This window comes from Nelumbo lutea, chromosome 1 (assembly GCF_056320005.1).
Source record: "Nelumbo lutea isolate HS-2025 chromosome 1, American lotus-T2T, whole genome shotgun sequence".
In the NCBI taxonomy this organism is placed as follows: Eukaryota; Viridiplantae; Streptophyta; class Magnoliopsida; order Proteales; family Nelumbonaceae; genus Nelumbo; species Nelumbo lutea.
Window position 1 is genome coordinate 136644670 of NC_142684.1, and position 72089 is coordinate 136716758.

A 72089-nucleotide genomic window follows, 5' to 3' on the forward strand; every position below is an offset into this window, starting at 1 on the left:
TTCCCGTTCATTCCATTCCATGTAAGTCTGGATTGTATATAGCCCCTCTAAAAGCCCACCAAGTTATCAGGAAACTACCTCAATCATCTGGTCGAAATCTGGCAACACTGGTGAGATATATATATAGGCTCTCCTTTTTCCCTCACCCCTTTCTAATTTTTTCAGTTTTTTGCATGCAACATTTTACAGGAGACGTTTGAGCTTTCCATGCATCTTCCGCGAGCATTATGAGAACTTGAGACATTTGGGCTTCTGATGCATTTATGATGAAGGAAAATTTGGCCCGACCTCTTTATTATGAGACACGTGGCAGAAAGGACAGCTCGGCAAAAGGGGTCAAGCCTAGGCGCACACTCCGCCGAACTAACCCACCTTGTAACAGCTCGGGGTAGACTTCGCCGAACTACCATCTTGTAACAGCTCGGGGTAGACTTCACCGAACTGCCACCTTGTAACAGCTCGAGGTAGACTTCGCCGAACTGACCGCCTTGTAACAGCTCGGGATAGACTTCGCCGAACTACCATCTTGTAACAGCTCGGGGTAGACTTCGCCGAACTGACCGCCTTGTAACAGCTCGGGATAGACTTCACCGAACTACCATCTTGTAACAGCTCGGGGTAGACTTTGCCGAACTGACCGCCTTGTAACAGCTCGGGATAGACTTCGCCGAACTGACCACCTTGTAACAGCTCGGGATAGACTTCGCCGAACTGCGCCTTGTAACAGCTCAGGGTAGACCTCGCCGAACTACCTTGTAACAGCTCGGGGTAGACTTCGCCGAACTACCATCTTGTAACAGCTCGGGGTAGACTTCACCGAACTGCCACCTTGTAACAGCTCGGGGTAGACTTCGCCGAACTGACCGCCTTGTAACAGCTCGGGATAGACTTCGCCGAACTGACCGCCTTGTAACAGCTCGGAATAGACTTCGCCGAACTACCATCTTGTAACAGCTCGGGGTAGACTTCGCCGAACTGACCGCCTTGTAACAGCTCGGGATAGAATTCGCCGAACTGTGCCATGTAGCAGCTCGGGGTAGACCTCGCCGAACTACCTTGTAACAGCTCGAGGTAGACTTCGCCGAACTGATCACCTTGTAACAGCTCGGGATAGACTTCGTCGAAGTGCGCCTTGTAACAGCTCAGGGTAGACCTCGCCGAACTACCTTGTAACAGCTCGGGGTAGACTTCGCCGAGCTGCCACCTTGTAACAGCTCGGGATAGACTTCGCCGAACTGACCCACCTTGTTACAGTTCGAGATACCTCCGAGCTCAAGACCGCCCCGCTCAGCACTTCACATCTTCTAGGCACCAAAGCCAAACAAGTCATACCACGCCTGGCACCAGGAAATTCCGTGCCCGAGGGCGCCACGCCTGACTGACTTGGGATCTGACGTTTGGCAACTGCACTCTAAACGGCCACCTGCCACCGCCACTGACGCTACCATCTCCAGTTGGACGGTTAAGCAGTGACGGTTAGGCAGTGACGGTTTTGTCTCAGCAGAAGGGACGACAACCGAGTTGACAAGCTCCAGAGTAATCATACCCGATCTGACAAGGGCCTCGGGGCGAGTACGCGAAGCGACTATAAGAGCCCCCTGCCCCCCGATAAGAGAGGTATGCAAAAACTTTGCGCTATCTGGTATTACCTTGCTTTTGAAATATTCAAACTTGAGCTTCGGGGCCTCTACACCGGGTTCCCCCCGGAGCTTTCCCATCTCTCCCGTTTCAGGATCCCTGCTACCTCGTTTGAAAGCAAGGCAGCGGACAGCTAAGACCAGCCGGATCGCGCTCCATCAATTGGCGCCGTCTGTGGGAAACGCTTCAAAAAGCCTCCCTCCAAACTTCGATACCCCCTTTCTTCTTTAAAAATCCCAATACTCATGGCCTCCTCCAGCTACACCGGACGCGGCACGGAGACAAACGCCACCGGGGAGGAACTTCAGGTCCCCGTGGTGTGCGTTGGACAGTTCACCATCCCCCTTTCGGCGGATGGGATCCCCATCCTGAACACGCCACAAGCAGTGGCACCCGTAAACCCTCCTACCACAAACGTCCCCTTTCATCTCCCCATTGAGACAACTTTCACTGAACCAACTGCCATCCCCCTGGCAGCTAGCCAAGACCGGTTGGAGGATCTAGTGCAGTGCATGCGGGCAATGCAAGCCCAAATGCAACAGTTCCAGCAACACCAGCTTCACCAGCACCAAGTGCTGCACAACATCTCCCAGTATCACTACCAACAGCAGTTTCCCCAACTGCCACTGAACCAACCACTACTTCCACCTCGCCACCCCGCTCCGAGGCCGGTCAAGGCCTCCCCGCAGGATGGGCGCCCCCGCCAGGCGAAGGCCTCCCGGCCCCAAAACCACCCCAACAGCCAGGCCTCGTCCCCAGGTCGAAGAGAGAGAAATGTCATCCCCGCCTCGCAACCCACAGGTGGGTCGGGAACCTCGCCCGCGAGGTCGGCACCCCGGCTCTCCAAGCCTGAGCTCCCACTCACTGAAAATCGATTCAGCGCCCTGGCGGCGGACTACCAGCACTCCGGGCCCATCGAGGTCGGTAACACGGAAGGCAGTAGTGCCAGCACAAGGCCCGCTCAACGGCGAAGGCGCCGGGAAAGCCGCCAGACGGCCACCCGTGCCTTGTCGGAAGTCAGAGGCAAAGCCACGAGCTCGGACGAGGTAGGGGCTACCCCGGCTCTCTCCGTTCCTTCCCCCCTCGCATCGGAACTCTTGGCGGTCCCCTTACCCAGAGACTTCAAACTCCCACCTCTGGATAAGTACGACGGGTCCTTCGACCCCAACGACCACGTTGACGCCTTTCAGTGGCAAATGCACCTCGCCAAGGCTAGCGAATCGTGCATGTGTGTGGCCTTTACCACCACCCTCAAGGGGGTAGCCCGCACTTGGTACAGGAACCTGGCCCCCGGGTCGATAAAGTGCTGGGCCCAGTTCGTGCAAGTCTTCACCACGCACTTCGTCACCAGCCGACGGTGCCCCAGAACAGAGGAAAGCATCTTCGGAGTGGTCCAAAGAGAAGGAGAGTCTATTCGGGGCTACATCAAGCGATTCAACGAGGCATGCTTGCAAATACCACGGTTGGACCCCGCAGTGCAGCTCGCGGCGGCCAAAAGAGGGGTGACGCACAAAGAGTTCAAATGGCACATGGTGGCCAAACAGCCCGCGACCGTGGCCGAATTCCTCAAACTCGCGGATAAGTTCATGAGGACGGAGGAAGAGATCAACCAACAAACCGAAGGCGGGAACGAGAAAAGAAAGAGAGAAGGCGAGCTCTCCAACCCGGTGAGTAGAAAAAACCCGACCCGGGAGCCGAAGCCGAACCAGTCCTTCCGGGCCCCCTTAGTAGTTCGGACGGACTACACGCCATTGAACACGAGGCGGACAGAGATCTTAATGACGATCAAAGACGCTCCGTACGTTAAGTGGCCACCTCGCCTGAAGGGAAATCCGAACGATAGAAACAAGAATTTGTATTGTAGTTTCCATCGAGACCATGGTCATAGCACCGAACAGTGAAATAACCTCCGTGACGAGATAGAGGGACTCATCCATCGCGGATACTTGAGAAATTTCGTACAACACAATAACAATAAAGCAGGTCGGCAAGGGGAGCAAGAAAAGGATGCACCCGAGTCTAGCAACAGACCTGCCGAACCGTTGCAGAAGCAGCCTCCGGAAGAGAGGCCAGTTCGGGGAACCATCCATGTAATAGTGGGAGGATCCGTAGTAGCGGGGTGTACCTCGGCAGCAGCCCGGACTTCAGTTCGCGAAGTGGCCCTCGAAGAAAGGAACCCCCCAAAGAGGCCAAAGACCGAAGAGCCAATCTTTTTCACGGAGGACGACGCGCGAGGAGTCCACTACCCCCATGATGACGCGCTTGTCATTAAGCTAAGGATTAGCGATTTCGAGATTAGGCGCGTGCTCGTAGATTCGGGCAACTCAGCAGACATCCTCTTCAAGTCGGCATTTGACCAGCTGCAGTTAAAGAGGAGCGAGATGAAGCCCGCGAACACTCCCCTGGTAGGTTTCAGCGAAGAGGAAGTTAGGCCCCTCGGGAAAATAATTGTCCCTGTGGAAGTTGGCACATGGCCTTGTGCGGTCAGACTCAACCATGATTTCTTGGTAGTCGCGACCCCCTCCCCATACAATGCCATAATAGGGCGGCCGATCACGCATGTCCTACGAGCGGCGGTCTCCACCTACTATTTGGCCATGAAGTTCCCTACGGACTTCGGTATAGGGGTAGCGCGGGGTGACTAGCTCGAGTCCCGCAAGTGCTACGTTGCCGCCCTAAAGGGAAAAACCAAGACGGCCGATGACCTCGAGCTGGAGCGGCCGGTGGAGAAAGGTGAGGAGTGAGCCTCGCCCACGGAGGAAACAGTCGCAATCCAGGCTTCAGCTACGGACCCAACTCGCACACTAAGCATCGGAGCTTCCATCGAAGATCCCCTACAAGCCGAACTGGTAAGTTTTTTACTCCAAAATTTAGATATTTTTGCCTGGTCCGTGGCCAACATGCCCGGCATTAGCCCCAGACTGATAACTCACAAGCTTAATACTGACCCTGTAGTCAGACCCGTTAGACAGAAGAAACGTAACTTAGCCCCAAAACGCTGGAGAGCGGTCGACGAGGAGGTTGAGAAGCTCCTCGCAGCAAACTTCATAAGGGAAGTCCACTACCCGAGCTGGGTGGCCAACCCGGTGTTGGTAAAAAAGGCAAATGGCAAGTGGCGCATGTGCGTCGACTATACCGACTTGAACCGAGCTTGCCCGAAACACTGCTTCCCCCTCCCCAGAATTGATCGCCTAGTGGACGCGACCTCAGGAAACGAGTTGCTAAGCTTCCTGGACGCCTACTCGGGCTACAACCAAGTTAGGATGGACCCATCCGACGAGGAAAAAACTAGCTTCATTACCGAGTTCGGCCTGTATTACTACAAAGTCATGCCCTTCGGACTAAAAAACGCCGGGGCAACTTTCCCAAGACTTGTAAATAAGCTGTTTCGGCCCCTGATTGGTACGAAGATAGAGTGCTATGTAGACGACAAGGTCGTCAAAACTCAGTTTTCACAAGAGTTAATACAAGACTTAGATTCTGTTTTCCAAATCCTGCGACACTTTAGCATGAAGTTGAATCCCAACAAGTGTGTCTTCGGCGTCACCTCGGGCAAGTTCCTAGGCTACATTGTCAATCGGTGCAGTATTGAGGCCAACCCGGACAAAGTAAAAGCCGTTCTAGATATGAAACCACCTCGGAAAGTAAAAGAGGTCCAGAGGCTAAACGGCCGCATAGCCGCTCTAAGCCGCTTCTTATCCAAGTCAGCAGACCGCTGCCTACCCTTCTTCAAGGCAGTCAAAGGCAAAGGGTTCGAATGGACCCAGGACTGCCAGTTCGCGTTCGACGAACTAAAAGGTTACCTCGCTAGTATACCAACCTTAGCCCGGCTCGAGGTGGGCGAGGTCTTACAACTGTACCTCTCGGCGAGCGACGAGGCGGTCAGTTCGGTACTAATAAAGGAAACAGACCAGGTACAACGACCCATATATTATGTTAGTAAGATTTTGCAGGGAGCAGAGGCAAGGTACCCGGAGATAGAAAAACTAGCATACGCCCTAGTAATAGCAGCTCGGACACTCCGCCCGTACTTCCAGGCTCATACAGTCATCGTCCTAACTGACAAGCCTCTCAGACAAGTTTTACTCAAACCCGAAGTCTCCGGTCGACTGACGAAATGGGCCATCGAACTCAGCAAGTACGATCTCCAGTACAAACCGAGAACCGCTATCAAGGCCCAAGCTTTGGCGGATTTTATCGCCGAGTGCACTTTCAGCCACGAAGCCCCGCAGGTCGAGCCCGAGGTCCCCATTTGCGGCGAACCCGGAGCTCCTAAGCCCATAGAGTTCGAACCCCGTGAAGTAGCATCGAGTGTGGCATCTCTCCTGATCAGGCGAAGAGCGAATTGGGATGAGGAGCCCTGGATCCTTCACGTGGATGGTTCCTCGAACCGGCAGGGTAGCGGAGCTGGAATAGTCTTGTGCGGCCCGAGCGGCGCAAAAGTAGAGTACGCGCTACGCTTTGAGTTCGCGGCATACAACAATGAGGCAGAGTACGAAGCACTAATTGCCGGGCTGGACCTAGCGCGAAAGTTAAAGGCAAAATACTTGGTCATCTACAGCGATTCTCAGCTCGTGGTAAACCAAGTTACCGGCGAGTACGAAGCACGCGATCTCTCCATGATCGCATATTTGGCCAAAGTAAAAGAAGCCCTGCTCAACTTCCGGTCACACATCATCAGGCAAATCCCGAGGTCCGAAAACACTGAGGCCGACGCCCTGTCCCGGTTAGCCAGCACGAGTCACAACAATATGAGAACCGTGTACATAGAGGACTTACCTCGGCCTAGTATTCTCGGGGGGACAGAGGAGGTCGCTCCTGTCTTAGAAGCAGAGCCGAGCTGGATCGATCCACTCGCGAGCTTCCTGATAGACGGAACCCTCCCTGTAGAACGCAATGCCGCCAAAAGGGTGCAGCGCCAGGCGGCCAAATATGTCATAATAGACGAACGGTTATACCGACGGTCGTACACGCTCCCCTATTTGCGGTGCCAGCGACCTACCGAAGCCGAGTTTGTACTCCGCGACACTCATGAAGGCCTGTGCGGCGGACACCTGGGGGCAGAGCACTCGCCCAAAAGGCACTTCGACAAGGATACTATTGGCCAACAATGAAGGCAGAAGTTGTCGAGCTCGTCAGAAAATGTGACAAGTGTCAGAAGCACGCTAACATCCCCCATCAACCTGCCTCCGACCTCAAATACCTCGCCAGCCCGTGGCCCTTTGCACAATGGGGCATCGACCTCCTCAGGCCATTCCCACCAGCAGCAGGCGGGCAAAAATTCTTAGTTGTTGCGGTAGATTATTTTACGAAGTGGATAGAAGCCGAACCTCTGGCAACTGTTACGGCCCGAAACATACAGAACTTCTTTTGGAAGAACATAGTATGTCGCTTCGGATTACCTCGGGCTCTAATTTCCGACAACGGCAAACAGTTTGAGGATATCAAGTTCCAAGAGTGGTGCCAGGACATGGGGATTCGGCAAAATTTCACGTCAGTCGCGCACCCACATGCAAACGGTCAGACGGAAGTAATGAACAGAGCCATCCTATGCGGACTGAAAGCACGTCTGGACCGAGCTAAGGGATTGTGGGCCGAAGAGCTACCAAGTGTCTTATGGGCTCACCGAACGACCGAAAAAGCAGCCACGGGAGAAACCCCCTTCAACCTCACCTACGGCACTGAAGCGGTGATCCCAGCGGAAATCGAAATACCAACGTTGCGATTAGAAACATACAATGATCGGACGAACGGAGACGAGTTACGCACCAACCTCGACCTACTGGACGAGGTAAGGGACCTCGCGCACATCCGAACAACGGCATACCAGCAGCAGGTAGCCCGCTACTACAATAGCAGAGTAAAGCGACGAAGCTTCCGAATCGGCGACCTGGTCCTCTGGAAAATTATGGTGCCCGAACCCGGCGTCGGCAAGCTTGGACCTAATTGGGAAGGTCCCTATAAAGTAAAAACAGCGCTCGGGGGCGCATATGAACTCGAAACCTTGGAAGGCAAACGAGTACCCCGAACGTGGAACATCGTGAACTTGAGACGATACTACCTATAAACCACCTAGCGAAGTGGACAAAGTCAGGCCGTGCCACAAGGCAAGCCGAGGAACTTCAGCACATTATCAGCTCGGCAAAAAATCAGTTCGCGGCATAAAAGACCACAGAAATCTAAAAACCCGGCAAAGAAACAGCTCGGGGAAGATGAGCAAGGGGAAAAAGACACTCCATTGCAAGAAACAGTACATTGGCAAAAAAAAAAAAAATTACATGCCCGGAGCTACTTCTTCGCCATCGGAAGGCACTTCAACAACACCCGAAGGCCCTACCTCCCCTTCAGAGTCCGGCTCACCATCGGCAGCATTGGCCATCTCCTGAGTTATGCGCGAAGTGGTTATGGCACTTACATCGAGGTCGGGGTATGTATTCCGGATCATCCACCGGCTCAACTTGAACCCCCTCCTGTAAGAGTCCACCATCAGATCGTCAAAATGCGGGGAGGCAATATAGTCTTCAACTGCCTTCTTTTTGGCATCTTCAATACCTTGGGTGAAAATCTGTGTTCTCTCCCTAATGTCCTCCTGAAGATACTCGACTTGATGCTGCAAATCCAACTTCAAGTCCGCCATGTGCTTGACAACTACCCCCATGGCCTCGGCGTCACGCTGAGACCTCGCCTGTCTGGCCATCGCGACGTGAGCGGCCTTTTCAGCAGCGTAAGCAGCCGCCTCAGCAGCCCGGGTATTTGCCTCTGCAGCACAGAAGGCTTCTTCAGCTGCATGAGCAGCAGCCTCAGCAGCTCGCGCCTGTCGCGAGCTCCTCTCCACTTGGGCAGCCAAGGCATGAATTGAAGAATTCACCTACCAAAAGAAACAAGTGAGCAAATAACAGCAGAAGCAACAGAATAAAAAAGGAAGACGGAATCTCACTTACCACCATGGCATGTGTTACGGCGCGGCAAGCGACCTGATTCAAGGGAAGATCGGTCCCTGCCGCGACCTCCTCGGGGAAAGTAGCATCCCTACTCTTTTGAAGAGTGTAGTTCGGCATCAACACGCTCCTAAACTCCCCTTGAGCTCCCGAGCCTGAGGGCCCAGCCCGCGTATGAGCAGACCCGGAGTGAGGAGCACTTGAGTACGCAGGAGCGCCCGTATGAGTGGTTTCAGCGAAAGGCGCCCCGGCAGTCTCGTGCACCGGTGGAGTCACTTCGGGCTCCCTGGGCAGATCCTCTGTTGTATGGTCTGGGGCTTGGGTCTCCTCATCCAGGGGCAGCTCGGTACAAGTTCGCTTGGCGACCCGCTTCCTCCTCTTCATACCTTGGAACAAACGCCCGCCGCGAGTTCTCTCCGCATCCATCACACCTGCAGAACGAGTTCGACATCAGAAAAAAACGAACAGAGCATGCAAGAAACCGCATAGCCAGAAACCTACCCGAACTCAGGCCGGCTGCAAAAGGCTTAGCCTCCGTTAAGTAGTGGTGGCACTTTAAGCCTTGTCGTGCCCACTGCCGGAGACCCTTCACCGTTTCTTTAACGAGAGTTACGCCCGAGTCGGGAGCGGCCTCACCCCACCCGGTCTGAAAGGCCCATCCTTGTGCACTTCGCACGCCGAAATAGTCCCGCTTCCACGCCAGGACCTTGTTAGGGAGATCGTGCAGAAGCTTAAAACCCTGGCGAGGAGTAAGGTAATACGCCCGTCTGCCCCCAGGAAGAGGACCCGCCTGTCTCTTGAGCATCAAGATAGAGGAGAATATCTCTAAGTCCAAGGGGAAGTTCTGCTCGCAAAAAAGGGATATCGTCCCCACCAGGTTCCGAATAGATTTCGGATGAAGCTGGCCAATGGTGACACCAAAGTGGTTTATGACTTCGACGAGGAGGGGATGGAAAGGAAGTCGCAACCCTGCGGCGAGCTGCTCTCAAAAAATCATGATCTCGTCGGGACCGTGTTCCCAAGGAAAGCTACCCGAAGGAATGAAATAGGTGTACCCCCCAGGAAGATTGTAGGACAGAAGTATGGATTGAAGCCCCTCAGGCGTCATGGTCGAAGGACCAAACCTGTCTAGCATCCGACCTCGGCGGGAGGTAGACGCCAAACTGCCCGAAGCAACTCGGCCCACTAGTTCATAGTCTTCAAGCTCCACCTCGGGGTCACTGAGGCAGTCTAGGGACACGGCTCGGTTGGTGGAACCTACGTCGGCCCTACTCGAAGAATCGTCTGAGCTATCAAAGCTAGACATTGGGGAAAAGATTAGATTCAAGAAAGTACTCACCGGAAAGTTTGAAGAACAAGCTAAAGAACCGTGAAGACTGTATAACCAGCCTCGACGCGAGCTGGAAGAAAGACGCGAGTTGGAAGGTTGGACGCAAACTCGATAGACAACCGCAGAAGTGACAAACCAACCGGGGTCCCCCACTATTTATAGCTACAGTAACCAAGAATCGACCGTGCAGACTGAAGACGATCCGACGGCCCACGTTCTTACCAACCTTGCAACCCTTAAAGTCGAGACGTGATTGGCGCACGTCTTTCCGAAAAAAAAGGAATGTCAGCACGTCTTTTTGAAACCAATGTCGCTTCGACACGCGTCTTTTCGAATCTGACGCGCCGCACGTCTCCCTGACAGTCGACGGCGTACGTACAGCAGTGGCGTGCCTTTTTGAAATGACCCGCTGTCACGTCCCAGCGGCGCGAGTTGGTTTGAAATTTAAAATGCACGGTCACAACCACCAGCGTTTTTGAGTAAGGCACGTTTTCAGCCTTCTCGAAAACCGAAAAAACCCTAGCAAAAGCATCTCGTATAGTGAAGGTTTGAAGGACGGGACAAATCTACAACCACCTCGTGAAAACTCCCCGCACCATGGCAAGGCCCTCGGCGCAAGGAGTGGGGGGCAATTGATGAAGGAAAATTTGGCCCGACCTCTTTATTATGAGACACGTGGCAGAAACGACAGCTCGGCAAAAGGGGTCAAGCCTAGGCGCACACTCCACCGAACTAACCCACCTTGTAACAGCTCGGGGTAGACTTCGCCGAACTACCATCTTGTAACAGCTCGGGGTAGACTTCACCGAACTGCCACCTTGTAACAGCTCGGGGTAGACTTCGCCAAACTGACCGCCTTGTAACAGCTCGGGATAGACTTCGCCAAACTGACCGCCTTGTAACAGCTCGGGATAGACGTCGCCGAACTACCATCTTGTAACAGCTCGGGGTAGACTTCGCCGAACTGACCGCCTTGTAACAGCTCGGGATAGACTTCGCCGAACTGCGCCTTGTAGCAGCTCGGGGTAGACCTCGCCGAACTACCTTGTAACAGCTCGGGGTAGACTTCGCCGAACTGACCGCCTTGTAACAGCTCGGGATAGACTTCGCTGAACTGCGCCTTGTAATAGCTCAAGGTAGACCTCACCGAACTACCTTGTAACAGATCGGGGTAGACTTCGCCGAGCTGCCACCTTGTAACAGCTCGGGACAGACTTCGCCGAACTGACCCACCTTGTTACAGTTCGGGATACCTCCGAGCTCAAGACCGCCTCGCTCAGCACTTCACATCTTCTAGGCACCAAAGCCAAACAAGTCGTACCACGCCTGGCACCAGGAAATTCTATGCCCGAGGGCACCATGCGTGACTGACTTGGGATCTGACGTTTGGCAGCTGCACTCTAAGCGGCCACCTGCCACCGCCACTGACGCCGCCATCTCCTGTTGGACGGTTAAGCAGTGACGGTTAGGTAGTGACAGTTCTGTCTCAGCAGAAGGGACGACAGCCGAGTTGACAAGCGCCAGAGTAATCATACCCGATCTGACAAGGGCCTCGGGGCGAGTACGCGAAGCGACTATAAGAGCCCCCTGCCCCCCGATAAGAGAGGTATGCAAAAACTTTGCGCTATCTGGTATTACCTTGCTTTTGAAAGATTCTAACTTGAGCTTCGGGGCCTCTACACCGGGTTCCCCCCGGAGCTTTTCCATCTCTCCCATTTCAGGATCCCTGCTACCTCGTTCGAAAGCAAGGCAACGGACAGCTAAGACCAGCCGGATCGCGCTCCATCAATTTCCACGACCATTATCGGAACTTTAAAGGATTCCCCTCTTTCTTTCGGTCTTTATTCCAAATCCTCTCTCTTTTCTTACTTTTAGTAGAGCTTCAAAATAAGATAGTTGTACAGAAACAAAGTCCTCTTTCTTTTTTTGTCTTGACTCCAAACTCTGTCCATCTTTTCTTGCTCCAAACTCTCTCTCTTTTCTTTTTTTCACAATACATGAGACATTCGAGCTACAGACACAGATTGTTCCAAATTGATTAAATGTGAGATAGTTTCAAATTCCTTTTTTTTTTTGTTTTAGAGTCGGTTCTCAAACAAACTTTTTTTTTTGCAGAGTTTGTTTCAGATTTAGAGTTTCTCTTTGTTGGCGATTTGGTTTTCTTTGATGGAGGCATTCAAACACTTTATGTTTCAAGCCGATTCAGGCGTTAAACTTACAGCCACAGTAAACCAATAATGACTTTTAGAAAAATTTTATTTTTTTGTTCTGAAGTCGACCAAATAATGGATTTGACATCCAAACCGACTCATTAGAGGCCAAAAATCCACAAAAAACGAGAAACAAAAGTGAAAAAAAAAAGAAAAAATTACCCAGGTCGGTGCACGACCCGTCAACATGCGGATGAAGAAGACGATAATATCAGGTCAGACACAATCCATTTGAGAAGATCCATTTGGATCTTATATGTCCAACCCGTGTATTACACGGATGGATTTATAATAATAATAATAATAATAATAATAATAATAATAAGACGAAGAAGAAGAAGAAGAAGAAGAACAATAATTTAAGATAGTATTAATCAACAGCAATTAATAGTAAATATTTTTAAAATGTAACTAAATTATTTTAAATTGTAATTAGCAGTAATTATAATTATAGTATTTTAATAAATTACTATAAATACATTAAAAAAAACGTATTTATTAATTAACAGTATTATTTTTAAACTGTAATAAATTACATTTAACACCATTTATTAACAGTAATGTACTTATTCATTAACAGTATTTTTAATAATTATAGTATTTTTAATAATTAAAATATTTTTAAATATTAACAATATTTATTAAAAAACAGTATTAATTAACAGTGCATCATACAGTATAATATATTTATTAATTAAATAACAGCAATTAACAGTGCAACATACAGAATTAACAGTAATTAATAAACTGTAATATAATTAACAGTAACTATTTTTAAACTGTAACAAATTACATTTATTAATTAACAGTAATATAATTAACGGTAATTATTTTAAACAGCATTTATTAACAGTAATATAAGTTACATTATCAATTATATTACTGTTAAAACTGTAACAAAATGGTTTTTAACAGTAATTATAATTTAATCTATAAATAGCACAAAATTCCATTTAATTAGCAGAAATTACATTTAATTACATTTAACAGTAATTAATTAACAATAATTATCAAATAATAGTAATATAAATCGCAGTATTTATTTTTAAACTGTAATTAACATTAAATATAATTTAAGCTATAAATAGCATACAATTACATTTAATTACCAGAAAATTACATTTAATTAGTTTTAGCCAAGAAATTACAAATATATATCTGAAAATATGTTAACTTCCATAAATTAATGTATTTGAAATAAATACAGTAATTATTATTTATTGAAAAACAGTATTATTATTGAATAGTATTTTTCAGAATTATAGAATTTTTAAAATTACATTTAATTACCAGAAAATTATATTTAATAGTAATTACTAAATACGTTTTTTTAAAATATTATAATTTTAAAACTGTAACTAAATGATTTTTATCAGTAATTATAATTTAAGCTATAAATATCATAAAATTAATTACATTTAACAGTAATTAAAGGAAATTAATTAACATTAATATAATTCACAGAATTTATAATTATATTTAATTATAAAATAACATAAAATAACAATGTATTTCTGAAAATTGCATAAAATAACATAAAATTGTATTATAAGTACTTATAATTTAATCTATAACTAGTATAAAAGTACATTTAATTACCAAAAAATTACATTTAATAAGTTTTCGCCAAGAAATTACCAATATATTTCTTAAAATATGACAATAATTTAATCTATCTATCTATCCAATATATATATATATATATATATATATATATATATATATATATATATATATATATATATATATATATATATATATATAAGTTGCACACTATTAGAGACCTTTGGGTTTTTCAAGGCTTATTATACTAGACAATGAACCAGTCAGAGGTCTGGTTCCTGGGTCGAATGGTCTGACCATTCAAATTGAATGGATGGCCTGTTCTAACAAAAAATAAAAAATAAAAAATAAAAACAGCCAAAACTGTTAGACGGTTCAAATGGTTCGACCACCTGGGTCAGTAATTTGCTGACAAATCAACAATTTTTGGCAAAATAACGGTTCTGGAGGAAAACAGAATCGGACACCTGACCGGTTTCCTATTTTTCTAGTATGGTTTTGAAAACCATGATATAAATCAAATAATATAAATAGGTTGAGGTTAAACAATCAAAAAATATTAATTTAAAAATCCACTAAACTTTCACTAAAAATAAATATTAGCAAAACTTAGTAAATATTAAAAATGTGTTTCAATTACACTTAAAAATCCAACTTAATAAACACTAATAAATGTTGATAGTTTTAGTGATATTATTAGACAACTTATGAGTTAAGACATTAACAAACGTTAATAAAAAATATTAATTGATAGTGTTAAAATACCAACAATTAATTAAAAATATGAAAAACCTAAACATAATTAAAAAACTAAAAATAATTAAAAATATTGAAAATTAACAATATTTTATATTAATAAGGATATTTACTGAAAATAATTAAAAATAAAATTAATAGTAATTTATTATTAAAAATAACAAAAAATATTTAAAAAATACCTAGGCCAGAAATTATTGAAAAATATTGCAAATTTGCTGCATTGTTTATTAATTATGGTATTTATTTAGTTAGATAATTTATTTTTATTTAAATTATATGCAATTTAATTTTGTAGTGACTAATATGCAAAAATAAATGTTGAAAATACTAAAAAATATTGAAAATACTCATATGCAAAAATTACTAAATAATAATGTAAAAACACCAAAAATTAATTAAAAATCCAAAAATTCTAAAAAATCTAAAGCATATGCAAATTAATTTTATAGTGAATAATATGCAAAAATAAATGATGAAAATACTGAAAATTATTGAAAAATACTCATATACAAAAATTACTTAATAATAATGAAAAAACACCAAAAATTAATTAAAATCCAAAAGTTCTGAAAAACCTAAAGCTTAATTAAAATACTAAAAATAGTTAAAAAATTAAATTAATTGTATTTTATTGCAAAAAAAATTAATAATAATGAAAAAGCAATGTATTTTAATTATTCATTGTAATATAATTAACAATAATTACTTTTAAACTATAATTAACACTAATTATAATTCAAGATATAAATAGAAGAAAATTACATTTAAACTAATTTAATAAATTATTAAACTAATTTATATTTCCTAATAGTAAATTGATGGCTATTAATAATTTAAGAAGCATATATATACATATATATATATATATATATATATATATATATATATATATATATATATATATATATATTATATAACATAAGTACTTTTTTATATATGTCATAGTATCGGACTGGGCTTATTTGAGAAAGCTCGAGCTCGAGCCCGTGAGCCTAAAATTTTGTCCAAGCCTGAAAAATAACAGGTCAATTGTATACATAAAAAATCTTATGAAATAAAAAATTAAACATCTTTTTCAATTTTTTTTAAATAGTCCTCTCATAGCTTGGCCCAGTCCGTGGCCTGCCCTGGCCTAAGGCTCGGCCCCAGCACAATTTGATTTACACATTTACTTGAACCCACCCAATTCTGGGGATGAGGTGGGGAAATTCGAGGATTCCCCATCCTTGATGAGGAGTGGGGTGCCTTGCCCTAAACTCGCCTGACATTGAGGAGAAGTTGCCTTGCCTTGAACTCGCTTGACACTAGGGACAAGGCAGGGATAGAGTAAAGTGTCTTGACTATGGTGTAGAAGCAAGGATGGGGTGCCCTGCCTTGAACCCACCTTGTTGTCATTCCTATATAATTGTTAGTTATTAGTGAACTTAATAAAAATGTTAACTTTTGTAATTATTTTTATTTATTTAAAGTTAATCAAAATTTTATTTAAAAATAATAACAATTATTAAAATTACTATAAATTATTAATAAAACTAAATTTGTTAAAAAAATATTTATTCATATTAAATTAACAATAATAATCTTTTGTAAATCAACACTAATGAAAATATAATTATTAAAATTTTAGTTATTAACAATAACTTTGAATACTTTTAGTTAATTAACAACAAATTTTGATTATTAATTTAATATTAATTGATAATAAATAAAATTATTAAATCTTTCAGATTTTCCTGTGTATCGCATGGGTCCCCCGCTGGTATATATATTAAAATTGGACGTGCCATATCAGTATGTCTCTCCTTTCTCGCCCACCACTTTCCTAATATGTAGCTATGGCCAATCAAAAGTGGTAATCATTTGGACTACCAAAATGTCTTCCTTGCCATTTATTCCTACATCCATATCTGTGCATGAACGGGAGTAATTGCATTTTCAAAACGTTTGAAGAGCATTTTCAAACTTCTTTTCCATTCACGCTCCTTTGCCTTGGAATGCTGTGAAGTTCATTGTTGGAGCATAGCCACAGTCTCTGATTTTATTCCAGTGTGGTTCTACGACTCTCCATTGATTTTCTTGGTTGTTTCTCACTCACTCGAAGTTTCTCATATGAGATCTATCAACACAGAAGAATAAAGCCAAATATCATGTTTGTTTTCTTCGCTGGGTTTTTTTTTTTTTATCAGATTCATTTTCGATTTTTGCTTAATGGTTCTCATATGTTGCTTTAGGCGTGTTCTCCGGTGAAAAATACGAGGTTCAAGTTGGTTCTCCGGTGAAAAATACAAGTTTAGGTCCATGGGCTGTGCTGGGCGTGGGGTTTTTGGTCTACGGGCCAGTACCACACGACCAAGCGGGCTGACCTGCCCCGGCCCATATATATTTTATATAAATTATAATTATATAATAATATATAGTATATAATATATTAATAAAATAGATAAATTTTTTATTTTATTATACTAATTTATTTAATTATTATATATATAAGCAATTGTATACACAAAATTCATATAAAACAGTTTTTTATCAATTATTTTAAACAAAACGGCCTAATGCACGGCCTGACAAGGCCCAAGGCTCGGCCTACGGGTCAGCTTGACCCGCAGAATGGCATGGGCTTGGGCCATGGACTGTGCCGGGCCAGCCCCCAAAATTTTCACTAGAGAGGGCAACACGGCCCCTAATGGCCCGCGGGCCAACACGACACGGCCCACACTTTGCACGACCCACTTTTCACCTCTAATCTCATAAGCATTTCCAAAGAATCTATAAATTACTGTAATCCTGTACATGTATGCCATAGATTTTTGCCCATTAAAAAAATCTTTGCAAAACTTGGTCCACAGTCAATTCCTTTGCACCGCTACCACATGCTTAATGGCTTCACAATTAAAAGACTGATTTTACACCTTCTGAATTTAAAACCGCAATTCCTGTTTGAACACCATATTACTTCCACTATCTTAAATGAAAAACATGCATTTATTTACCTGTGTGCACACAATAAACCAGTCTATCCACTTGCAAATGTCAAAGTTCGATTTTATGAAATCTTTGAACTCATTAAACTCCCCTATAGGATCTTCTAGAAAATCCTGATACAGAAGGAAGACATTCCAAACAGGTATCAACATGGCTTATCTTATGGGCTCTTCGAGGGGCTAACCTCCGGTCGAAGGAGAAGAGCATTGAAACCTTCTTTCATTTCTTTGAGATCTGAAAGATTGTAATTTGAGAAACACCCAATCACCTATTTCATATTAGACATTCTTGTGGTGTTTATCATAGGTGTGCTTCATCCATTGTTGTGCTTGTAAGAGATGATGTCTTAGTTCCCTTAGCACCTCATCTCATTGCGTTAGCTATTTTTTAATGGCCGCTACTGTGGTGGTTCCTTTTTCATAAGGAAGTAGAGGGCAAGGGTTCCGACCATATAAAGCTCTGAAGGGTGTCATCCCCGCTGTGCTATGGAAAGTGGTGTTGTACCACCATTCGGCCCAATGGATCCACTTCATCCATTGTCTTGGTCGATCTCCCGCGAAGCATCTCAGATATGTTTCGAGACTCTTGTTAACCGCTTCTGTCTGTCCATCAGATTGGGGGTGGTAGCTAGTTGACTTGAACAGTTTAACCCCATGTAGGCAAAAAAGCTCAGCCCAGAAACAGCTCATAAAGATAGGGTCCCTATTTGATACAATTGAGATGAGGAACCTGTGTAGGCGCACAATTTCCCGGAGGAACAATTCAGCAACTGTGGCTGCTGTAAATGGGTGTGATAGAGGTAGGAAATGACTGTATTTCATCAGTCTATCCACTACCACAAAGATAACTATTTTGCCAGCAGAAATTGGCAATCCCATGATGAAATTCACTGATGTATCATCCTAGACTTGGGTTGGTATTGGGAGTGGTTGCAAGAGGCCTACTGGTGTTGTAGTGGCCGACTTGTTTTGTTGGCATATTGCACACCCGGCTATGAAGTTCTGGATAGATGTACGGCTTTTGTGTTCGTACAATGTCGGAGTGGCCACCTGTGGGTGAGGCATGGAATAATTCCAGGAGCTTCCAAAGATGAGCAGAAGCTACCAGAATTTCCAAGCGTCCTTTGAAGAAGAGTAGATCATTCTTAATAGTGTACCCGGGGTGCAGTGAGGGATTTGCCAATACTTGGGCCTTCAACTACTATAAGTCCTTATGGATTGGGCTTCTTTTTGCAATAGATCCAGGAGTGGAGAAGCTGGGGAAGATACTAGTAAATGAAATGGTTGTGGGTGTCGTGAGAGGGCGTCTGCTACCCGGTTAGCAGCCCTTGCTTTGTAGGGCTATTCACGAGTCGGGCTGGGTCGGTTTACTGGGGTTTTCCCAACCAACCCGACTTGGTTGTGTTACCTAAGATGGAAACCGAAATCGACCCAATGTTAAGCAAAACCGACCCGGTCGGTTTGAGTCGGGTTGGGTCGGTTTGGGTCGGTTTCGGTTTTGCTCCTGTACAAAAAGGACATAGAAGCCTAGAAGGAAATATCTATTATGAAAACTGAAATATATGTATATATATATAAACAAAAATATACATACAAATATATTGGATTATATATTTTCTGGAAAAATATATCTCACATATTTCAGAATATATATTTTTTAGATATAGAATTTTTCAGATATTTTGGTTTTTATGCAAAACGGAAATATCTTTATTTAAAATTTTTAAATATAAAATATGTTTAAATTAAAACCGAAATATATATTTAAATAGATTAGGTTTTTTATACAAAACTGAAAACTGAAGTTTTTAAGATATTTTCTGGAAATATATTTAAAACTGAAATATGTATTTTAGAAATAAATAAATATATATAAAAACAATATACATACAAATATATTGGAATATATATTTTCTGGAAATATATATCTCACATATTTTAGAATATATATTTTTTAGATATATATTTTTTCAGATATTTCAGTTTTCAGTTTTCATGTAAAACTGAAATATCTTTATTTAACAGTTTTAAATATAAAATATATTTAAATTAAAATCGAAATATATATTTAAATAGATTAAGTTTTTCATACAAAACTGAAGTTTTTTGTGCAAATATATCATCATAAACCGGATTTTTTTTCAAAGCTTAAACTTAAACAAAACACAAATAAAATATATCAACTTGTAACATGCAATAAATTAAATAAATTAAATAAATAAATACTAACCTTTGAATGACTGAAGTTGAGACTTTGAGAATGAGACTTGAGCTTGAGTTGAGAGAATGAAAACTTTGAGAAGATGGGAGTTGGGAGAGCCAAGTTCAAACGATGTTTTGAAGTTGAGACTTGAGAACTTGAAATTTTAAATTTTTGATTCTTGAGTTGAGAGTCAAATTGTATTAAAGAATAGAGATTGTGCTCGAGTTGAGGGTCTAAGGGGGGCGAACCAAGTTAGAATTAGAATAGAAGACAAAAGTTATCAAGAAAATAGAAAGTCAAACTGTTTTATAGAAAGAAGGCTGAAATTTGTATATTTCAAGAAACTTTCTAAGTTAGACTATTGAAACTAGGATAGAGACAACTTAGTTAAGTGGGAACTAGAAGACTAGGTTAGGATGTAATTAGGAATTAGGATAGAGGAAACTTAGTTAAGTTGGAACTAAGTCGGTTCGGTTTGGGTCGATTTTGGTTTTCACACAAGAAAACCGAAACCAACCCGAACCATCGGTTTATGAATTTGTACAACCCGAAACCGACCGGTGCTTATGAAAACCCGGCCAACTCAGGTTGGGTCGGTCTGGGTTGGCCGGTTTGGTCGGGTTGGGCCTTCTTATGAACAACCCTACTGCTTTGTATTCAATTCTGTAGTCGTACCCCAGTAGCTTGGATATCCAGCGTTGTTGCTTTGGGGCTAGAACTTATTGATCCAATAAGAACTTCAAACTTTGATGGTCGGTCCGAATTATGAACCATCTACCGATCAAGTAGGATCGCCAACGTTGGACTGCTAAGACCATTGCTATTAATTCTCGTTCATAAACTGATTTGATCCACTTTTGTGATGTTAAGGCATTGCTAAAAAAGGCCAGTGGTCGCCCCTCTTGCATGAGAACAGCCCCAACACCTTGATTGAAAGCATCAAACTCAATGATGAAGTCTTTTGTGAAATCGGGCAGTGCTAATGTTGGAGGGCTCGCAACTGCTTGTCTCAATTGCTCAAAAGCTTGTTGAGCCTGGGTTGACTAGTTAAAAGCATATTGTTTCAGCAATTGGGTCAATGGGGTAGCTATTAGGCTACAGTTTTTTGATGAAGCAGTGGTAGTACCCCGACAGGCCCAAGAAGGTCCTCAATTCTTTCACACATTTGGGTTGCGGCCAGCCCATTATACTGGAGATTTTATTTGGGTCAGCCGCTATAGTCCTCTTCTCTACAACATGTCCCAAGTAGTGAACTTGGTTTTGTCCAAATGAGCACTTGGACTCTTTAATGAACAGTTGGTGGGCCTGAACTGTTGCAAGGGTGACCTGTAGATGATTCAGATGCTCCTCCTAATTGGGGCTATAGACCAATATGTCATAAAAAAAACAAGGATGAACTTACGTAAATATGGTCGGAATATGTTACTCATTAATGCTTGAAATGTGGCTGGAGCATTGGTCAGCCCAAATGGCATGACCAAGAACTCATAGTGGCCATCATGTGTCCTGAAAGCCGTTTTGTGAACATCCTCCCTATGTACCCTTATTTAATGATACCCAACTCGTAAATCTAGTTTTGAGAATATGGTAGCTTGAATGATTTCATCAAGCAGCTCATCAATGACTAGTATTGGGAATTGGTCTTTAATGGTGATGCTATTAAAGACTTTGTAATCAATACAAAACCGCCATGTCCTATCATTTTTTCTTTTTTACTAATAATACCAGTGAAGAGAATGGGATGTGACTGGGCTGTATTATCCCTTGCTTAAGCATATCTTGAACTTGCTTCTCGATTTCAGATTTTTGAAAGTAAGGGTATCGGTAGGGTCTTACATTGGTCGGAGCTGATCCCGGCATGAGGAGGATGCAGTGGTCATGCTCCCGACGTGGTGGCAGTCCTTGGGGTTCTTTGAGCACGGCTCCATAGTGCTGAAGGAGTTGTTGTAGGTGGCTATGAAAGCCTCTAGGCCCATCTGGGCTGCTGTTAGTTAAAGATGGGCTGGTCCAATTTGAGTCCATGTGCATGAATATGGGCTAATCTGGATTTCCTATTTGCTTTGTTAGTGTTGCAAAACTGATGGGCCTTTGACCCTTGCATGTTTGCCCTTGTAGATGGACTGTAGAGTTCCCTGATGTGAAGTCCATGGTGAGACGAGCCCAGTCACAGACCACGAGTCCTAGCTGTCTTAACCATTGAATGCCTAGCACCACGTCCGCTCCACTAAGATGGAGAGGATAGGTCCACCGCAAATTGATGACCCTGAACCTTTAGGGGTAGGCCCATGCAAATGCTATTGCAGGATATGGTACTACCATTGGAGACATGAACCATAAAGGCCATTGTTGGTTGAACCGGAAGTTCCATTTTATCCACCAAGACTTAGTTATGAAGTTAATGGAGCTGCCACTGTCAATGAGGATTGACACTTTGCGTCCTTGGATTAGCCCTGCAACTCTCATTGTTTGAGTGGACGTAAGTCCCATAAGGGCTTGTAGAGATATTTCAGGCATGCCATTGGATTGTATTTTCCACCCTGGGTTAGATTCTCTGCAACCAGTGAGGTCGTCTTCCTCTTCGGCATCTGTTTAGAGGAAAACTGCTTGTTGTTTCTTGCAGTGATGGCCCGACCCAATTTCTCTTCGCAGTTGTAACAGAGACCTTTGTCTCTGTGGGCTTGCATCTTTGCCTAGGTCAGCCGTTTGAAAGGAACCAATGGGCCTGGGCCAAGTACTCCTTCCTCCTTGTCTAGTGTTGTTGTCCTTTCTTGCTCCTTTCTTGCTCCTGGACCCCATGGTCGTTGCACCTTTCTTGCTTGACTGAACTTATCCTCATACAATCTTGGTAGTGCTGCAGCATTGATGACCAAAGTGGGCTGCATCGCTTTCACTTCCAGTTGCAGTTCTTCTTTTAGGCCGCCGATGAAGCTTCCCACCAATGCCTTCTCTGTCCACCCTTGGACTCTCACGGCCAACCTTTCGAACTCCATCTGGTAATCCTTTACCGGTCCCACCTACCGTAGCTTTGCCAAATTTTCATCAAAATCTGCAAACCCAAATGATCCAAAACGGACAATCATGGCATCCGTGAAGTCTGCCCAAGTTTGTCGAGGGTGCACCCTTCGGTATCATTGAAACCGAAGGATAGCTTCCCCTTCAAGATGTGCAGAAGCCAGAGCTACCCTATCTTGCCCAAGTGTTTCATGGTAATCGAAATACCGTTCGACTTTGAGAATCCAGGGAGTTGGGTCGCCGCCTGAGAAGATGGGGAAATCGATTTTGGCTATTCTCGTTGCTGCCCCTGTTCTGCAATTGTTTTCATTGATGCGCTCTTCTTGGCTTCCTCTGTCATTGTTTGTTGCCCCCTGCTCCAGTTGAAGGAGGAGAACAGTGAAACCTTCCTTCATTTCTTTGCGATCTGAAGACAATCGATGGATCTCTACCTCCATCTGATCCACTCGGGTGTCTACTGACGTGTTTCTTGTGTTGGTCATTTTGGGTCTAATACCAAATTGTTAGGAACCTGCCTAACTCAGGGCTCTTTGAGGAGCCAACCTCCTGAATTCTTGGAAGAGAGAGAGAGAGATAGAGTTTAATGCTGAAAGAATCAATGTCTTATTCCTTTTCTGCTCTACTACTTATACTGTTTTACAATCTTGATTGTCTTTCTATTACAGTTGTTGCAAGTGGATGGTTAGTTGTGCTGATATGGCCTCCTCTTGTAAAACTGGTTAACTGCTTTTTATTGGTCTGTTCCAGCAGTCTTAACATGTTCTTCCAGAGCCCAGACAGATGCCAGGCTTTCAATAGGAAGTCAGAAGTCATTGAAGTTTATCAACACTTCTATAAACCTCAAGAACCCTGGAATTCTCTTATGCCCAAAAAATCCATATGGACTTCATAGTCCATTACCAATTCTCTGATCTCTCAAGTAACACATCCACTTCCAGTTGCATGAACTCAATAACGAAATTAAATTGATATCAAAAGTACTAAATGCAAAACAATATATAAAAGAAAACTCTTCTAGAAGGAAACCAGGGATCTATTCAAGAAAGTAGCAATCCCACCATCCTTTTGTGGCTATGCTTTCACCCGCATACTGAAAATTAGAAGATACAACATACAAAAACATCTCCAGTCAAAAGCTTAAAACGACCATGTGTGGGAGAAACATTGGACCTAGTAGTGGGTGCCAGGTCCCAACCTGTTGTAACCGCACCACTTGTGCATACAAGAAAATAAATTATTATTGTCTAATTAGGTATTAGGGCCAAACAACAGGGTTCGGCAATGCTGCAGAAACCCATACTCCTTGAAACCAAGTTTGTACCACTAGAAAACCTTGAGAAACAACTAGTTTATAACACTTGAAATTCAAACATATAGGTAGGAAATTCACAAGATCAATTTGACAAGCTACAATAATACCTGAAGCCAAATTTTATATAACCTCCCAAATTATCAGCATGCTGTAATATTTCAAGAACCAATTAGCATGATTCTATGTAGGGGTGGATGATCATGGGCTAGACCAAGGCAGGCTCTGGCCTATGCATACATATATGTGAGTATACTATATACGTACTATACAATACAAATTGTGGGCCAGGCCACAATTTAGAGTTTTAGACATTATCTTCATTCAGGAAATGACCATTCGCACAGAGCTTGTTGAGATCTTGAACTGATAACTTTGACAAGGCAAAATGACCTATATAGTAAATACAACTAAAGAAGCATAATTTCCTAATCAGAACAGAATAATGGAACTAAACACAGTTCAGAGAACCCGATAGGAGAAGTTCAGTCAGAGAGGCAGAGAGAGACAGAGAGGTCAGTGAACTGTGTTTAGATTAGATTATCTATAATCCCATCGTCTCCAGAAAGACAACACTGTTGCCATGAGTGTTGCTGAACACAGAGAAAATAAGAAAATAAAAACCCTGCATCTATAAAGGAAAATAAAAACACTGCATTCTATAATGAAATAAAAAAATAAAAACTAGTCTTCTTCTCTTTATTTCATTCTTTCTCCTGTTAACCTCTCAGCCACCTTTTTCTTCAGCTCTCTTTTCAGCTTCTTTCCGTTGATGTTCAGCTAAATCTCCAGTGGTTGGAAACTTGTTCTTGCAATTCTTACACTCATGAATGTAAGTTGGATGCCGAGATTGATAATGAGACATTAAGCCATTTTCGAATAAAAATCCCTTAGGGCAATGAGAGCACTTGAACTTAGCAGGACAATTTTGCCTTTTCATGACTAAGAAAATTTGTTATAAACTACAATCACAGTAGGAGATGGACGAACGATGCATAAATGAGACTGAAATATATAAATAGAGAAAGTCATGGGAAAAGAAGGAGATGGACGATGCATTTGTGAATGAATCATAAGGATGCTGTTTAAAATTCATTCTTTACAAATTCTTTGTGATCCATCGCGTGAAAGCTAGGAACTCTCATGCAAAATTCATTAGTTAACCTTTACAGTGGTGAAAAGCGGGTCATGCCGCCCGTGGCCCGGCCCGACTTTGGACCGTTCTGACATGGCTCAGTACGATAGCACGCGGGCCGTGGCAGGCCCAGCACAATCATGTGGGCTGTGCTGGGCTTGGGGTTTTAAGTTTATGGGCCGGGCCAACACGATATGACTGAACGAGCCATGCTGCATGTGGCCCATGTGCCATTACGGCCTGGCCCAGCACGACTCGCAACATGGCCCAACATGGCCCATATATTATTTATATATATTTATATTTATATATAATATAATATATAAATTATACTTATATAATAATATAGTATATAATATATTAATAAAATATGTAATTGTATATATCAAAATTCATATAAAATTAAAATTTTAAATTTTTTAAATTTTTTTAAATAAATAGCTTTGACCCAATTCATACCGGGTTGACCCAATTCATACCGGGCCTATATGGACGTGAACTATGGGTCATACCGGGTTAACCCCCAACTTATCTCACGGGAGGGCAGCACGGCTTGCATTTTGTGTGAGCCGCCCGGGGGCCATCTCGTACCCGTTTTAAACCTCTACACTTAATGTTATATAAAGAATAAATATAAATAATAAATAAGTGTTAAAATAAGGATAAGACTTTTGAGATAAAAGACACTAATGACATGACTAGTCGTTCACTCGATATAATCACATATGGTCATAGAGGTGTAAATCGAGACATCACGACCGCACGCGGGTTGTACCAGGCCCGATCGTGTGTGGGTTGTGTTGGGCCTGGGTTTTTAAGTACATGAGTTGGATTGATATAGCATGACTCTGTGGGTTATTCCACCCACGACCTATGAGTCGATACGATCCAACCCGTGGACCGACCCAGCATGGCTCATATTATATATATATATATATATATATATATATATATATTAATTATAATATAGTATATAATATATTAATAAAATAAGTAATTATTTTCTATTTTATTATATTAATTTATTTAATTATTGTATATATAAGTAATTGTATGCATTAAAATTTATATAAAATTAATAATTTAAGTTTTTTCTAATTTTTTAAATAAATGGTTTTGGCCCTGTCCATGACCCAGCCTGGCCCAAGGCTTGGGCCATGAGCCAGCCCGATCCACAGCACGACACGGGCTTGCATGGGCTTAGGCCATGGGCCATGTCGGGCTGACCCCCTAAGTTATCCCAAGGGAGGGCGGCACCTCTACATATAGACTAGGGCCATAATTGGACCGGATGTAGCAAAATCCGCATTTGATCCGATTGTTGAAAACTTACATTTGAATCTGATTAGAAATCCAATCAAATTTAAAGATTTGGATTTTAATTTGTGGGTCAGGCCAACATGACATGACTGAACGAGCCATGCTGCATGCAGCCCGTGAGCCATCACGGCCCGGCCCAGCATGGCTCGCAACATGACCCAATATGGCCCATATATTATTTATATATACATTTATATTTATATATAATATAATATATAAATTATACTTGTATAATAATATAGTATATAATATATTAATAAAATAAACAATTGTATATATCAAAATTCATATAAAATTAAAACTTTAAATTTTTTAATTTTTTTAAATAAATAGTTTTGGCCCAATCCACGGCCCGGCCTGGTATAACACAGCATGGGCCCGCATGGGCTTGGACTCTGGGTCGTGTCGGGCTGACCCGGGGAGGGCAGCACGGCCTGCATTTTGTGTGAGCCGCCCGGGGGCCATGTCGTACCCGTTTTAAACCTCTACAGTTAATGTTATATAAAGAATAAATATAAATAACAAATAAGTGTTAAAATAAGGATAAGACTTTTGAGATAAAAGACACAAATGACATGACAAGTCCTTCACTCGATATAATCACATATGGTGATAGAGGTGTAAATCGAGACGTCACGACGGCACGCGGGCCGTGCTAGGCCTAGCACGATCGTGTGTGGGTTGTGTTGGGCGTGGGTATTTATTTAATTATTGTATATATAAGTAATTGTATGCATCAAAATTTATATAAAATTAATAATTTAAGTTTTTTTTTAATTTTTTAAATAAATAATTTTGGCCCGGTTCATAACCTAGCCTGGTCCAAGGCTTGGGCCATGAGTCAGCATGACCCATGGCATGACACAGACCCGCATGGGTTTGGACCGTGGGCCATGCCGGGCTGACCCCCCAAGTTATCCCAAGGGAGGGCGGCACCTCTACATATAGACTAGGGCCGTAATTGGACCGAATGTAACAAAATCTGCATTTGATCCAATTGTTGAAAACTTACATCTGAATCTGATTAGAAATCCAATCAAATTTAAAGATTTGGATTTTAATTTGAATCTTAACGGATCCGAGTTGGATTCGGACTTAATCCAACTAGGCGTTATATTTTCTAAAATGCTAAAAAAATATTTATTTTTCAGCTTGTATATATAATTAATTAGTAATATATTAAATTTATTATATATATAAAAATTCATATATAATATAATATATAGAACATATTTTTATAATATTTAAAATAATTATATAAAATTAATAAATATTAAAATTGTAACATTTAAATCCGATCAAGTTATATAAATGCATCATCCAAATCTAAGATAACTGGATTGGATGCCGAGTCGGGCCTCTGATTTTCAAATATTATTGACAGGCCTAATGTAGACGGTTTTGTTATTCTCTCGTGAGATTGGTGTGAGGAACAAAATAATTGCTTTCTTTTATCTCGTTTTTTGTCTTCACACAAACAAAAATATAATAATTACCACCCGTGGTGGGAGGCTCAAAAAGCCAAGTTTTGGTGAATTATTTAGTCCCTTCCTCCCCAAGTGTGCCAGCCAAGTGACTTGTGGTTGTGGCCAATTTTCTTCGATCTGCTTTCAGAAACAACCTTCTTTTGTCTTTTTGTATATTCAAAGGCAGATGACTGAAACTCTGATTTTGTTCTAGCAAATATTATGTTAAGGTTGAATGATTTGACTGTCCACCCCGTTAGAGGTGGATCGATATTTATAAGAAATCTGATTGACCTGAATTCAATAAGAATTTGAATTTTTAAGAGTATGATTTACATTATATCTTATTGGATATTTAAATCTGATTTGATTAAAATTGTATTAAAATATTATGATATAATATAAATGATGGAGCGCAATCCGGTCGGTCTTACCTGTCAACAAACTCGCTTCTGAGCTAGAGCGTCGGGGAGCCTGAAACGGGAAAAATGAGAGAACTCCGGGGGAACCCGATGTGATAACTCCGAAGCTCAAGTCAGTAATCTCTCAAAGGCAAAGTGTAGACCAGATGGCGCAAAGTTTACATACCTTGTTCGCTGGGGGGCAAGGGGCTCTTATAATCACTTCGCGCACTCGCTCTGAGGCCCTTGTCAGGTCGGGTATGATTACCCTTACGTCTGTCAATTCGGCCGTCGTCCTTTCTGCTGGGACAGAACCGTCTCTCTAACTGGAGACGGCGGTGTCAGGTGGCGATGGCAGGTGGCCGTTTAGAGTGCGGCCGTCAAGCGTCAGATCTCAAGCCATTCAGGTGCGACGCCCTTGGGAACGAACTTCCTCAGTGTTAGGCATAGTACGATTTGTTTGGTTTTGGTGCCCTGAAGGTGTGGAGTGGTGAGCGAGGCGAAGTCTTGAGTTTGGAGGTATGTATAGGGCAGGTCAGTTCGGCGAGGTGTATCTCGAACTGTTGCAAGGCAGGTCAGTTCGGCGAGGTGTATCCCGAGCTGTTACCAAGTAGGTCAGTTTGGCGAGGTATGTCCCGAACTGTTGCAAGGCAGGTCAGTTCGGCGAGGTGTATCCCGAGCTGTTACCAGGTAGGTCAATTCGGCGAGATATGTCCCGAACTGTTGCAAGGCAGGCCAGTGGATTTCTTTCCAGTTTGGGGCCAAGGGTGAGTTCGGGCCCCTAGAAGGGAGCTCAGTCCGCTGGTTTCTCCTCTTGATGAAAACGCCTTAAGCTTGCTTTTGTGCCGAACTGTTGCTTTTGCCACGTGTCGCATAACTATGAGGTCAGGCCAAATCATCCTTCATCAATAAATATTATATTATATTATATTTTTATATAATATAATAGTATATTATAATATATAATATTATGGATTAAATTGGGTTATGGCAAATCCGATCGGGACATCGGATCGGATCGACATTTTAGGTCCGATCCGATTTACTGGGATCAAGGGAGCTGGTATTTGAATCCCTACTTCGAATGATGAATTGGTCAATAGTAGAGCTGTAAAGTGGATGAGGCTGCCAGAGGCCAACAAGTAAGCCGTGCCAGGTCCAGTCGGAACCCTCCTAGGTTGGATCGTGTTGACATGGCCCACGCATACCCCCCATTTTATACTATTTTATTCTAATCTTCCAAACTTATTGTATTTTTTTCAATTTAATTTTATTATATATATAGTTAATAATTAATAGTATATTATACCAATACATGAAGTTGGTCAAAATAAAATATTATTACGATAAATTAGGAATATTAAAATAAGTATTAACAAATGATCCTAAAACAAATTAACAAGTATCGGTATATACACACACGTAATATTTCATTAGATTTTTTAAATTGTCATTTAATTTCAAATTAATTTTTGTATAATTCACAAATATTTAAATTCCATTTATAATAAATGAAAATTAATAAAATCTAATCAAAATTAGTAAAAAAGAAAATAAATTTATCTAACAAAATAATAAAAAGTAAAATTCATTTAAATTCAATTTAGAATAACAAAAAGTAAAAATAATTTTTCTAACTATAAGGGCCCTCCAATTTGGATTTTGTTTATCAAATGCATGGGACCCTGAAGTATTTTTACATACAATTCTATATATGTTTCTACTAGCAGGAACTTGTGTGATGCAATAAATTATCTTTGATTTTCTAAAATGTAATTTTATGACAAAAATGATAAATTGAATGTCAGCCACATGGTAAATTTCAAAAATTACACTAAATTATTTAATTTTATAGAATATAATTTTATTAAAATTATGGAAAATTCATTACATTTATGTAATATTGAGAAACTATTGAAATTTATTTTTAAAATGTTATTAAATAATTTATTCTTTTAAACTGTCTATTTACAAAATTAACTATTTTATCTTTTATATTTCAATATAAATTAATCAATAATACCATTTTCCAAAATTTAGCAATATTATACTAATTTATCTTCAAAAAAAATATTTTGTGTAATTATTGGTACAAATTATAGTTTTCCTTTTTACCATACTAATTTATCTTTAATAATTTACAATATAAATTACACAAATTCTCAATAAATTTCCAAAATCTATCAAGTGTAATAAACAGATTTCCTTTATTCCATTTTAAAGAAAATTTTCAAAATTACATTAAAATTTCTTTTAATTTCCAAAATTTAATTTTCTGAATATTTTATAAAAAACTTTGAAAAGTAATTACATTTTTGTAATTATAGAAAATTATAGGAAATCATTTTTAAATTGTTATTAAAATTTTATTTTTTATTAAATAGTTTATTTACAAAATTATTGTAATTTTTCTTTTATTTTCCAATATAAGTTAATCAATAATTTCCTTCTTCAAAATTGATTGTATAAGTTATTTCATACAATATAAATTAATCAATAATTCCCTTCACAATTACAACATTAAATTGCCTAAACCTCCTAAACTCTATCTATGTCTATATCATTTTCAGTTTCAATTTAAGTATAATTCCACAATTGTTTAATATACTTGCATTTGACTAATTATTAAAAAATAAAATTCCAAAAAATTACATTTTAATGAATTTGATTATAACTATTATTTATTTTGTGATAAAAATAAATAATATTTATATATAATTTATTGCAAAAAATATTGAATAATAATGACAAGATAATGTATTTTAATTATTAATAGTAATATAGTTAACAATGATTATTTTTAAATTGTAATTGACTAATTTAATAAATTAATAAATTATAATTTATTAAACTAATTATTAACAGTAATTATAATTAATAAATTACTAAACTAATTTATATTTCCTTTCCTAATAGTTCATTGATATTTATTAATAATTTAAGAAGCATATATATATATATATATATATATATATATAACATAAATACTTCTTTATATATGTTGTAGTATCGGGTCAGGCTTATTTAAGAAAATTCGAGTTTGAGTCCACGAGCCTAAAATTTTGTCCAAGCCTAAAAAATAACAGGTCTATCTGAGCTGGACTATCAAGCTACCTGGATCATGAATAGGAATTGTATACATTAAAAATCATATGAAATAAAAATTTAAACATCTTTTTCAAATTTTTTTAAATGGACCTTTCATAGCTTGGCCCGGTCCGCGACCTGACCTGGCCCAAGGCTTGACCCAGCACAACCCGATTTACACCTCTACTTGAACCCGCCCTATATTGGGGATGGGGTGGGGAAATTCGAGTATTCCCCATCCTTGATGAGGAGTGGGGTGCCTTGCTCCTAAACTCGCCCGACATTGAGGAGTGGTTGCCTTGCCTTGAACCCACTTGACACTAGGGACGGGGCGGGGATGGGATAGAGTGTCTTGACTATGGGTAGGAACAGGGATGGGGTGCCCCGCCTAAACCCACTCCATTGTCATTCCTACATAATTGTTAATTATTATTGAACTTAATAAAAATGTTAGATTTTGTAATTATTTTTATTTATTTAAAGTTAATCAAAATTTCATTTAAAAATAATAACAAATATTAAAATTATTAATAAAACTAAATTTATTGAAAAATATTTGTTCATATTAAATTAACAATAATTATCTTCTTTAAATCAACATTAAATGAAAATATAATTATTAAAATTTTAGTTATTAACAATAACTTTGAATATTTTTAGTTAATTAACAATAAATTTTGATTATTAATTTAATATTAATTAATAATAAATAAAATTATTAAATATTTCAGATTTTTCTATGCATCGCACAGACCCCCGCTAGTATATATATTAAAACTAGACGTGCCATGTCAGCATGTCTCTCCTTTCTCCTCCATCCCTTTCTTAATTTCTCAAATTTTTGATTTTTTTTTTAATTCATGTAATATGTAACTCTCGCCAATCAAAAGTGGTAGTCATTTGGACTTCCAAAATATCTTCTGTGCCATTTATTCCTACATCCATATCAATGCAAAAATGTCATATACGTAAAAATAACATCATTGGTCCATTCACGCTCCTTTGCCTTGGAATGTTGTGAAGTTCATTTGTTAGAGCATAGCCGCAGTCTCTGATGTTACTCTAGTGTGGTTCTACGGCTCTCCTTCATTAATTTTCTTGGTTGTTTCTCACACTCACTCAAAAGTCTCTCATATGAGATCTGTGAACATAGAAGAATAAAGCCAAATATCAGGTTTGTTTTCTCCGCTGGTTTTTTTTTTCAGATTCATTTTCGATTTTTGCTTAATGGTTCTCATATGTTGCTTTAGGCGTGTTCTCCGGTGAAAAATACAAGTTTCAAGTTTGTTCTAGAGTTAAAGTTACAAGAAAAAAAAAAAAAAAACAGGTACAATTTCCTCAACCATTAATTAACAGAATTAACAATAATTGCAATTTATAATTAACAGTGCATCATACAGTATTAATTAACTGTAGCAAAATAATTATTTTTCAACTATAATTAACAGTAATTATACTTTTAAAAAAAATACAGTAATTCAATAATGTATTTACTAATTAACAGTAATATAATTAATTGTAATTATTTTTAAAATGTAATAAACAGTAATTATAAGTTAAGCTATAAATTATAATTACCAGAAATTTACATTTAACATTAATTAACAGTAATATAATTTATAATATTTATTTACTGAAAAACAGTCTTATTAATTAATAGTATTTTAATAATTACAGTATTTACATTTAATTAACAGTAATATAATTAACTGTAATTATTTAATATTAATTATCAGTATTAGTAAATATATATTTTTTTATAAATAATGTATTTATTAATTAACAGTAATATAATTAACTGCAAATATTTTTAAATTGTAATACGAAATAATTAATAGTAATTAATAAATACATTATTTTTAAAAAATAAAATATTTTTAATTAATAGTAATTAAAATTAATTATTTTTCAACTATAACTAAATGATTTTTAAACTGTAATTAATAGTAATTATAAGTTAAGCTATAAATTATAATTACCAGAAAATTACATTTAATTTCATTGAACATTAATTAACAGTAATTAATTAACACTAATTATTAATTAATAGTAATATAATTCACAATATTTATTTTAAAACTGTAACTAAATATTTATTTTTCAATTGTAATTAACAGTAATAATATTTTTCCACAAAATAGAGTAATTTAATAATTACAGTATTATTAATAAGTTAGTATTTTAAAAATTACAGTATTTACTGAAAAGCAGTATTTATAAATATATTATTTTTATAAATAATGTATTTATTAATTAACATTATTACAATTAACTGTAGTTATTTTTAAACAGTAATTCACAGTAATTACATTTAATTACATTTAACAGTAATTAATAGAAATTAATAAATACATTATTTTCTAAAAATTAATATTTTTTTTAATTAATAGTGATTAACACTTGTTATTTTTCAACTGTAACTAAATGATATTTAAACTGTAATTATCAGTAATTATAAGTTAAGCTATAAATTAAGATTACTAGAAAATTACTTTTAACATTAATTAACAATAATACAATTCACAGTATTTATTTTTAATCTGCAACTAAATTATTTTTAAACTGTAATTACCAGAAAGTTACATTTAATTAGTTTTATCCAAGAAATTACCAATATCTTTCTGAAAATATGATAATTTCTAGAAATAAATGTAACTGTATTTATTGAAAAATACTATTATTAATTCATAGTGTTTTTCATGATTACACTATTTTTAACAATTAACAGTAATACTTAATTAACATTATTAATTGCAATATTTATTTATTAACATTTTGTGTTTAAAATGCTTGGTTTATTTATTTGAAAATGGTGTAGATTATTTTTTATTTTGTTGTTGCCATCTATTTGAAAATGTTTGCTTTATTTATGTGATTTATGTGATTGATGTGTAATTAAATTTTATTTTGCTATTTTCAATTTGTTGTTGCAATTTTATATCCATAAAAGCATAATAATAATAATAATAATAATAATAATAATAATAATAATAATAATAATAATAATAATAATAATAACAGTATTAGAAAATTACAATATTTCATTTAATTAATAACTGTAAATTAAGTTTAAATTTAATTTAAATACTGTTAATTAATTTTAAATGTAATTTAAACTGTTAATTAGTGTTACATTACTGTTAATTAAATTACTATTAACCAAATACAGTATCTCATTTAATTAATAAATACAGTATTAATTAATAAAGTATATATTTAATTAATTTTAGTATTTTAATAATTAAAATATTTTTAAAAAGTACAGTATGAAATAAATAATATTATTAATTACAGTATTTAATTTAATCAATAAATACAGCATTTTGAAAATCTATATTTTATTAACCGTATTTTAATTACAGTATTTTATTAACTGTATTTAAATACTATATTTATTAACAGTATTAGTTAGAGTATTTTATTTAATTAACAGTATTAATTACAGAATTTTTTATAAAATACAATGTTTAGTAATTACAGTATTTAATTAAAAGTATTTATAATTGCATTATTTTTCATAATTTCTAATAGTTAAAATTATTTTACAAAAATACAGTATTTAATTTAATTAATAAATACAGAATTTTGAAAAACTATATTTTATTTTAATTACAGTAATTTATTAAAAGTATTAATTACAGTATTCTATTTAATTAGCAGTATTAATTACAGAATTTTTAAAAAAGACTATATTTATTAATTAACAGTATTAACTACAGTTTTAGTTACAGTATTTATAGATTAACAGTATTAATTACAGTATTTTAGATAATTACAGTATTTTAAAAAATACTATATTTATTAATTAACAGTATTAATTACAGTATTTTAAATAATTACAGTATTTTAGAATTACAGTAGTTTTATTAATTACAGTATTTATAATTGCATTATTTTTCATAATGCTAATACAGTATTTTGAAAATACAATATTTTTATAATTTTAAATAATTACAGTATTTTTCATAATTACATAATTATTTCAGTATTTAATTATTAACGGTATTTTCAAAAATACTTTACTTTCAATAATTAACAGTATTTATTTAATTAACATTATTTTTCATTATTTAATAACAATATTAATACTTTTAATTCATTTTTTTACCAAAACTACATTACTTTTCAAAAATACATTAGTTTTTGGGTCGTGGGCCTTTTCTGGTTCAATAGATTAAAGTGATTTTGAATTAGATGTAGGGAAAATTTTCTGTTTTGGCTTTAGTGACAATTTGGTCCCCGAATTTTAAAATGCGACAATTTAGTATACGGACTTTCAAAATGTAACAATCTAGTATCATTTATTAGTGGACCGTCAGTTATGTATCATGTGACCTTATGTGTGATTTAAGACTTAAAACTATCAAAATTATCATTGGAAATAAAATATATTGTTCATCATCTTCCTAAAACATAGTCCACACATATTTACCATTACATATTGTTAGAATAAATGCCAAAGTGAAAAATAAAAAGAAGGTTATTGTGGCTAATATTGACACTCCATCAGATAGGGAACCCAGTGGATTAGGTTAGCCGAAAATGAATCCATAGCTGATCAAACACGAAAAGAATGCATCGTTAAAGTAAAGTTAGCCGAAAAACTTCAAAAGTAAGAACACTTGGTAGCAGGAAGCACAAATGCAGAAGATCGTGAATGGAATGCAACTTACAGGATATAGAGATAGCCAAGAAAATGTTTAGCAGAGTTGATTTGCTCCAAAATGTTTAACAAACTTTTGAAAGTGTTTTTACCAAGAAAAGAAATAAAACACATTGATGTGAATTCATACTCGCAAAGTTGTTACAGGATATAAAGATAGCCAAGTGTTTTTACCAAGTTGTATACAACTTATTTTTATTTTTTTAACATAACACAGTAATATTTTATTCCTAAAGGTAAAAGAGAGTAGAAGAATTGGAAGCTTTGTCTTGATACTAGAGAGAGAGACAAAAGTGTTGTTTGTCTTGATACTTGAGAGAGAGACAAAAGTGTTGTCGTAGGGATGAAAAATTTAACGGTTGGCTAAGATTTTAGTGGATGGTTGATAAAGAAAATTAGATGACACTTGAAGGGCATTTGTGTCTTTCTACATGCCATTTAACGGCTGATTAATAAGTACTAGATTGTCATATTTTAAAGCTTGGGGGACCAAATTGTCACTCAAGCTAAAATATAGGATATTGATTGGGAATTTCATAATGAGCCCTTCACTTGCCATCAAAAAATCATGTGGGTGGAATAAAGACTATAGAATACACATCAGCTCTTCATCGTAACTAAAAATTGAAATGGAATTATTGGGAATCTTAGCCCATGGATATAACAATGACTTTTCACTGTTGGTTACAAGCAAACCCGTTCCCAAGATATAACAGAGCTTAGGGTGAGAAACTACATCAACAAACTTGGAGAATCTATGAAGAAACCTTTTGTAAGATAGTAGCATATCGGACTGAGAGAGACAATAAGAAGTGATCAGAAAACTTTTGTATCAAGCAACTTGGTTTACACCCTTTAAATAAAATCTAGAGAGTCATATCGAAGAGGGATGTGTTGGTTTGAAGGGTCTCTTTGTATAGTCACAATTTCAAACTTTGTGATTCTTCTTAGTTAGTTTACGGTTAGTGACCGTTAATGTTTAAATATTGTCCCTTGATCACACTCGATCAAGTCATGACTGTTGGATTAATTCAAAACGTCAATGGTCATGTTTAATCCTTAAAGCCTACTGCACTCTTATGTGCGGCTCAAACCAGATGTGATTTTGAAATTTCACAAAATTCCGCAATATGCAATTTACGATTTTTGCAAATCGCACATACTGCAAATTTCAAAGTCTATGACTTTGAGATTTCACAAAAACTCACAAACTAATGTCTCATCGCAAACCTTTTCACCACCTAAAACTCATAGTTTGCAAAGCAAAGTGTGCCTCAGTGCACCATAGTCACGCGTGCACACGTTGTACAGTAGCAAGTCTCTATACTCTCCTCTCAATAATTTTAAGAAGTGTAATACTTAAAAGCTTCAAAATAGGTCCAATAATCTATTCAATGTGGGACAAGGCTTGAAAAAAGAGAAAACACGTAAAAAGTAAAAAACAAAGTTTTATTAGAAAATTTAAAATCAGTTTTCAAGTGCATATGAAAATATAGCGGTGGCCATTGGGCGGGTTGGGTTGGGTTTAGGTTGAGCTTCGACCCAACCCATCTAACCCGCCAACCCATTAATGACCCAGTTATATAAAATTAAATGGGTTGGGTTCAACCCAAACCTGCTTTAACCCAATCCAACCCACCCAAACCCATTAGTCTTATATTTATGGACTTAAAAAAAAAAAAAAAAAAAAAAAAAAAACTAACTCTTTCTTATCAAATAAGTTGGTCATATCTTGGTGGTAATTGTAATTACTATTTACATAAGTGGTGAATGTTCAAATCACATTACATGCATGTTATTTTTACACAAGCGGCGAAGCTATTTGACTATGTTCGGATTTCGGGTTTGACCGAACCACTTAGGTTCAAATCGATCAGACCAACTTGAACTATCTAATTGGATTATCTTCGAGCTAATCACATTAAAGGTGGTTAAACTGTTTAGATATGGATCAATCCGGTCATACCAAACCGGATCGGTTCAGTCAATGGTGGATTGACTTGGACTGGACCATATCAGGTTTGTGTATGGGTTTGGGACTGAACCAATTGACCCAAAGTAGGTCAATGTAAGTAAATTGGGCCAGTCCAGATTCGGGTCCGGTTGTGTGGATATTGGTCGGTTGGACGAACGGTCTAGAGCGGGCAAAGCACACGGACACAGAATCATCTTGCCCAAAATTGTTTTAGATTCAGGATCGACATGTGTCGGATCGGGTCAGGCTGTGTGAATACTGGTTGGACCGGATGACCCAAACCGAGCAAGCGGTACTTAACCATCCTACTCGGGGTCTATTTCGGATTTCGGGTCGGCCCGAATCGGTATATGCTAGATTGGGTCAGACCACGTTGAATTAGTCCGGACTCGGGTCAAATTGATTTGGATTTATGTTGGATGAAATGTATTGATTCAAGACAAAACTAAATTTAATCAATAATTAATAGAAAATTAATGCATTAAATATAAATTATTTAATTCAAATGAAGAAAGTTTAAGAAAAAATTAAGAAATTAATGCTTATGTCTCTAATGATTAATCCAATGGTTATCCACAACCCAACCCATTTAACAGAACCTGCCAAGTAAATGAACTGATTGGGTGAATTAGATATAGGTGGATTGGGTGAAAAATTACCGCCCCGTGAAAATATGTTTTTCCCGTATAATTTATCAAGACCACAACTCCCTTGATCAAGGTTAAATCAGGGACAATAAACCACAAAATTCTTCGCAAGTTTGATTGAGTGATTTTTTTTTTTTTTATTCACTTCACTTTTGTTCTTCTCTTTGTGGGCATGTAACAAGACTGTATTCTTTACTGCTTAAAAGGCCATGTGCTTGGGGATTTTTTTGGCAATTCATTTACTGGGGAATTTGCTCCATTCCATTTGAAAGATATTTAATTTTAAACAACGTTGACACCATCTCATCCCTACAACTTCTTTCATTCTTGACCCTTGATTTTGTCTTTGTGTGACCATCTAGTAGCATTGGACCATGGAATTAACGTTGGGATTTTATGGTGAGACCCTTCTTTTGAAGGCAAGCTAATCTCTGTCCTTGTAATTGTAAATGCCCCACCACGGCCTGCCCTCTCTCTATATATATATATCTCTTTCTCTCTCTACTTTTATTGTTGAATGTTGACAACCAAAACTTCGGGCAATAAGAGTAGTCCCTGACTCCCTGCTTTAATCCTTTTCCGCATAATTGCATGTAGGACGTCTCTTGGGTGTACCGTCTACGAACGATCAACGAAGGTATCATTTGCAAAGCAAAGGGATGGGAAATTGGACCGACCAAGGAAGAAAGATCTTCTGCCTTTTAACAAAAACTGCCAATGCCCTTTGTACCCATGGTTGTTGACTTTGCTGCACTGTACCAGTACTGTGTTTTGTACCCGGTTAACCAACTGGTTTGAAAACAAATTGATTACTCCAAAAAAAAAGAAAAGAAAAACAATTTGGTTATTAAAATAAAAATAAAGAAAATATATTTTTGAGACCAATTTGTTTTTAATTTTCATAACAACAAATGAATACAAGGTAGCGGTATCGACGGTTTGGTTAATTGAATCATGAATAATTTTTACAAATCGAACTGGTAGTATTGGTTTTTTCATTTTTTTTTTAAATCAAAACCAAATTAGTACCATCGGTTAACCAGCCCACTGGTTTCGGTTTTTGTCCAGTTTGATTCTTTGGTTTTTTGTTTTTTATATTTATAATATATAGTATATAAATATATGTATAATATTATATTATAAATAATAAATGATATATAATATATTTATAATAGATTATTATAAATATAATATATATATATATGTATAGATAATATATAGAAAATATGTGGCATATATTAAAAATATATATAAATATATATACCGGTCGGTTCGGTTAACCATTGGTTCTTTTGTAGGTTAACCAAAAACCAAACCAGTCCTTCAGTTTTTCAAAAATACCAAACTGAAACTGGAACCAATTGATTCGGTTAACCACATTTTGCGGTTTGATTTTCTCAATTTGGTTTGGCTTTTCAAATTTTCATGGACACCCCTAATACAAAGGGAGTATTTTGATACCGTGACACGTTGTCTTTCCATTGTGTTTTCTACCTCAATCTTTTTGAGTCGATTAGTACAAATCTTTATTTCTAAAGTTTTTAAAATCAGACCGGATAGAAAACTATTCTGGGTCCAGTTCTTGGGTCGAACGGTCCTTACAGACAACACACACTGACAAAAAAAAAAAAAAGGCCAAAAATCATTGTCCAAATTGACAGCCCAACTGCCTGAGCCAAAGATTCTCTAACCAAATCAACAGTTCTTTTGGCCCAAAAACAGTTTTGGGGGTAAAATGGAACCAGTTTCCGATGGGATTTTAAAAACACTGATTATTTCTACCTAAATCATCAGATTTAATATTTCTTACACATGCATTTTTCTATTGAAATAACACTCTCGCTGTACCAAACACCCCTAATAAATTTCATGTCGTAAAGCACCCCGTAGTCACCATCAAATAACCAGGCCCAGAACAACCAGAGTTATCAGAAAATTGATTCAATCATCTAATCTGAATCTGGCAAACACTGGTGACAAATGTATGCATGGAACGTAGGTTTTAACCCGAAGAATAGGATGCATGAATAGAACCTTTAGTTGAATTCATGCTCAATTCAATTCTAATCTGATGATTTGAATTCTTAATACCGACATCACTATTTGGAAGATATAAATAAGGAGTGAAAAATAAATTATTGGGTAAATTATAAAGACCCTCCTTGTAATATGAAGAGGTTAGTGACAAAGACCTCTATATTAAAGTAACTTTAGACGTTTGACAAGCAGCCTCTTCCATTAACATTCCATCACTTAAAAGAAAAAGATTTCTTATCTACCCGTTTAAAATTTTTAAAATACCCAAACTATCGTTTTCTAATTTATTTTACCTGGACTCATTCTCCTCTATCTGTTTCTTTTTGTGTCTATTTGAGTGTCTCGTTTATTGTCTGTAAAAGGAATAATCCCTTAAATGCACTGTAAAGGTAATAGAAGTAACAGAGATTTTTGAAGTTCCTTAAACGCCTCTCTGCTTTGTCTTGCTAATACCTTTACCTACTCTGGTTCTTGTTCATCAAATTCACATTAGAAGCAGCAAAGAAGCCTCCTTGCAACCGTTTCAACCTAAAAGGCCTTGATGCAGACAGAGTTCAGAGGAATTTGGGCAGGCATTTTCGGTTAATAGTTCGGTCTACCGTGTTGCCGGACTTGATGTAACTTCATCCAGACGGGTACTGATCCTGTTGGAAAAAAATCCAACCTTGTGTCTCAACATCAACAAAATTTCGGACCTTTCAACCAAACCCATTTGGCAACCACCTTTGATTTCGGGATACTTGGATGCCCCAATTAACTAGTGTCACTGAGACAAACTTCTGAAAGCAATTCAACTTCGAGTGTGAGCAGCTTATTCTACAACGAAACAAAAGGAAAGTTCTAATAACAACTGCAACATGAGCAGTCAAGTAGAATTTCAGATGAACAACATGGTCAGCAATGCAAGCGTCTGTTGGGACTCTTGTGAGACCAGGTTGGAAAACCTATTTTCCAGCTTCAGTTCGACGGGATAAAATCCGATGGATTAGATCTACGTTCATGACAAGATGAGCAAGAACAAACACAGAGTTCAGATGATTTCAGTAGCTTTTCATTGACATCACTATCCGAGTTCAGATGAGTTCAGATGATTTCGTCACTGTGGCGGGGATGGTATTCCGTTTGGTGAGGAAACTTGTACAAATTATATATAGTGGTTAGTCAGTTAGCTAAGGTTAGTTAGCCTGTTAGTATAGTTGTTAAGTTGTTGTACAGGTTGGTTAGTTTGTTAGATTAGTTGAACCAAAGTTTACTTCTTGTATAAATAGTCATCTTGTATCTTGTACGGTCACGTTTTGAAGTAATACAAGAAAATTTTCTCTGCCTTCTAGTTTTCTTTTCCTCCAGAATTTTTCATGGTATCAGAGCAAATCAATCTAGATCTGCCTGTACCTCCATCTTGTTGATTCTTTTGAAGATTAAATAGTAGATTTTTGGTTCTGCATCAGCTGAAAGAATGGAAGTGATTGAAGATCCAACGGTTGTGGTTGCATCTCAAACTGGAACTGCAACAATGTACAAGAAAACGACAAATACCTTTAATGGAGATCCAATGGCTTTGGAAAACTCGGATCATCCAGGAATGCAACTTATCACGACTCTTTTGACAGGTAACAACTATTTGTTTTGGAGTAGATCGATTAAGATAGCCCTAGGAGCTAAGGTGAAGCTCGGATTCATCGATGGAAGGTGTGTGATGCCAGAAGAAGATTCTACTGATTATGATCAGTGGATTCATGTGGATTGTATGATTAGATCATAGATCTTGAACTCTATTTCTAAGGAAATAGTGGAAGCTTTTCTCTATGCATCAACTGGTAGAGAACTTTGGTTAGAGTTGAAAGAGAGATTTGGTGAATCTAATGGATTGCAGATTTACCAGACCCAAAGAGAAATAATAAGTACTATTTCTCAAGGAAGTCAGTTAGTGGTGAAGTACTTCACAAAGCTAAAGAAACTGTGGGATGAATTGGTTTATATGCAGCCAATACCACAATGTGAGGGTTCTCAATTTTCCTTCTGGATCTTGTGAGGGTTGACTGATGGGATAATTCATGGTGAGCTCAGAAGTCCTCTCTAATCGGGATTCGGACCTCTCCGACGTACTTGGGTCTGCGAACCTATGCTCACAGTAGAGCTCTAGAACGAGGTGAGCTTGGTCATCTCGGATGGCAGATTCATGGATACTGAATTTCATCTGGAAATCCCATATGGGTTTGGTATCGTCGTCCTTGTCATCGGGTGTTTGTTGCTTAGAATCTGGATTGCTGTTGACCAACAATCCAGATTAGGGAGCTCTTTGACAGAGCCGACGAGATGACTTTTCTTTTTGTTTGATAGACTGGTAATCAAAATTAAGGAGCTCTTAGACAGAGCCGATGAGAGGACTTTTCTTTTTGTTTGATAGACCTGCAATCTAATGAAGGAGCTCTTTGTTTCCTTGTCTCGTATGGCAAATTTTTTCTTTTTCCGGCAAGGTCACGGGTGAAATGACAAAAATATTTTTAGGTGAGAAGTAATGAACATGGTTTTTAAAACCGATCAGGAGACCGAACCAGTCAAGGGTCCAGTTACCGAGTCGAACAGTTTGACCATTCAAACCAAATGGTCTAACCATTTAAACTGAACGGTCAGCCCATTCTGATAAAAAAATAAAAATATAAAAAAATAAAAAATGGTCAAAACCGTTCGAACAGTTAACCACCTGGATCAGCGATTTGCTGACCAAAATCAACGATTTTGAAGAAAATGCAGTTTAGAGGAAAACCGAAACAGGTCACCCGACTAGTTCTTGATTTTTTCGGTCCAACCGTACAGTCTGGTCCGGTTATGAAAACCATGACAATGAAGGTATTTTTGGGTAAGAGAAAATGGTAGGGAAAAAAATAGAGAAAATTTAGTGGGATATTTTGGTACTTTAATGCTTTTCATCATCTTACTTAATGGGCAAAGGGGTATTTTGGTACTTTAAAAGCTCAAAGGGTGTTTGTCACAAATTCAACTATAGAGGGTCTTTATCACTGACCCCATAATAAAGAGGGGGTCTTTGTAATTTACTCTAAATTATTTTCATGTTTAATAAAACTAGTAGGGCACCTATGCGATGTGCAATGTGCAAGAAAACCCAATGTCTAATTTGCTGATAAAAATGATCAAAAGGATATTTTGAATGTTGGCAGTTGGTAAATTTCCAAAAGTATATTTACTAAATTATTGATTTTTTAAATATATTAAATAATGTATTTTCTTTTTAAATATATTATTTACAAAATTACAATAATTTATCTTTTATTTTTCAATATAAGTTAATTAATAATTTCATTGTCTAAAATTTTCCAATACTATACTAACTTATATTAATAACATAAATAATTTGTGTAATTATTGGTTCAAACTACAAGTTTCCTTTACCGATACTAATTTATCTTTAATAATTTAAAATGAAAATCACACAATTTTTAAATAATTTTCCAAAATCTATCAAATGTAATAAAATTTCCAAAATTACATAAATATATTTTTATTTTCTTCTCCAAAATTTTCCAAAATTATGACATTTTGTTGCCAATTTGCAAACTCCACCAACTCTTTCCAAATATAATTGTTGACTTTATTTTTCAATTTTATAATTTTAATTAATTTTAAATGACATTTATAAAGAAATTATTTGTTGAAAACTTTGTATATTCATTGATTTCTAGTAATTTTCTGGAATATAAGACAAATTAATTGTTAGTGTAATAAAATTAAATTTAATAAATTATAACTATAGTAAAATATTTATCATAATGATTACTCTATTAAATTACTACACCAAAATTCCAATAATAATTATTAGTGTAATAATTTTATTTGAAAAAATAATTAATTTAACTACACTAATAATTATTATTGGAATTACAGTTATTTCAAAATTACTGTAATTACAGTATTTTGAAAATAACAAATTTTACATAATAATTAATGTAACTTAATAATTATTACTACACTAATAATAAAATTACACTAATAAAATTACATTAATAAATTTCTGAAAATGTAAATTCCAATGATACTTATTACTGTAATTATTATCAGCAATAATCTTCCAATAATAATTATTGTTATAAATTTCCATAAAATAATAATTTACACTAAAATTTCAAAGATAATTATTTCTGTAATAAAGTTAATATGAAAAACAAATCTGTAATTATAAATAAAATTTTCATTACAATAATTATTGTAATTGAATTATTACAATGAAATTCCAGTAAGATTGATTAGTGTAATAAAATTATTTTTAAGCAAACTGTAATTATTACACTAATAATTATTATTGGAATTTCTGTATTTCAAAATTACTGTAATTACAGTAATTTCAAATTACAGATTTTATTGTAATTTATAATTCTGTAGTAATTGTAATTTAATAATTACATTATTGGAATTGATGCAAAATGGAAAATTGTTAATTATGTAACAATAATTATTACTATTAATTTCCATTATTTTAAATCAAGATTCACAGTTTTTTCTATTATTAATTTTTCAAAAATTATTAGATAATGGGAATTCCTATTTGAGATTATGAAAAAAGGAATTAGTTAATCTACACTAACAATTATTTTAGTGTAATAATTATAATTAAGTTTGATAATAATAAAAAATTCAATAATTATAAATTATGAAAACATAATTATAAATTTTCAATAATTACAATAATTTTCCATAATATTCCAAAAAATAAAAATGTCATAAAATTTCAAAATTGCACCAAGTTATCTGTTATTTTAAATTAAAATTAATCAATAATTTTCTAAAAATGTAATAATGAGAATCACGCTAATTTTCTGAATAATCAATTATTAATTTTAAATAATTATTTATTAGTTGAATAATCAATAAATTTTCAATAATTTCATTAATCTATTGAATAATCAATAAATTATCCATAATTTCCAAAAACTACACCAAACTTTCTTTCATTCTCGAATGAAATTAATCAATAATTTATAATCATCTGAAATCATAATTATAATTTTTAGAAATGTAATTATTTCAATATCTTTTACCAACAATCAATTACTAAAATTTTTAGAAATTATTGATAATGATTTATTGATAAATATTAATAAATCATAATTTCTAAAAACTACACCAAACTTTCTTTCATTTTCGAATGAAATTAAACAATAATTTATAATTATCTGAAATCATAATTATAATTTTTAGAAATGTAATTATTTCAATATCTTTTACCAGCTATCAATTACTAAAATTTATAGAAATTATTGATAAATATTAATAAGTTAACTATTTGTATTTATTTTCAGAAATTACTATTACTATTTTTGTAAATTTAAATGAATATTATTGATTAATAGTTATAAATAATTAATTTATTAATAATAGTAATGCTTTAATTGTTCTAATTTATTAATTATTGCCTCACTAATTAATATATTAATTATAGATTATTGTAATATGCTTATTTATTAATTAATGCACCGAACATTTGTGGTCTAGGGTGTTCGCCGAAACTCTACTTGTCCCATTCTCTTCAAGCATTTTAAGAGGGGATAGGATTGGAAATATGAAATCAGGGAGGGGTAGGATTGGAAACCCCCAAACTCTACTTGTCCCATTCTGCATTTTAAGAAGGGATAGGATTAAAAATATAAAATGATGGAAGAATAGGATTAAAAATATAAAATCAGGGTATTGGACAACTCATCCATTTCTTCTTTTTTATAAATGGATAAGAAATAAATACCCACAGTTTTACTATATCAATATTGTAATTTAATAAATAAAAAGTAAAGGATAATTTCACATTTTACTTTGCTCAAGACTTTTCTTCCCACTAGAGGATGCCTTTTAAAAAGTGAAATCAAAAGCATTCTATTTTGTGGATACCCATCTTGTTAAAGTTAAAGAATAGTGATCTTACAAAACAACTAAGAAGCGGTGGGCCTAGAAACTCAATTATTCCAATCCAACCACAGTGAGATGTCTTACATTGAATCTTTTCTTTAAATAAATGTTATTTAAAGAAACTATATATTTCCATGGTTGCCTTTAAACACATGTGTCAAAGCATGGAAATTGGAATCATCCTTTTTTTTCTCTTACTAATACAAGTAAATAATTGCTTAATAGTACTAATACGGTATGATGGACCATTTATATAAAATTAGGGCAAGCATGCGCCATCATGTCTCGTCTAATTAACCATTTGACCCTTACAATTTAAAATATAAAATAATATCATATTGATATGTTTATGATTATGCTTATATTTTAATTAGTGAGTAGCTGATGGAAGAATCGATCAATTACCATAGCAGTTTATTATGGTCCGTTTGATCTGTTGTTAGAATCAAAATCCCCTAAAATTGGAATTAGAATTGTCTAAAGTTGCATTCCATAAGATATGCTTTAGGGGGTGCTTTTTAAATTGTCTTTTTTTGTACTTTTTGATTGGATATAATGCAACTCTCATTCCCATTCCGATTTCAATCCCAGACTCATATGAACCCTTGATTTGCTACTCTTGTCGGGTTCTACTGGATCCGAGATTCCCAAGACCCGAACTGGACCGGGATCATTATCCTCTCCTTTTAGAAATACTAGGGTTTGCTTTCCCTGTTTGTGTTTATATTCATGACCAGCCCTGATTGATGGCTTAGGTCGACTGTATTAGTTGTAAGATCAGATCTGCTTTTCATACAATACGCCTCACATACATATTGTACCAATACTTATAATTATTATTTATAGGAGATATTCCTAATACACGATGGATGTGCATACGAGACGCCCCTGTGAGGAACAGATCCCGTTCCCTTTGGTTGGTACATTGTTGGTTGGCTAGTCCCATCGTTAATACTCAACACCGGCCCGTACAAACGGATGGGTTAATGATTCACTTATTCGGACTATCCAATTGGTGGTGGACCAGTTATCTCGTATGAGAATAGGACAAGGACCAGAGGAGCACATGTGATATGCTGTAAGCACTCAACCTTAAATCGTGGACAGAATTAAAGTTATAAAAAGGGAAGCCCAATAATTCATGTATTGGCACACTTTTCTTTTTGAGCTGCTACTGACTGATTATACTACCAAAATTTACAGCAGATATAGTGGTATTATTAGATTGAACTGGTCAACCGGAAGCTCATCTGGGCGTTAGGTGGCCGCTCGAGAAGAAGTCCACGTGGCAAAAGAGAATCACGTTATCATGTGGACGGTCTGAACTTGCCATGTCAGCCCTCTTCCATAGAAAAATGTCTGAATTAGCAAGACAACAGAACGCGTATCAGCTTTTCATCATGGACATTTGATTCAATCTCTGCCCTTTCACTATTGATAAAATTTGCGATGTTGCCATTGGAGAATCAATTTTTGGTCATCATTGTTTTGGGTTAATATCTCGTCATTTGGTCTGCTTTCAAGTGGTCGATGATTCAGAGGCCGAAGTGGAGCTGCCTAGGTGTCGAGTTGACCGTGAGGTGTCAAGTTGCAAAGGTGTCGAGCTGCCTGTGAAGTGTCGAACTGCCCGTGAGGTGCCGATCTGCTTGGGTGTCGAGCTGCCTGTGAGGCACCGGGTTGACCAGGTGCAGGGCTGCCTGTGAGGTGCTAGGCTGACCAGGTGTCGAGCTACCTGGTGGCGAGCTGAATTGATGATCTTCGTTGCTCTTTAGAGATCTGCAAGGAACCAAGTGTTAGAGGGCTTGGGGTGGCTAATCCAACGAAGTCGCTCCGATGCTTCAGTCAGTACTCTCATAGTAGACTGTGAGCTAAAAATCACAAAGTCTGAGGGCTACAACTTGCTTACTTGCTTGCTTGCTTACTTACCTCTGGGATTGGTGCCTTTATATAGGCCTTGCTCATGTACCGCCCCCGAGATCTCTGGGTGTTCGTGTCTAACTGGTCCGAGATTCTTTGAGGTAACCGCCATGCACGTTGACCACCCTCCAGATTGTTCAACACGTGGGCCAACTTTCAATGATCGTGGGAATGTTTGGATATGCATGCTGAATTTGTCGGTGAACATGTCTCGCAGGTCGCCAAGTCAGTGCATGTGCCAGGCCGTCAGGTCGTGCTAGTGCCAGACTACCAGCTCATGCCTGTGTCAAGCTATCAGCTCGCGCCAGGGCTAGGCCGTCAGATCACGTCAGTGCCAGACTACCAGCTCGCACCAGGGCTAGGTTGCCATATCGCGCCTGGGCCACTAGGCGAGACACCCATCAACTTGACTAAAACAAATTATTGCCAAAGTAGTTTCAGATATCACCTATTTATTTTGATATGCCAAATGTCACAATATCATTGTAGGGCTAAATCCGCCCTTATCAGCCCCTATTACACAAAACCATCAATTCCCTCTTCCAGGTTAAACAATAAGGCACATAATTAATTATTTGAGTTATCACTCACTTTGAGAGTTTGTTCTACTCCATTGTGGGGCTACAAGGACTCTGTATTCTCTTCTGTTTACGTGGCCATGTGCTTCGGGAATTTAGCCTGTCCCACTTGAGAGAGAGATTTAATACTGAAAGAAACGGTGTCACCATCTCAACCCTACAATTTCTGTATTCTTGACCCTTGATCTTTTGTTTGACATTCAAATAGCCTTGGACAAATGGACCCTGTAATTATTGATCAATTTTGGCAATTGGGCCGGCCGTAGTCAACAATTTCGGCCGGGCCGTAGTCCTTTTTCACATCAAAGGGGTTAAACTGGTAATTGAGATCGTGTTTTACTGTTTTCGCTGTGCCACGTGCTTCCTTGCTTGATTACTATAACTCACCAGAGTCGTTATCATCAATAATAATAAAACCTGTAATAAGCAACCCAATTCTTCATACCTCTTTCTCAAAAAAAAAACCGAATTCATACGTCCACCCACTAATATGAAAACAAGAATAACGGTAGAAAGATCTACCCTCTACTGGCCAATGACCATAATGCCCTCATCGTCCATATTACAACGTTACAACCACCGTTGGGCGTTGGCCAACTTGTTGGCCCCATGCCTTAACCGTCAGGTGGGTCCCTAAAACAGGTGGCATTTTCGTAAAATGTGGAGTGGGCCACTGGAGGGTAAAATCGCCACTTTTTCTTCGGAAGGAGGCTCGCTCTCCAACTCTGAACTCCCGTTTTATTTATAGGGAACGCTTCCGAAAAGCGCTTCTGGAAAGGAAAACTGTCGGCAGCAGCAACTCCACACAGAGCACAGAGTAGACACAGAGCCTATAGTCCGCAGTTCACAGTTTACACCCCTCGGAAAATCTTCAGGCGGAAGAGCTAAGTGGTGGCGCCGCTTGACCCATTTGACCCACAATATGCAGCGCCACCGCAGCTCTTACCCGTTTCTTGGTCTATACTTCTTCGTCGTCGCCTTTGCTTCTCTCTCTGTCTCCGCGAAACTAATACACCGAGTATCTGATCCGCATTGGCATCCCGCCACCGCTACCTGGTACGGGAGTCCTGGAGGCGATGGAAGCGACGGTAAGTCCCACTATTGCCTCTTCAATTGCTACTTAGAATAGAAGCAAACGATTTGCATTAGAAGAGCAGAATCAAACTTCAGAGCTCTCTTTCTTACTCTCCCTTTCAACTACGAATCCATGTATGCTTGCTTGTATTTCGCGTCCACGATTCCAACCGTTAGAAATGTCGAACGGAGAAGTCTTGTCTTCATGTATATATGTCTGAATTATGTGTATACGCAGGTGGGGCATGTGGATACGGGTCGCTGGTGGACGTACGGCCGTTAAGGGCGAGAGTAGGCGCCGTTAGTCCTGTTCTGTTCAAGAATGGAGAGGGTTGCGGAGCGTGCTATAAGGTGAAGTGCTTGGACAAGAGCATATGCTCGAGGAGAGCCGTTACAATTATCATCACGGACGAGTGCCCAGGTGGGTACTGCGCGAACGGGCGTACCCACTTCGACCTCAGTGGGGCTGCTTTTAGTCGGATGGCCATCGCCGGGAACAGCGCCCAGCTCAGGAACCGAGGCGAGATCTCAGTCGTCTTCCGTCGGTAATTAGCCCCACCTCTTCTCATTTTCTCTTTTATTTCTGTCTTCTGGTTAATAATGGTTTATTTTCGTAATCAACCCACAACTCTCACTGACTTGAATTTACTGGACTACCCTCTAAGTTTCCTTTATTCTTGGTTTCTAGCCTTTCGGCTTTGCATTGTATTGTCCCTCTCTCTCTCTCTCGCTCACTGTATTTTCCTAAATTTCCGGTTAAAATTATTATTATTTTTTAATTTGTCATTTCAGGACGCCATGTAAATACCCAGGAAAGAACATCGCCTTCCATGTGAACGAAGGGTCGACAGATTACTGGTTATCACTTCTAGTGGAGTTTGAAGACGGAGATGGAGATATCGGATCGATGCAAATAAGAGAAGTAAATTCCCAACTATTTCAAAGCAATAATCGATAACGGCAGTTATTTCCGTTAATTGACTATAAAAAAAGACGGTTATTTCCGTTAAAAACGAATTAATGACAGCCTGGGCCCTGGGATCAAAGAAGCTGGGGACAAGGGGTAGCATCATGCATGTGAAGAGTTGCTTTCCTTATGGTAGATAGATCCCAATCTGACGTCAAAAAGCGAAGAACCCACATGCATGAGGCCCCACAGAGAATTTAATAGAATTTCCTGCTTTAATTTTAATAATGTAAATATATCATGGTATGGCAGGCAAGCTCTACAGAGTGGCTGGAGATGAAGCACTTGTGGGGAGCAAATTGGTGCATTATTGGGGGACCCTTGAGAGGACCCTTCTCAGTGAAACTAACAACACTGTCGACGGGTCGGAGTCTCTCTGCACGGGGGGTCATTCCAAGTAACTGGTCTCCGAAGGCCACCTACACCTCTCGCCTTAACTTCTACTAGTAAATATTCTACACTACTTATTTCTTTTTCATCTGAGTTACCTATCCTACTAGATTATGGGCAGGACCAAAAAAAGTAGCCGTTGTCGGTTCGGTTGTTTTTCAAAGAAAACTAGCCGTTGGAGACTGCAACCAAGCAGATATCTCTCTCTTTCCATTTGTATTTGTTTTCTTTCTTTCTTCTGCTGCGTCTGGTTTTGGTTTGTAATTTTTTAAGTGTAAATGCTGTAGCCCTCTCCTAAGGAGAGAGAGCGCTCTCTGTAATTTGTAATTTTGTATGTGTGTATTGTTTGTGGGACCCCTTTTGTTTACTGAGTTGGATAAATTTGGTCATTAAATGCTCGTATTGTTGCTTCATGTGGGTCCCCATGTCTATCTCTCTGCAACTTGATTCGACCTCTTTCGGGGCACCGGGTCCGTCGGAGCTGGGTTTTTTAGCTTTTGTCCCCGCCTGTGGTTTCACTGTCAAGGTTGGTGGGAAACAGAGGGAATCACCCTTTCCATATCTACAAAAGTAATACAACAATTATGAGATCATCTCTGAGAGGTGTGGTGTACTTTGGCTAGGCATGGGCAATTGGGCATTAGAGGCGCTTTGGAATTGGAAAGTTGGTGGACTGGAAAAGAATTCGGGGCCTAACTAAACCCTGGTCCCTGGGCAATATTCTGGGGATTTGCATTAATACAAATGTATTTTACTTCTGCAGTGCAAATAAACAAAATAAGGTAAAACCTAGAACAAAAGTAGAGCAAATGTTGGACTCAACTCATTTGCATTTCACTCCCATACTTTTACACCGATGCAAATGAAATTACACTGCAAATAAATGAGCCCTTCTTTCTGGTTAGAAAAATATAATGGCAATTTTCTCATGTTTTTTTTTTTTTTTTGCTGAAACAATTCTCTTTTCTTTTTCAGAAATAGGGTTAGGTCTATTTGATAATTACTGAAGTGAGTGCACTGAATGAGTAGAAATTACTAAGCATGGAGGACTTTGTTGGGGAAATCTAGAGTCTAATATAAACAACAAAAGGAAAGAGTAGAAAATAAATGGGAAAAAATCAATTTAGACCATGGGTTGGAGATTAATTTCAATGAAGGGAAAAAAATGAAATCAATGTTCAATGCATTAATCTTAGATAATTAGGCTCCATTTGGAAGGAGTACAAATACAAATATATAGAGCACAAAACATTTTATTTTATATTATTTTGTATGTATTTGTATAGTATATATTTATATTTGTACTTTTTCCAAACTGACCCTTATATATTATATATATGATAATTGGTACATCTTTTCAGAGCTTAAATTGAATAGAAGCATCTTTTGTCTTGTAGTGAGAAGGGTTCTTGCAAGTACACATTTCTATTAGTAATTTAACAGAGATTCTCCCCGAAGGAGATGTCTGAGCCCATTTCTAAAAAGCAGCCAAAGTTTCAACAGCTGGTTTCAAAAAACATATAAGAGAAGTTTGAACTTTTCCTTCTCAAAAATATATAAGATTCTCTTATCAACCCTATTACATGGATACTAACAAGTCTACATTTTATCTTATTCCACAACATGTTTGATTTTGTTTCTCAAAACAAAAACAACAGCCATATCAGCGGAAGTATTTTGATTTTGATGATGTTGCAGTTGCTTTTATTTTGAAAAACCAAAACTAATCACGTTGCCGGCTTGGAAATAGTAAAAAAGATCCAGATAATTGGGAGCTTAATAGGAATTATAATGGATGAATGTTAGAATAAATGGTGAACATGAAATATGCTTTCGACAGTAATCATTTTATTATGCATCCTACGATCCTATAGTATGAAATTCATAGAAATTAACGTATTGGGGACTGGGGTGCAGCTTGGGAAGGCTTAGATTGAGATTTTGTTAAAATTTGAAGGGAGCTGATCTGGAAAGCCCGAGTACAATGTACTGTGAAATCTTTAAATCGGACATCCGATTTACACCCTATTGGCTTTAGACTCATTAGAGATGAATTTTAAGGGTTGTTTGATTGGATAATACATGGAAAAAAGTTTTTTAAATAGATCGAGTAGATAGCTATTAGGCCCCATTTCTTTCGCAAATTCTAGTAGGGAAGAAAGTAGGTCAATGAGATTGTAATTGCCATTGACTAACTATCTCATATTCTCTTTGAGGATTTAGGTGGGATTCATGATAAATATGTTCTGCCCGGGTATCACTTACTGGAAAAGTGTTACCCTTCTCCCACTTGGGAAGTCATTTTTCTGAGTGGAGAATAAATGTTCAAAATGCATTATTGCCAAAGATACCCATTAAAACAATATAATCCAAAAAAAACATGGATTTGGGCCCAAAGGTAATAATAACAAAAACTAGAAAAATTAACCATTTACGTGGGAAAGTGGGTGCGGCAAAAAAAAATATAGGAAAAATGAAAGGTTTCGTTTACATAAATGGCCTCTTGATAAACGAACAAGGCCTTAGAGAGATAACTTTCCTTTTTTGTGAATACACCCATGTGCCATCTCCGAGCCCAGTTGAAATGAGGTTTTTTGGGTCAATTCGATTAGGGTCAGTTGAGTCGGTTCTGGGTCTATTACTTATCTCGGATTGTTTCTGGACTGCGTTTGTGTGTTTTATCATTCAATACTGGTTTACACTGACCCGGTTCAGACATGGCCTATTGACAACCCTACATCCATCGGATAGAAGCCAGCAATATTGAGCACATGGTTCAATTTGTAATCTATGTCAGGCTTCTCAGCCCTTTTTAGGATTTCCTGTGGGCAAAAACTCACTACTTTACAGGGGATTGGGATCTCCTGAGATCAAATCAGCCCCCCACAATTGGGTTGTGCTGTGGGCGTTTGTGTGGTGCACTCTGTGGGGCGTAGATGTAAATTCGAAGAGGTTGGTGTGGCCCGTCCCAATACACAATTGGGGTGTGCTGTGGGCGTTTGTGTGGCGCACTCTTTGGGGCGTAGATGTAAATTCGAAGAGGTTGGTGTGGCTGTTGGGAAAAGTCTTGAAGAATTATAAGTGCTTATGCCTTTTTATATTTTTTGTTTTTTTTTTTTTGTAATTTTAATACTTTCTGTAATATTTGATATTTTTTTGCATTTTAATGTTTTTTTATAATTTTTATGATTTTCTATAGTTATTATTATTTTTCTATATTTTTTCTTTTTCTTTGTTTTTCTCTGTATTTTTTTTATGTTTTCTTTCGTTTTTTGTGGTTTTCTATAATTTTCTATGTTTTTTATTTTTCAATGTTCTTTTTGTAATTTACATTAATTTCCTTCAACTTTATGTGTGCTTTTTTTACAATTTCTGTTTTTTTTATTGCAATTTTTGTTTATATATATATTGTAATTTATGTATGGTTCGTTTAATGTATTAAAAGATTAATGAGTTGGGTAGGTTGGGTTGGGTCAAGGCGGGTTTTGATTGAGCCCAACCCATTTAATTGTATCTTAATGGGTCATTAATGGATTAATGGGTTAGATGGGTTAGGTTGAAGTTTAACCCAAACCAAACCCACCTAAGTGCGCCTAATTACCAATTTGCCACCCATATCTAAACATGGGAATGGGATCTTATTCAAATTAGGAAATATTCAAATCCAATCCTTTAATATAAATCTCATATTCAATCCAATCGGATCTCAAAAAGGTAAATTTGAATTCAAATTCATTAGAGATTTTGGTGATCTGAATCTAATCCAATTTGATTTAATTTCTGTAAAATTTAACAAATTATTAAAAGAAAAAAAATATAAGTCTATATAGAGAAAAATAAAAAATGCAATACAAAGATATTTATAAATAAATAAATAAATAAATAGGATGGAGTTGGATTCTTTCGGATCGAATTTTGATCAGATCCCCTACTCCTGGTTAGTAAAGGATTTGGAGCCCTTTTAGATTAGCAGAATTTTTTTTTTCACCATGAGTTTTTAGTATCTCTTAAACTCACCACAACTTTTCTAAATGTCTAAACCTCACCATGTCAGTAAGTTTTTATTTTCGAAAACTCACCTTCCGTTACTGCACCATTAATGCTTCTTAACAGAGGTGTCCATGTCACCATAAATAACAATTTTCATGACCAAATTACCCTTGAATTGTGAGTTATAGAGGAAAAATGGTCTTTGCGGTTTTCAATTTTATTGTTTTTTTTTTTGCATTTTTAATGTCTTGTTATACTTTCTGTATTTTTATATTTTTCTATTTTTTACAATCTAAAAAATTTTGGTGTTTTTTCTACAATTTTTATTTTCTGATTTTGTTTTTCAATTTCTATAGTTTCTATAATTTGAAAATAATTTTTTTATTTTGTTTGCAATTTTTAATATATTTTGTAATTTCTATGTTTTTATGTATTTTATATTTGAAAATATTTTTTTGAATTTTTTTCCTTTTTCATGTCTAAATATTAAAATGGTAATATATTAACACATGTTAATTTATTTTGTATATATTTAATATTTTTCTATGAAGGTTAAAATGGTAATATATTAATGCCTATTAGTCTGCATAACGTCAAGTTAGTAACATGATGAGTTTTAGACATTTTGAAAAGCTGTGGTGAGTTTAATTGAAATGCTAAAAAGTCATGGTGAGTTTTAAACAATTTCCCTTTTTTTTAATTCTAGTGATGAGGTATATAAATTTTCTCCTTTTCTTGAAACAACCACACTTTCCTAGAACCTAAATAATCTCTTCTCCTACAATTTCTCCTAAACTACCTCCCCCACTTTTTCCAAAATTATCTTTAATTCCTATTTATCTCCAAAATTATCTCTAATTTAGTAGAGATTTTCTCTCCCAAATTATCTATAATTCCTATTTATCCTCTCCCCTACATTTTATCTATATCTATATAAAGAAATTTTTTATTACAAAATTTAAAAATTATATCAATATTCTATCATAATTATATAATAACTTTAAAATAGTTATTAAAAACACAAAAAATAATTTTATATTTTTAAAAAATATATCACGAAATTATGTATTAATAATTTAAATTATGTTTTTCCAGATTATAAATTTAAATGTTTTTCAAATATTTAATAATATGTAATAGCTTTAAGTAAATAAAATTCAAATAACAAAAAATTTTAAATATTTTATAGATTATTTAAATATTTATCAAAACTAGATTTTAAATAGTTAAAATAACGGAATTATGTAATAAATTAAAAAAAAAATCTTCAAAGTGGAAAAATAATTATAACATAATATTGAAATTAATAATAATTTAATATATTACAAAATTAATAATAAAATTATGTAATAATAGTATAAATTATGATTTTATGGATAATTAAATTCAATAAATAATTAATATTTTAAAATTTAAACATTTTTCATATTATTTAAGTATTTAAATAACAAAATATTTAACATAACTAGATTTTAAATAGTTAAAATAAATAAATTATGTAATAAATTTATAAAAAATTCTAAAGAGTAGAAAACTACTTATAACATAATATTGAAATTAATAATAATTTAATATTTGTACATAATATTGTAAAAAACTAATTTCACTTATATCAAGTAATAATTTGAGAAAATAACTTTAAAAAAATTAATATTTATTAATAATAATTTTAAACTCTTAATCTCTATTTATTATATAATTATATATACTAAAATTAATATTTATTATATTTCAGTAATTATTTATTGTTTTTTATGATAAATGTATTTTCAATGATTATGTATAAATTTATTTTGTTTTGTTATTTAATAAAAAACTTTCAATAATTAATGAAGATTAAACTATTATTATTGAATTTTTTAAATTTAATTTATTGTACTTATTATATTGATTGTATTTTTGTTATAACATGTTGATTAATTAATATTTATTAGAGATTAAACTATTATTTGAGATTATATTATTTATTAACTAAGTTAATATATTTTTAGTACTTATTGTATTTTTGTAACTATTGTATTTTTTCATTATTAATATATTTTCAATAATTGTGTATTTTCGCTATAAATTTTCAATAATTATTGGATATTAAACTATTGTTATTTATCGAAGATAAGACTACTAATTTAGGTAAAATTATGAGTGTTCATGAGTTGGTTCAGTTCGGTCATAGGCTATTTGACCAACCAAATTGACCTAGTCTGGTTGGGGAGTTGGTCAGTTGAAACCGATTGACCTTTTGTGAAAACTGACCCACTCAAGTTCTATTGATTTGCGTCGGTTTTCACAAAAGGTCAGCTGGTTAAAAAGATTTAAACTTAAAAATTAAATTAAATTTTAAAAATTATAGTGCAATTATTAGAAAAAATAATAAATTTAAAAATTAGATTTATGAAATAAAACATTTTGGATTAAGAAATATGGGAAATTTCTAACTTTTCATATTTAAAATATAAAATATTAATACAAATCTATGGTTATGTCATTCAGTTTTGGTCGGTTTACAAATGGCCAAAGTGAAATTAATCTAACTTGATCGAATTGGGAATTTTTTGAACCAAAGCCGACATAAAATACTAGAAAACTGACCAACTCGGGTCAAGTTGATAGGGTTGGTTGGGTTCATAAGTTTGATGAATAAACCTAACTAAAATTAATTATTGTTATTTTTGTATAATAAAAAAATTATAAAAAGTAGTATATAAAATATGAACAATTATTAATTATTTAAAAAATATAAAATATAAAATAATTGTGTACTCTTATGTGTTTCTATTAGGGTCATTTATTAGAACACACCTTATAGTTTTATGTATTTACTTAAACCTACTTTATAATTTTCATTTTACTAAAACATCCCCTATATTCTACAACTTATTTACTTAATCAACCTTTCATTAAGGAGTGATTGTTTTGCCATTAGGCCCATGATTTTTTATTTCAAAAATACCCTTAACACTTTTTTATACAGAAAACAAAATTAGCCAAATATAACCAATAGAGTGGTTATTCGTGTCTTATTAAGGACAAAAATGATATTTTTATTTCTATTTTATTTTGATTAAATTTATTTAAATGAACATTAGGGTTAACATTGTCATTTTCCACTATTATCTAATGGAAGACTAGTTAAACCCATTGCAAATGATAAGTGGTATTTCAGTAAAATGCTAACTATATGTTAGATTTTAGTAAATTCATGAAACTATAAGGGTATTTTAGTAAATGACTCTTTTCTATTATTTATCTTTCGCTTAACAAATCCTGTGCATCGCACGGGTCCCCACTAGTCATAAATTTATGAGCATTTAGACGATGAGGATCAAGATAGGCTCGTTGACCACAGGAAGGTGCATTTGTCAATAGTTCCACCTGAACTTTTAGGGTTAGGGATATGCAACCAAAAAACATCTATTTCCTAATGCATTTCCCCACCAATCATTGTTATAGTTGGACCTAAATTTACAAGAGTTGGAAAACAATTATTGCAAAACCAAACTGAACTTTGTTTTAGTGTTCTCTCAAGCCTCGCAACGGTCCCGATGCTGTTCAAATTGAGGGTGAATGAACAGTAGATAGTCTTGCTGAGCTGGTAGGGCCGAGCTGTTTGAGGTGCACTGGTTGAGCTAAATCGAACTAGCTATTGTTGGATTTTAATCTCATAAGAGATTAAATCCAGTGGGTTTGATTGGTCAATTACATGAGAAATTGCACCTGCACACTTGATTGAAAAATCAAATTTTCTCTTACAAAACCTAGTTTTGAACTTGTCCCACATTAAAAAATTATAAGTTTTGTTTTCAGTTTTTTTAACAGGAGCTGATTTACACTCCTTAGAATTAGTAGAAGAGAGTATGGGGATTCGAAACCACGCAATGTGCGCGCACGCGTGTGCGCATCGCAATGAGGCGCTTTAGAGGCGCACTTTGCTCGCACTTTGCGTACACCCGCATGGCTCACGATGGGGTTTTGGTGCATTGTGGACCGTTGATCATTGTTGATGAGATCAATGGTCATGATTCGGTCGAGTGTGATCAAGAGGCACAATTCAAAGTTTGAAATTACTTTTTAAACTTTTTAAACAATTCAAAGTGTGATCGAGTAGTTAACAGTCACTAACTGTTAACTACTTTTTAAACAATCACAATGTTTGAAATTGTGACTATTCAGGTGCCTTCTCTAAACCAGCACCTACATTTTCTTCATACCTCTTCACAAACTATTTAAGGAGCATGAATCAGTCTCCAAAACACACAATTTCAAACTTCACTCTATCTCTCTCTCTCAGTCCGGTCTGCTACAGTTTCACAGAAGGTTTCTTTGGAGACTCTTCAACTTTGCTGGTTGCAGATTCTCACCCAAGGCTTTATTGTATCCTGGGAACAAATTTGCCTGTAACCCATCAGCAAACTCAATAAAACTAAGTGGGGGCAAATAACGTTCTAAAGACAGTGTCTTCATACGCGCCTTAGAGCTCTTCCTCCAAAGTTACAGTGACCCCATTGTCTCCAACAATTTTAGAATGTTATTCTGAAATGGAGGCGAAAGCAAGCATGACTTCGATCAAGATGATGAATCAAGATCTTGTTCGACTAGACCAGTTCGATGGAGCAAATTTCAGCCGATGGCAAGACAAGATGATATTCTTTCTGACCATACTAAAGTTATACTATCTGCTGGACCCGAATCTGCAATCACTTCCTGAACCCACTAACAAAGACTCAGAGAAACTAAAGAAGGAAAGAGCAAAACAAGAAGATGACTCACTTTTGTGCCGAGGACACATACTGAATGCTTTATCAGACCGGCTCTACAACTTCTACAAGGAACTTACATCTCCAAAAGAAATCTGGAAGGTCCTGGAATTCAAATACAAGGTGCAAGGAGATACGAATAAGTATCTTATTGTAGAATACTTTGACTTCACCATGTATGACCATAAAACTATATTTGAGTAAGTTCATGAACTACATGTGATAGTCAACAAAATTCGATTCCTTAACATCATCCTTCCTGAATCTTTCCAAGTGGGAGCAATCATTGCCAAACTTCCACCCTCTTGGAAGGATTACAAGAAGAAGATTCTACACAAGGCTGAAGAACTTACCTTGGAGCAAATTCAGCAACACCTTTGAATTGAAGAAGAGTCTCGGTTTAGAGACAGTAGGGATAAGACCTTGGCCGGTATGCTGAACTCTAAGGTCAATTTTGTGGAAAACGAGTCGAAGAAAACTAACCATGAATTACAAGTAAAGAAGAATGATGGGAACTTCAAGAAGAGCAATAATAAAAAAAGGCTTATGCTATGTTTGTGGAAAGAAGGGGCATTATGCCTGAGTCTGTTGACATCGGAAAGGCGGAACCAAATCTGCAAACATGGTAGAATACAATCCCGTGGCCATGATTACTGAAGTCAACATGGCAGAATCATCTTCTGAATGGTGGTTTGATTCAGGCACCATAGTCCATGTTTGCAAGGAGAAGTCCTTGTTCAAGACATATGAAGAAGTGACCGATGGCCAGAAGGTACAAATGGAAAACCAAACATGTGCCAAAATTGTTGGTAGAGGCAGTGTAGAGTTGAACTTCACCTCTAGAAAGGCACTAACTCTCCTGAATGTTCTTCATGTTCCTGACATTAAAAGAACTTGGTCTTAGTAAATCTTGTTTGTAAGAGGGGATTCAAAGTTGTCTTTAAATCTGACAAACTAATCTTATCTAAGAATGAGATGTTTGTTGGAAAGAAATATGGTTGTAATGGTATGTTCAAATTAAATATTAATGAATGAAAAATTTTTGCTTATATTGTTGATTCTTTCTCTTTATGGCATGATAGATTAGCACACTTGAATTTTAAATCCATAAAGAACATGAACAAATTTGGTATAATTGCTTACAGTAATGAATCAACTAAAAAATGTGAAATATGTGTAAAATCTAAAATGGCTATAAAACATTTCCCTAGTGTTGAGAGAAATTCTCAACTTCTAGAACTAATCCATTCTGACATCTATGAACTCAACGGTGCATTAACTAGAGAATGTACGAGATACTTCATAACATTTATAGATGATTTTTTTAGGTACACCTATATCTACCTTATGAAAACTAAGGATGAAGTCTTTGACATGTTTAAACTATATAAGACTGAAGTTGAAAATCAACTAGAAAAGAAAATTAAAATCCTTAAAAATGATAGGGGTGCTGAATACTATGAGTTTAGTTCTTTCTGTGAAGAGTTTGGAATAATACATCAGTGTTTTGCTCCCTATACCCCTCAACAGAATGGCCTAGTTGAAAGGAAAAATAGAACACTTACAGAAATGATAAACTGCATGTTGTTAAAAGCTAATACACCCTTAAACCTGTGGGGGGAAGCACTCTTAACAGCCTGCCATTTACATAATAGAATTGTTTCTAGAGCTAATAACAAATGCCCATATGAATTATGGACAGGAAGAAAGCCTAATTTAGCATATCTAAAAGTGTGGGGGTGCTTAACATACTATAGAGTTCCATATCCTAAAAGAACCAAATTAGGACTCAGAGCTAAGAAAAGTATGTTTGTTGGATATGCAGAACATAGCAAGGCCTATAGGCTTCTAGACTTAAAGTACAACATAATAATTGAAATTAGAGATGTTGAATTCTTTGAAAATAAACTGTGTTCTTAATCTACAGAAATGAATCCACAGAAAAATACAGAGAAACTCATATCTCAATACCTATTGATAATAATGAGATTGAAAGAAGAAATGACACAACTGTAACACTTACAATAGGACTTAGAAGAAGTCAAAGACAAAGAATAGAGAAACACTTAGGTTCAGATTTTATCTCTAATCAGTCAATTGTATTTTTGGTTGAGGCTGATAAAGAGAAGATTTTAAATAAGATACCTATTGTCCTAAACATTGAAAATGATCCAAAAACCTACAATGAGGCCATGACCTCTAGAGATGTTGCCTTTTGGAAGAAAACTATAAATGATGAAATAGATTCAATAATGTCAAATAACACATGGGTACTACTAGACCTGCCTCCAGAATTAAAACCAATAAAATGTAAATGGGTGTTTAGAAGAAAATACAACACTGATGAAACTGTACAAACTTTTAAGGCTAGATTGATAGCCAAAAAATTTAGTCAAAAAGAAGGGATTGATTACTTTGACACCTATGCACCAGTGGCTATAACAACTTCTATTAGAACACTCATAACATTAACATCCATTTATCACTTATCTGTTCACCAAATGGATGTTAAAACCGCTTTCTTAAATGGTGATTTAAATGAAAAGGTTTATATGGAACAACTAGAAGGATTTGTTCTTCTTGAAAATGAGAAGAAAGTCTGTAAACTAGTTAAATCACTATATGGATTAAAACAAGCACCTAAACAATGGCATGAGAAATTTGATTCTTGCATCCTAGCTTTTGGTTTTAAACATAATAGTATTGATAGATGCATCTACTCAAAATTCACTGAAAATTATAGAGTAATTGTATGTCTTTATGTTGATGATATGCTTATTGTGGGTACAAATATGGTTGGCATAAATGAAACTAAAAATTACTTATCCTCTGTCTTCAAGATGAAAGATTTAGGAAAAGTAGATATCATCTTGGGAATAAAAGTTAAAAAACATAGTAGAGGCTATGCATTAAGCCAATCACATTCTATTGAGAAAGTACTTGAGAAATTTAAGCATTTTGGGTTTAAAGAATATAGCATGCCATATGATTCTAGTATAAAGTTAGTAGAAAATACTGGTAAAGCAATTGTACAAGTTGAATATGCTAGTGCAATAGGAAGCTTGATATTTGTTATGCTTTGTACCAAACCTGATATTACATTTGCAGTAAGTAAAGTTGGTCAGTTTACAAATAACCCTGGTGTAGAGCACTAGAAGGCAATTGGAAGAGTTCTTGGGTATTTCAAGAGAACCTTGGAACTTGACTTGTTTTATTGTGATTATCCAGTTGTACTAGAAGGGTACACTGATGCAAGTTGGATTACCAATAATGGAGATAATAAGTCCACATCTGGATGGATTTTCATCATTGGTGGGGGTGCAATCTCTTGGGCATCGAAGAGACAAGCTTGTATAACTCACTCGACCATGGAATCCGAATTCATAGCCTTAGCGACTGTTGGAAAAGAGGCTAAATGGATCATGAATTTATTATTGGATATAAAACTTTAGCCTAGTCCTATACCTCCAATTTCCATTTACTATGATAGTGAGCCAATTTTGTCAAGGGTCTATAGTGGTACCTACAATGGTAAATCCAGACATATAAGTCTGATACATGAATTTGTTAGGCAACTGATTCAAGATGGAGTCATCACTATAACATATGTGAGGTCAAGTAAAAACTTGGTTGATCCTCTTACCAAGGGCTTGGCCAGAGAATTGGTAAAAATGACAACCAAAGATATGGGATTAAAACCCTTTACTTAGTCACCTGTAATGATAACCCAACTTGAACTGAAAAACCATCATTATTGGGTTTAATGGGTAACAACAAATTACAACAATGTGACTGTTAGCATTGATATTGAGAAATTTCCCATCACAACATAAACAGTGATGTCCATTATGATGAGAGGTTGAGATAAACTCTTAATGAAGTTTTGAAATGTGTCAAATAGCGGAGCACATAATGGAACTTCACCTATGTGAACATAGAATTGGTGCCGCTTCTCATGAGGGTTTGGGTTTGCTCTTGGGATTGTTCATGAAACCAGGAAAGAAGCACATGGCCTTAACAATGCTGAGCAAAACTTGAAACTCTTGCAGAGACTGGACATTTTTGTGTGTATAGGTGTCTCTGGTCTGTCTTGAGAGTAATTGGTTTAAGGCCCTACCACCAATAACTTTGACAAGGCTCTGAGATAACTATACTAACAAGAGATTTAAGTTGATAAACACCTTTTGTATGCATAATTGTGTCATAGTAGTTTGGATTGAGAGAAAACTATGTAATTAGTCAATCAATGTGGGGGATTGTTGGATGTTAATCTCATAAGAGATTAAATCCAATGGGTTTGATTGGTCAATTATATGAGAAATTGCACTTGCACAATTGATTGAAAAATCAATTTTTCTTTTACAAAACCCAGTTTTGAACTTGTCCCACATTGGAAAATTATAAGTTTTGTTTTCAGTTTTTTTAATAGGAGTTAATTTACACTCCTTAGAATTAGTAGAGGAGAGTATGGGGATTCGATACCGTGCAACGCGTGCGCACGCATGTGTGCGGTGCAATGAGACGCTTTAAAGGCGCACTTTGCTCGCACCCGCATGGCTCGCGATGGGCGCCTTTGGTTTTGGTGCGTTGCTGACCATTGATCATCGTTGATGAGATCAACAGTCACGATTCGATCAAGTGTGATCAAGAGGCACAATTCAAAGTTAACTTAAACAATCACAATGTTTGAAATTGTGACTGTTCAAAGTGCCTTTTCTAAACCAACACCTACCTTTTCTTCATACCCCTTCACAAATTATTTAAAGAGCATGAATCAAACTCCAAAACACAATTTTAAAATTCACTCTATCTCTCTCTCTCTCACAGTCTGGTCTGCTACAGTCTCATAGAAGGTTTCCTTGGAGACTCCTCAACTTTGCTGGTTGCAGATTCTCGCCCAAGGCTCTGTTGTATCCTAGGAACGAATTTGCCTATAACTCATCAACAAACTCAGTAAAACTGAGTGGGGGCAAATAACATTCTAAAGACTGTGTCTTCAGACGCACCTTAGAGCTTCTCCTCCAATATTACAGTGACCCAATTTTCTCCAACTGCTATAGTAGACAAGGTGTGTAAGGCGAGATGGTGAGAGTCTGATGACTTGTAAAACGTTGAAGTCAGAGGTCTTGAGGTGATTCTCTAGGGAAAGGCACAAAGATAAGAGAAGAGATTATGTGGGCAGAGCTGTTTAAGACAAATTAATCATAGTCAAACAAAACAGAAGAACCAAAGAGATAGAATGGTGAGAGTGGAAACAAAAGAAAGGATACCTCATTATGTGTCATACCCATTTTCGGGAAGTATGTCATGCGTCAGGATGGCCTTCGCCCAAGGTCTTGGGGCAGTTTCGTGCTCCTTGTCGTGGGAGGCCATGCAGAGAGCTCATCATTCGCCATGTGCCCTTCTCGGTCTGAGGTTCACATATAGTCATTACTTCTGATGTGGAATTAATGATGCCTCACGCTGTAGATCTGGCCGCACTCATGGCCAGCTCCTTTGCCATATCAGTGTCAACGTGGCAGTTCGACCGGGCTGGGACACGGCCCCATCAGGTCCATTAGCTTATTGTTGCCACTGGAGAATGAAGATGATGCAATCACAAAGTCTAGGAGATATGAAATTTAAAGCTCTAAAAATGTTCAAATAGTTGAGAGGATAAGTTCTTCTTCAAAAAAATGATAAAAGATGGATTGTCACCGTGAACAAATTTGAAAGAAGGGAATTCATTGATGTAAGAAGAATGGCAAAGGGTTCCACCAACAAAGCAACAACAAAGAAGGTGCAGCAAATAGTGTGAATATAGTAAATCAGGACATGGATGCTGACGGGAGACAAAGCACCTCAAGGACAAAACCGAGAAGTTAATATGTTTTTTCAGGTATATATGTATTAGCCATATAAGTAGGAATGATAATACTGCTGCCCATTATCTCGTGTATAACGCCTGTAAATTTAATATCGCTGGCTTTATGTTATTCTCCTAGTTCTACTTAATATATCTCAGTTTTCTTTCTTTTTTTTTTTTTTTTTGGTTTATAGAAAATGCACTCTTAGAAAATAGGAGTTCACATCCGTTCCCAATACACGGCCGGCGGGGATGTACGTTGTGGGGTGCCCCTAGTTTCAGCTTGAATGCAAAGTTTGTATCCAATTTTGGATAAAAACTTTGCTCTCATTTACGATGAAAAGCTGTCAGAAAATGCAAATTTCCACCCTATGTCCATAGAAAAATATTGTCAATCCAAACACTTGCAAATTCAACCCACGATGTATATTTACACTGAATCCTTCTTGATACTGATGAGGGGTAAAGTGACCTACCAGTTATTTGCTGCCACGTGGACACCTAGAACCACCTTGAGCCACCTTGGCATCTTACATGGCAGGACCTCGGAAGATTGCTACTCAGCAGATCGGTTTATGCCGCTTATGCGACCTGGTGAGCTATCTGACCTTGTAGAGTCAGACCTATGTGGCATACGTACCTTGGTCCATTTGAGCCACTTAATGATCTCGAGATATGTGGAGGGCACATGTTTACCCTGGCTTCCCCCATTTCTTGGGGAAACGATGAGAGGTCAACCTGGTGACCATTCATTCCAAAGTATCCCCCAGATTTCGATGCTTGAGGCCCGTTATTTCGAGTATATTGGGCGTGTTTTGACCCAACTCAGGGCCAGATCCTCACCCTTTAATGGTATGCTCACATAAGCTCTCATTCTCTTCTCTGATCTTAGCCCTCAACTCTCTCTCATCCACTCCCCGAGGGTCTCTGACGTATATTACTTTACAAACCTGACCTTCCGACCTACTCACTTACACTCAAATCATTAGTCCAACAAGGACCAACATAGATTGATCATCATCAAATACCATAACCAAACATGGCATAATTTGAGAAGAGTACAAATACAATTATGCACAATGCAATAAACAGGTATTTTTTAACCATGTGTTTGCATTATAGATTTTTTTATTTGCACTCTTTTCAAATTAAATCCTAAATATAAAATGTCCATATTTGTGTATTAAGTCTATCTCTAATAGTAAGGGTTGAAAATCTAACTTCAATTGTTACTAATAAATTCTACTAATTAGGTCTATGCCAATATTTTTACTAATAAGTACTACTAATTAGATCTATATCAATATTTTTAACAATACAAATCCATATATTTTAAAACTAACTCAAAAACAAAACCCTTCTTTGTTCGAGTGGTGGTTAAGTAATTCAACTATATAAATCAAATTGATCAACCTATAAAATCATAGTTAGGTAATAAAATTTTTAAAATAGAAATAAATATAAAAAATTACAAAAATGTAGAAAAAATTAAACACACATGATATTTTTATTAATCAAATGAAAAAAAAAGGTATAATAAGTAAGAATTATTTTTATTGATAATGAAAATGAAATACATAATTTATAACTAACCAAAAATGAAATTATTTTACTGTTTGGTAAAGATCAATAATTCAACTTTTGGGTCACATGTGTTAACATTTAATGTCATAAATAAATAATAAAAATTTTAAAAATATATAAATAAAAATAAAAAAGATAAATTTTGCAAAAAAAACATTCAAGCACATGTATAATATTATATAATTATCATATTAAACAAAAGTAAGTGTGACATATCAAAATTATTTTTACAGATAAACATCAAAAAAATTATAAAAAAAATTGAACACCTCTATTATTCTATATTTATACTACTATTAAAAATATGAATAAAATTATGGAACTTTCTTTTGACTAAAATTCTCATTTTTGAATTTAGTCCCTATTTAATTGTGAGGTTTAATTGAACTAGTACTTTTCACCTCATTTCTCTCTTTTTAAATCTTACATTTCTTTGATAAATGAACAAAAAAATAAAATATTACAAAAAAAAATCTAATCAAATAGGTAAGCCTATCAATGATACTTGATATTTTACAACTTGATGCAATTATCACATATTTGGATAAAGTGTTTATGTAATTAGATTTGAATTTTGCATGTACATATAATAAATAATAAAAAATAAAAAATACATTTTTATAAACAATTCTGGATATATTATTACTATCGTAATCATCATCGAGAATTATCATGCACACTTACTAGTTCTTATTAAAAAAAGGAAAATTTTATGATGTCAAAAAAGCCTTGACCAATCAAAGTCCACCTGTGAATTTTAATAAATATATCATCTGATTAGTTAAGACGTTTATCATACCATTTAATTGATCACAATTTTTTCAGATATGATCTCTTTCCGTCGAATCCAAATAAACTTTTGCTCGTTTACACGGTACAAATAGAATCACGTCTCTCATGTTCAAGAAAATCCTAACCTCTCCATTGTTGGATGAGTGAAAAACTTTAGCTTTTCATTATAACATGAATGACGTAGTTTTATTATGAAAGAAAAACTTTAGCTGTTGGGGGCCAACAGCCTATGCTATTGAGAGAATTTCTGAAAACGCCATGTTACCATGAGAATGGATAAATTAATAATTGCATACTAATTTATTTTTACTAAAATGTAAAAAACCAAAGCATAGGCGTGAATAAGTGAACTGCCCACAACGACCTTACTCCTGCCTACCACCATTGCAGAGCACATGAAAAGCACAATCATTTTCATAATACGAATTGGTTTCTGTTATGCCAATATATCCTTTGTCTCACCATTGCATAAAACAATAAAGGAAGCACAACCATTTCCGTAATACAAACTGGTTAACAAGCTAAATATTACCCTTGTCTTTTTCTTTATATATTGGTGAGATACAAACAAATAGTTTCATGCATTAAAAACAAAGTTGTTTTCTGTAAGTTATAGATGAAGTTATCGGCAAACGAACAATTCATTGTTAAAGATTAAACCTAGTCATTGATGAAGTTATCCGCAGAACAAAGAAGATTTTTTGTTTAAAGGCTTAAAGCTAACTTGTTCTAATAATAGAAACAAAGGGGTTATTGGCGGAAATGAAAAGGTTTATTGGCGTAACAGAAACCAGAGTGAAAAATAAAAGCTAACCGGTTCGTATTATGGAAATGGTTGTGCTTTTCATGTGCTCTGCAATGGTGATGGGGAGGAGTAAGTTTGGCCTCCCTCTTCTCTCTTCTCTCTTCTCTCTGTTTTTTGATTTTGGGAAAAAAAACTCAAACCCAAATAGATATAGATGTATGTAAGTATAAAAGTTGAAAATAGTTGGAGTTATTCAAATTATATCTAACCTGACGTCGTTAGACAAACGCCGTAACCAATCGTTTCTCATTTAAACGCATTAGAACAAGCAATTCTGACGTGGATTAATAGATCCAGCTGGCCCAATAAAAATCTTGGGACGGATGCTTTCGTCCGTTGTTGAATGAGCGAAAGTGAATTCCAAAAAATTACTTTGCCACGCCATCTTCCAATTCGTACAGCCAATGCCTTCCGCACCGTTTCTGTAGAGAAACTTTGGCTGTCTATAGTGTTGAAATGCAAAATTTACAAAGTTTGCATTAGTCAGATTGCACTGCAAATATAACCTTGTGCTTGTGGTGGGGAAATTAGCACCGAAGGTTCATGCTAGAATTGGACGAGTTAGGATTTGCTATGCAGACGCTACACCTGCACAACTCAGGTAGGAGCGGCGGGCTTCATCAATGACAACATACAAACAAGTACGAAACATGTTTGATGATATGTGGATAAGAATTAGATTGTCTATGTTGTTTTCCATGGGTGGACGGTTATATTTGCTTTTGTTTCCTGTTTGGCTCTTCTCAATCAAGTCAGTATCAAAATTGAATCGACACGAGGATCCTGTTTCAGTTCGACCCAGTTGGGCTAATTTGGTCTGGTCGAGCTCTTAAACATCAATTTTTAACGATTATCATATCGATCCGGATGGACCGGATCTATTGCACTCGGTCCATCGATCCATCCAGGTTGGCGAATGGCGACTGCCGAAAACAAATAGGACTGAAGCCTTAAAGGTCATCATTCATCTGGACCGTCCAATCGTTAACCACGATCGCTGCATTCAAGACCAATAGCTTGTCTGTGAAAAGAGGGATTCTTTTGGTGGAAAGTTAATAAAGAGATTCTGATCCAACTAGCAGCCTGTATTGATCTCCGCCTTCCACTCTCACGCGCATGGTAGACGGGAACGATCTTGCGCGGGAACGGCAATGATTGTAACAGAGACAATCACTTAAAGAGAGTAAGAGACGGTTCTCTCGCCGGTGGCCGGTAACCATAGTTGCTCTCTCTTTCGTTCTGCTTGACTGAGCTGTTAGCTTTTAGTTTTTAAGCATCGAAATAGAAAACCCATCAACGAAAGGAAACTGCCCAGTTATCTCTCCCCGATTCTTCCGCTTTTGAATTCTATCCCACTCCTCCTTTTTTTTTTTCTATCCATATCCACATTCAGATATCTTCGGCTCCCTCCATTAACGGGAAGATATATACCAGCTTCGTGAAATCTCTTTTTCTTTTATCTCTGCGTCTGCTTTCTATTTGAAATAAGAGAGAGCTCGAAGAACCAACGTCGCTTCCCTGCATCTGCTTCTGTTCCGCTTTCCACCCACTTCTTCGATTTTGGACTTTGGTCCATCTGTTTTGGTTAAAATTCGGAATCTAAAGTGGTGGAGGTCAAACATTTGTATTTAAGTTGTTTTTTTTCTTTCATCTTGAATTTTCATTTGTCAAGGACGTTCTTCTTTATTGATAATCCTAGCCCTTTTCCTTTCTCATCGTCCGTAGATAATGAATAATATCTTTTGTTTGTGTTTTGAATTACTTTACTTCTTCATATCAGTGATCAGATCATGTTTCCCTTTTTGCTACATCATCAATTTTAGAAGCATGTGATGGAATCTTCTTCCCCTCATGGCCCCATTATTTCATTTTCCTTTTTTATGTAATGCTTTGATCGGATTGTCAAGACTGTATTCGGCTCCTTGTGTAAGAGATCTTCACCACAACAGATTGATTCGTATTAAGCTCATCTGCATGAGGAAGCATTTTAATTAGGCCCTTTGATGTTCTCACCGGTTCTTCATTAGATCGACCAAGCTTCTTCTTGGAGGTATATTCTCTCTCCCTTCAGTTGTACTAATATTCTCGATATATGTTTCATAGAAGATGTCTGGACTTTTTAGAGCCATGCGTGTATACTTTTTATCTTGCATCCATGATCTAATCAGAAAATTCTTATTCTTACCGGTCATGAATCAAAACTCATTAATGAGAGTAGGTCAAGAGAAAGTGCCTTAACTCGCTTGGAAGGTCTCTAGTCAAGGTACAATGGCTGCTAGCTTGGGGGTTCTGGAGAAAGGACATATCCCAAATGCAAGCTAAGGCTTTAAATGACAAGCTTGCCTGATATGATCTAAATTTGTAGAGCAGCTGCATTCACATAAATTCAGGCCACAGTTACCAAATTTTAGGCAGCTATTCCAAGAAAGGCTCTGCATTGCAAAATTTTAGCTTATCAGCTGGAAGTCAAAGTGTAATGCTAGCAGCTGTCTCTATAATGCATCTATCTGTTGACATCTAAACAGCTAAAGTAATACAAGAAGTGGTAAATAAGATGATCTTAGTGAAATATTTCTCCCACATGACATCGTCGTATAAGCATTAGATAGAGGCCCCCAAATATGTATGCAGCTTTCATCCATGTCAAACAAAATGCATAAGCAATTAATAGACAGGCAAATTATTCTTTTATATTTTTACATGTACCAGTGTAAATTGACATTAGAGTTTGTCGAACTTATAAATGTCTGACTATCTGTTAAAGAAATAGAAGGGTGTAGGATCTCCACTTGGCTTTAAG

At 36.6% G+C, this 72089-nt stretch overlaps 1 protein-coding gene, 1 long non-coding RNA gene and 1 pseudogene across 2 annotated transcripts in view; all 3 read left to right on the forward strand.

Moving 5' to 3' along the window:
• The first annotated feature begins 41102 nt into the window (after window positions 1-41102).
• Window positions 41103-42007, forward strand: LOC148877810 (uncharacterized; annotated as a pseudogene).
• A 7675-nt stretch (window positions 42008-49682) lies between these two features.
• On the forward strand, window positions 49683-51913 carry LOC148877811 (expansin-B3-like). Its single transcript, XM_088944322.1, has 4 exons — window positions 49683-50176; window positions 50401-50707; window positions 50955-51084; window positions 51382-51913. The coding sequence occupies exons 1-4, from the start codon at window positions 50011-50013 to the stop codon at window positions 51574-51576; spliced, it is 798 nt and encodes a 265-aa protein (XP_088800448.1). The 5' UTR covers window positions 49683-50010; the 3' UTR covers window positions 51577-51913.
• An 18451-nt stretch (window positions 51914-70364) lies between these two features.
• The window catches only part of LOC148877812 (uncharacterized), a 3316-nt gene continuing 1591 nt past the window's right edge, over window positions 70365-72089 (forward strand). Inside the window, exons 1-2 of the long non-coding RNA XR_016099146.1 lie at window positions 70365-70501; window positions 71197-71339. This is a non-coding gene — a long non-coding RNA (uncharacterized LOC148877812). The remainder of the gene's footprint in view (window positions 70502-71196; window positions 71340-72089) is intronic.

What these genes read in the sequence shown, in the direction of transcription:
- LOC148877811 (XM_088944322.1), top strand. Translation starts at nt 50,011, where the DNA reads ATGCAGCGCCACCGCAGCTCTTACCCGTTTCTTGGTCTATACTTCTTC. An exon ending in ATCTCAGTCGTCTTCCGTCG is followed by an intron (nt 50,708 to 50,954) that starts GTAATTAGCCCC and finishes TTGTCATTTCAG; the next exon opens with GACGCCATGTAAATACCCAG. An exon ending in GATCGATGCAAATAAGAGAA is followed by an intron (nt 51,085 to 51,381) that starts GTAAATTCCCAA and finishes ATGGTATGGCAG; the next exon opens with GCAAGCTCTACAGAGTGGCT.